Source organism: Oreochromis niloticus, unplaced genomic scaffold (genome assembly GCF_001858045.2).
Source record: "Oreochromis niloticus isolate F11D_XX unplaced genomic scaffold, O_niloticus_UMD_NMBU tig00007204_pilon, whole genome shotgun sequence".
NCBI lineage: Eukaryota > Metazoa > Chordata > Actinopteri > Cichliformes > Cichlidae > Oreochromis > Oreochromis niloticus.
In genome coordinates, this window is record NW_020328420.1 from 362,549 (window position 1) to 425,267 (window position 62,719).

Genomic DNA, 62,719 nt, shown 5'->3' on the forward strand with positions numbered 1-62,719 from the left:
CATAAATGACAGAAGAAAAAGGCCATGTATTGCAGGACTACTCAATTACACACTAAGGTGGGCCAGATTTTCTAACCAAAAAAAAAATTTTCCCGGCTCAGACATGCAAAAGTTAAACACGACCATACACTAATTGCAAATTAAACACAGTGATTTTGAATTGTGATGTGATGGTAAAATAAATATGTCAGTCTAAACTGGGTTAAATCTACGGGGTTAATGATGGGGAGGAGACGGAGAGAGACTGAGTACAGCTACAGAACCCACTTTCTGAAACGGACCCTGCTCACCATTCACCGACAATTCTGAGCTAACAAGTTGCATGTTATTCTTGGATGCGCTTGCAGGACGGGATTTAAAATAGCATGACAAACATATCATACCTGTTAAAGCCAAACAGTATCATCAACGTAGCCCGAAGAACATTTGCTAATAAGATGAAGTTAGCTAAGTCAGCTGTCTCATCGTAGCAAAAAAAAAAAAAAAAAAAGCACCACCTACCGTTCTTTATGCAACTTTAAATGTCGGATAAAGTTGGAAGTTGTTCCATCTCCGTCTGTGATTCTCTTCTTGCATGTTTTGCATATTGCATTTCGTTTTTTGTTGACTACTTCGTAGTTTATGTACCCGAAAGAAATTACTCTTGGAAGCATTTTTGGCTCGAGCGTTTTTGTTCTTGTTTTTTTCAAATCTGGTTAATTTGATTGGCTGTGCTACAGCCCACGCTCACATACATACGGTGTGTGGTAAGAATGAATGAATGAATAAAGTGAATTAATGGTCCGCACTTTTTATATAATATGTATGTTAAATTTTAGATTTGGGTAAAATATCAAGTCTTTTCAAGTAAACAGGTTCAAGTCCAATTCAAGTCCCAAGTCACTGGTGTAAAAGTCCAAGTCAAGTCACAAGTCTTACAACCTTTTTTCAAGTCAAGTCTAAAGTCATAAAATTAATGACTCGAGTCTGACTCGAGTCCAAGTCATGTGACTCGAGTCCACACCTCTGCTCTCTACAATGTAGAGATATTTTAAAATCTTTCGTCTTTTTCTCTGCTCATGTTCTACCAAACTGATTCAAGCTGAGTATATTTATGAAAATTAAAATTTAAAGAAGTAAAGGTCATTTTCTTATGTACAGGGAGTGCAGAATTATTAGGCAAATGAGTATTTTGTCCACATCATCCTCTTCATGCATGTTGTCTTACTCCAAGCTGTATAGGCTTGAAAGCCTACTACCAATTAAGCATATTAGGTGATGTGCATCTCTGTAATGAGAAGGGGTGTGGTCTAATGACATCAACACCCTATATCAGGTGTGCATAATTATTAGGCAACTTCCTTTCCTTTGGCAAAATGGGTCAAAAGAAGGACTTGACAGGCTCAGAAAAGTCAAAAATAGTGAGATATCTTGCAGAGGGATGCAGCAGTCTTAAAATTGCAAAGCTTCTGAAGCGTGATCATCGAACAATCAAGCGTTTCATTCAAAATAGTCAACAGGGTCGCAAGAAGCGTGTGGAAAAACCAAGGTGCAAAATAACTGCCCATGAACTGAGAAAAGTCAAGCGTGCAGCTGCCAAGATGCCACTTGCCACCAGTTTGGCCATATTTCAGAGCTGCAACATCACTGGAGTGCCCAAAAGCACAAGGTGTGCGATACTCAGAGACATGGCCAAGGTAAGAAAGGCTGAAAGACGACCACCACTGAACAAGACACACAAACTGAAACGTCAAGACTGGGCCAAGAAAACACACAAGCTGAAACGTCAAGACTGGGCCAAGAAATATCTCAAGACTGATTTTTCTAAGGTTTTATGGACTGATGAAATGAGAGTGAGTCTTGATGGGCCAGATGGATGGGCCCGTGGCTGGATTGGTAAAGGGCAGAGAGCTCCAGTCCGACTCAGACGCCAGCAAGGTGGAGGTGGAGTACTGGTTTGGGCTGGTATCGTCAAAGATGAGCTTGTGGGGCCTTTTCGGGTTGAGGATGGAGTCAAGCTCAACTCCCAGTCCTACTGCCAGTTTCTGGAAGACACCTTCTTCAAGCAGTGGTACAGGAAGAAGTCTGCATCCTTCAAGAAAAACATGATTTTCATGCAGGACAATGCTCCATCACACGCGTCCAAGTACTCCACAGCGTGGCTGGCAAGAAAGGGTATAAAAGAAGAAAAACTAATGACATGGCCTCCTTGTTCACCTGATCTGAACCCCATTGAGAACCTGTGGTCCATCATCAAATGTGAGATTTACAAGGAGGGAAAACAGTACACCTCTCTGAACAGTGTCTGGGAGGCTGTGGTTGCTGCTGCACGCAATGTTGATGGTGAACCGATCAAAACACTGAGAGAATCCATGGATGGCAGGCTTTTGAGTGTCCTTGCAAAGAAAGGTGGCTATATTGGTCGCTGATTTGTTTTTGTTTTGTTTTTGAATGTCAGAAATGTATATTTGTGAATGTGGAGATGTTATATTGGTTTCACTGGTAAAAATAAATAATTGAAATGGGTATATATTTGTTTTTTGTTAAGTTGCCTAATAATTATGCACAGTAATAGTCACCTGCACACACAGATATCCCCCTAAAATAGCTCAAACTATAAACAAACTAAAAACTACTTCCAAAAACATTCACCTTTGATATTAATGAGTTTTTTGGGTTCATTGAGAACATGGTTGTTGTTCAATAATAAAATTATTGCTCAAAAATACAACTTGCCTAATAATTCTGCACTCCCTGTATTAATGTTACTTTAATGATACATTAATATAGCATAAGGTTCAATTAGCTTTGCACAAAAATAGCTGGTAGAAAAATCCTCCAAAGAGTTACTTTTACTGGAGTGGTTTTGCCACTAATATCTGTACTTCTGATTAAGTACAGAATGTCTTTGCTTTTGTCATCTCACACTCTTCATGTTTAAATCCATCTTTAATGGGACCACAGAGGAAATATTTGCTGGAGCACACCTCATGTCCCCCAGAATCCTTACTTTGTCCATGTGAATTTTAAACAATCAAATCTTGTGAAAATGGCCACAACTTGTATATTTAACACAGACATAATAGGGGAGACCGGGATAGTTGTAACGTGGGTCAGTTGTAACACTTCCAATTTCTCGGATCAGGGCTAAGTTTCAAATGATGCGACTCATCCTGTGCATGCCCAATTCAGTTCTGCTATCACATGTGAAAAATCAGCACATTTTGTCAAACACAGACAATATAACACGAAAAAAAGTAATTTGTATGCCAAAAAGTAAGTTTTTCTACTTTATTTCAATTTCTAATAGCATTATCTGCTTTGCAGTCAAGTGGAGCGTGCGTCTGTCCTCTCAGTAAGTGAGTGAGACAGTAGACAGCGGTGAGGAGGGCTGTGCGAGTGCATCGCAAAAACACATAAATATGCCTGACACCTATAAACAAAGCAGCATCTGGCTGCAGTTTAAAGACCTTTTTGTCTCTGTCTTGGTCTTGGTCTTGTCTTGTCTTGGTCTCGATACCCTCTAATCTTGGTATTGTCTTGGTCTTGGTTTAGGCAGTCTTGACTAAAAGTCTACAACTTTATTACTTTCATTTTCTTCCAAAAGCAGTTTTTGAAACATCTTTGTGAACTGACTAATGCTTGAACATTGCTGTAGGTCCACAGGAAAACTGTTCCACAGTTTTACCTCACAAATGGTAAAACAAAAGGTTTTAACCCTTGTCCGTGCTTTAAGAGTCTTCATCAATGTTCCCTCTAAGCTGCGCACGTGCGCAATTGCGCACTGCTGGCACGGTCTCTGCGCACAGAAAATCTGCGTTGCGCACAAAAAAAATCTAACCTGAATTGAAATTAAAATTAAAACTTTAAGAATTCTGTTTTGCAGTGTTAGTCAGTAAGTGACTGGCTGCTCCTGTATGGGATTAGAACGATGCCACCTTATCCTATAGTCCAGCCAATAATGCGATTCACATTCGTATACACGCAGCCAATCAACGTCGTTGACAGGCTATGACAGCGTCCTATGTGCCGACACCGGTGTTTTAGCTAGCAAAGCGGCGTGGCTGACGTGCAGTGAAGCCACATTAATGACAACGTGTACAACCATTGGAGATGTGAGCAGGACAGACGGAACAATTGACGGAAAAAGTGTGGACTTTATACCAGTTTTTAAATTGTGTAGATAGGCCACGTAAAATCAGAGTTATGATAAAAAATATATGCAATGTTTGGTTTTCTTCCTGAATACTATCGTTGTTTATATTTACTGCAGGAAGAAACGGTAAAAACGGCGTGTTATAAGGAAACCGCTCGAAAGCACTCTCCGCCTGTGAGCAAAAACAACACCAAAAAACCCCCCACCCTTTCCTATTGGTCGAAAAAAGTACCGTGTCGACCAATCAAAAAATGATATGGCAACGTGGCATCTAGTTGTTAAGAAACGGGGGAAGTTTAGGAGTGACGGCGGTGTTCTGAGATGTGAGAGATTTGAGACGTTTAGCGCAAATCTTGTGTAGTTAGTGTGTAGTGTAGTCAATAGTTTTGTTGGTGTGTCAGAACATTGAGGCGGCTGCTGAATGTTCCAGGTGTTACAGGAGTGATACATCTCCTGTTGTCAGGCCTGCAGGTATCAGAGAGAGATAAGATAAGATAAGACTTTATTGATCCCACGACGGGGAAATTTTTGCGTCACCTCAGCTCAGGTACAGATATCAGAAGGAAATACAAAAAAAATACAAATAAGTACAATCAATGAAAAAAGTAAGATAATACACTATATACAATGGTAGCACACACAGTATAATACACTATATACAATGGTAGCATACACAGTATGTGATTATGGATATGGTTGGAAATATGGAAGACATAAACTATTTCGCTTGATATAGCTATTGTACCACTACTACTATTCCTATTTATAGACATGTACACACACACATGTACACACTAAATATACATATGTATACATATACATACATATATACCTGCACATGTCCATACACATGGAAGGTCCATTATGCATGAAGTGGTGACCGTGGATGTTCACAGTGTCCAGTGACTTATGACATTGTGATGGAGGAGTTATAGAGTCTAACTGCTGTTGGGATGAATGATCAGGCTGTTGTTCTCCTTTATCTCATAGTGGACAGAAATTATTTTTTGGAGTGGCACAAATAATTTGTGTGGCATCAGATTTGATGCAGAACAGCTGATTGTTCTGTAAATAGTTTGAAATGTTTATTTAAAAACGCCTTGGCTGCATTAAAAAAAATAAATAGCTGCAAAAAACTTTGTTGTTTGCCAAACTGAGTTACTTTTTTGAAGTAGTAACTATATAATTAATTGCCCAGCATTGGTCATTATATACTGTATTTTGCAGACAGAGAGTTACAGGACTCTCTCCCAGACCACAGACTCAGACTCATGGTTGTTCAGCAACAACAAAGCAACAGACTGTGGACTTTCCGGTAACTATTTGGAGCGTTTGAGTTGGACTTTCCGTATCCATTTGTGCTGGGTGAACACGAGGCAAGTTTGGTTACGTTAGCTAGCCGGAGCTAGGCTAACGCCACGGTCCTTGCCGAAGGAGATACCGCCTGAGCGGACAGAGGGAGTTTTGAGAGTCGTCTCGGGAGAGAGTCGTTGACGGAGGACGATGCGCTACTACCGAGGGAACCGGAGTTTCGTTGCTAGCTGCTGCGAGCGGAGACGGTTGCTACCGCAACGAGCGAGTCTTTCATCGGATGCGGCCAAGACTTCACGGATACACGGAGGTATCGTTATTAAAAAGAGCTCCAACTAAAGCGCGCCAACAAAAAAAAATAGACTAAGAGTGCACTCAAAATAAAACTAGACAGTTGAGAAGAGAAAGACTAAAACATATCCCCCGGGGTTCTATTTTATTTTCTATATTCGTTCTTCTTCTTCAAAAAAAGGGGGGGGGGGTTGAATGTGAGTTTCTTGCAAATGTTTAATACATTTTCTAAACTGAGATCTTGTGTTGGTTTTATTGCATGGTGTTTTATCATTTAAGTATTCAGATACATAAGCGTTTACAGGCCAAGTGTATTTCCCATAGCCTCCAATTGATTATTTAGACGTGAGAATCATACGTTACCCTAGACTGATATTTATTTTCCGAGATGTATCTTTTATCACAGAATGTTTAACCAGGGTTAAGACTTCACCCGAAGGCATAAGGTGGGTTTTATTACACGAGCCGGTGGTAAAAGTGTTACAATTACAAATCGTGTTTGTAAATGCGTGTTATATTTGATTAATGATAGTCGAGTGTGTTTATGCTTCTCTGTGTATAGAGGATTGATTAGAATTGTGATGATGATGATATCCACTCTCACTGTCAATTTTCAGTAAACACTTAATCTGGCTGATGAATCTTCACGTTATTGATGTGTCGATAGTGAACAAAACGGCTCTTAGATCCGTATTTTGAACTGAACGACAGGAACCGGCTCCTTATTTGGAGCCGTGTTTCTGTTTTTTTTCCAAGAGACAACATCATCACATTAGAAAGGTATAGTAATGAAAATGAGTGACACCAAAAAAAGAAGCAAAATCTGGATCCATTTCAATTTTATTGACAATACATAGGCAGAATGTAGAGTCTGCAAGAAAAGGTTATCATATAGAGCCGGCTCCACAAACAGCCTGCACAGGCACCTGAGAACTGTCCACCCATCAGTGCAGTAGGAAGATAAAACGCAGTCAGTTGAGTGTGATAGTAATGAAGATGCCAGTGTGTCTATTGCATCTGTTGCTGCTGCTGCTTCTGCATCTACAGCATCATGCAGTATACCACCACAACCACCTAAACCAACCCAGAGCTCTATTAGACAGTTTTTGCAGAGGTCTGTGACCCCAGCAAGACAGAACTCAATTGATAAAGACCGGGTAAAAATGACTGCACTTGATTTCAAACTATTTTCAGTTGTGGACGTTAAAGGATTCAGAAAGTTTATTCATGGACTGAATCCTATGTATGCAATTCCAAGCAGGAAAACACTCTCCCCAAAAATCATCCCAGGCCTATATGACAGAGAACGTGCATCTTCTTTTTGTTTTGCATATTAATTTATATTTTATTGTGTTGTGGTTTGCAGTGTTTTGTGTTGTTTCACTTCAAATTTGTTTAAAAGGAAAAAGCTGAAAATTTCAATAGTTAAAAGTAGAATTGTAAATAGTTGGTGTGAAAAGATTTTGTTTATTATTCAAATATGCTTTGCTTGTGATTGTGTAAACTCTGAATGACGATTCACCCTGATAAAACATGAAACCTTGCCTATGCTTATCAAATGCCTGTGAAGACAAGTTCCTGTGCAAAGAGCAACGGAAAATGCCACTTAAGCAGACGTTTAGTATAGTTCGGACAGAATGTTTAGTAAGATATGCATTTGTCAGTTAAGCAATCTATATTCTGAGAACAGGCGGAGACTGCCTCCGTCTGCTGTGTAACCTACATGCCTATATAAACTGCAATAAAGAAGAGTACTGGTGTGACTGTCTCTTGAGACGCTCACCCCATGTACATGTGATTGATGATATTGTCTCACTGTATCTCTGTTTTACTTTGGCAGCCTTCTATTTGGGAATTTTCCCCTGACATTTCTTGGTCCTTCGAAACCGGATGAGACAGCCTATTTAAAGCAGCTCTCACAGAGAGCACCTCATCAGGTCCCGTCGGTGCGAGAAGCCCACGTTGAAGTCTGCCGGCAGCTCACGCACTAGGTGTGTGATAAAACCCAAGAGCGTGAATTCGGGTCTTGGTCAACGTTTTACAAGTGGTCCGCACCGTCGGGGGCTGATCAGGTGCATCTGAAGAAACCAGCGCCATGGTAAGACAGACTACTTTGAGATAATAAAGGTTTGCGCAAAAACGAAAACGAAACTTAAGACTCGTCCAAGACAGACTGGAAGCATTAAGCTCGTCTTGAGGACTGGTAGTCAGCTCGCCCGCAGAGGGTTGGAAGCACTAAAATAAATATTGAGCTCGTCATAAGTGATTGGTAGCTCCCCGAAAGGGTAAAATAGGCCTAGCTCGCCCGCAGTGGCTGGAAGCACTACGCTCGCCTTAAGAGGCTGGTAGCGTGAACGCGCGTTAAAACTGTCTGTCTTTTATTGTCTTTTTTTGGTGGAATAAGTTGATTTTTACAGCACAATAAGGAGGCTGAACTATTCCACTGATTTGTTTACTGTTGGTCGCTGAAGTACTGGTGAGCTGAGAGGAAGGTCGTGTTTTATCACGTAAAGGTGACACCGCTTTCAAGAATAGCTTGAAAGTAGAAGGGCGTGTCAGCCACCTCTCTCTGTTCTCGTGCCAGTGAAAGCGCCGCAGGTGTGTGTGTATTACTAAGCGCTAAAAGAAGCATAAACTAATAATGGGTAATAAAGCAACAAAACTCACTGCTGACGAGCAGTGGCTAGAAAAGAAATGTCCAGGCGCCGGACAAATTAGTGCATATAGATGGAGAAATCCAAAGAAAACCTAAATGTCCCACGTGGGAGGGAAAATGCATTAACTAAATTATAAGAAACCCTCCAAGCAGAAATAAATACTGAAAAGGAAGCTAAAAAGAAATCAAAGCATACACAAGAGTTGTAATATTTTAAAGCATGGAAAGAGGAATGAAGTGGAATAAACAAAAGGTTAAATTAAGGTTAACTTAAATTAAAGCAATGAAACAAAATTGGGAAGACAACCAAGCTGAATGAATAGAATGCGTGAAACCAGATAATTCACACAAAATATATCAAATAAAAAAGAGAGATGCATAAGGCATATTAAGGCTGTGTCATTGTTCAGCCAAGGAAAATGTCTCCAGCTTGGGAAGGTGTGAAGCTGCAGGTTCACACAGACCCGTGATGGATACATAATAAAATATAAACTAATATACTATTGTATATTAGTAGTAAAGTAGTGTATTGTAATATACTATTGCTGTTATAAAAAAGGAAAAACAATACAATGATAACATTAATAATGACATACTATTAATAGGAAGAGGCACTTCAGTCAGTTATGATGTGAGGTGGAAGATTGTTAAAAGTAGTCTGATTCAAGCTTAAGGTTTGCTCAAACTCAGTACAATGATATAGGAGATGAAGAAAATAAGGAAATAACTACACTAATCAGGTGCATAGAGACACCTGACCTGCTTGTAAACCTGTCATCTTAGATGAGACTTTGTTAAGATGAAGAGCAAACCTATACTAACAACTAATGAGCCAAACCCTGAATACAACAGCTAAAGCTACAGGTTTGAGAAGCTGAATAAAATGAATTAAATATGTGGACACTACCAAGCTGATGAGCAAGTTACACATTTTTATTTGTTTTTTAGAGCAGAAGCTGCATATTAAAGGTCACACATGCAGCTGTCTGTGAGCTCAGTTTTTTCCTCACACTTCTGCTCTGTTTCTGGTAGCAGCTTTTTCTTTTCTTTCTGTGTCTTGACTCATGTGTGTAAAGCCTTCATGCCATCGGCAATTTGTTTTTTGTCTTTGTTTTTTGTTTTGTTGGTTTGAAAAATGAATAAATCTGTGATCATACTTGTGGATCACAGTGGCACAGAATGATTAGGCATATGATTTACTAATGCAGATGTAATAACTTTATTCTAAAATTCAAGGAGAACAAACAAGAACAACATCTTCAGTTATGTCTTGTTGTTGTTCTCTGTGCAGTGTGCTGAGTTTTGTTTTTGTTCTTTTGTTTTTTAAATGTTGCTTGAGTGATGAGCACTGTAACTTCTGAAGTAGCTCTCACCATGTGTCCTTGATGATGATAAGTCCAGAGCCAGCTGAGAGCTGGGTTATCTGTTTTGTTTTATGTGACAAGGCTGAGAAATTAAAACTTAGGTTCTTGTTTTGAAAAAAAAAAAAAAAAAAAAAAAGAGAGGTTTTGTGTTTCTCAGCCAAGAACAACTACAATTTCATTTTCTGTTTTGAGACAGGATAATAATAATAACAATAATAATAAAACAAAGAGTGATGTTTTGTTTAAGTGTTGAAGCAGGCTAATACTGCAACATATCGTCTAGTGCATGATCTGCGAGCAATATATGAAATCATCTTATTTATCTTTAAATAAACTCCAATTATGGAGACCTGAAGTCACATGCTTAGGGCACACCCTCAGGTGAAGGCAGAAAGCTACTAAACAAAGAAAAAAAGCTATACAAAATGCGCCACAGCCACAAAACTAAGTATTCACATTCTTTCTGACTCTTTGTGAGCCTGAGTTATGACCTTGGCTCCCTGTTTTTCTGCTTCCACCAAGGGTGGGGGTGACGCTCCCGTGGCATGTGCTCTGTTCTCTTTACTATCACAAAAAAAAAGAGAGAGGCCCCTACTCTCTGAATACAATATTCTCTTCATAACTCGGCAGTATGAAATGTCGTGAAACAGTGTAACTCACTCACAGTAAATCAGCAGTGAATCAGCAGTATAGGATAATACTTCCAAAATCTCTACACAAAACAGCAGCCTTAGTGACACATGGAGTTACTCTCCATGCGTCAACAGGAGGGATAGGAGATATAATCTCCAAAACACTTTTACACTCTAAATTTCAAAACTTCAGCAAAAGAATTTGTCAGAACATGCATGATTTGCCAAAAACACAATGTATAAGGGAATCTTAGACCAAAGAGAGGTCATTTTCCCACACCACCTCATCCTTTCCACACAATCCACATGGATTTTATTGAACTAAATGAATGCCAAGGCTCAAAATACGCTCTAGTGATCATAGACGTATTCTCAAAATGGCCAGAAATCTATCCAGTAAAGAAAGCAGATGCCATTTCAGTAGCAAAATGCTTATGTAACCATTTTATTCCAACATATGGCATCCCCACTCTGATAAGATCAGATAATGGGACACACTTTGTCAATGAGGTAATCAGCAAAGTCTCTGAAGCACTAGGATTCAGCATCAAATATCACTGTGCTTATCATCCTCAAAGTGCCGGCCTAGTAGAAAGGACAAACGGCACAATAAAACAGAGGCTTAGAAAATGTATGGAAGAAACAGGAAGGCCGTGGCCAGAGTGCATGGGCCTAGTAAAAATGTGGATGAAATTAACACAAGGTTCACAAAAACTTACACCTTTTGAAATCATTCATGGCAGACCATTTCCACTGCCAATCACAAGTGAACCTTTAGATAAATCAATCAGAGAAACTACACTAGCAGAATGGATGTCGAAGCTACTAGAAAACAAAGATATTGTTTTGAACAATAAACTGCCTTCTGAATCTTCTCCAGTATCTTGCAGGTTGAAGCCAGGTGATTGGGTCCTGATTCGAGTTCTCCATAGAAAAAATTGGAGCTCGCCCCGTTGGGAAGGCCCATACCAAGTGCTTATCACCACACCAACTGCCTGTAAGATAGCAGAAAGACCATCTTGGATTCACCAAAGCCACTGCAAGAAAGTGAGTGACAGCCCAGACCCCTAGGCGCCAGCACCCCTACCCTCAGGTGATCTGACTGGTGAAGGGAGGGCTGATCGGGTATATCCCGCCCTCTGCTTCTTGCCAGTAGTCTACTCACCTGAGGACCTAGGTGTGTTTGGTCGCCATGAAGACTCCTGTTGTCCTCGTGGCTGTCCTCCTACTCTCAGCAGGACTCCTCATGTTTCTAGAGGATGGTACAGAAAACGAACAGCACCATCTACGGACGAGATGGACGCATGACAATTCACACCTCCGTGACATGACACAAGACCACATTCACCCATGGATGAATAACGCATGGTACCGCTACGTACATGACAGGACTAAGGGAGAGCCTAATAACACTGCATGTTACGTCTGCTCCCACATGCCATGCACTTCAACACATCCCACTTTTTATGGAAACTACATGAATAAAACACAAGCCAAGTGCGCTGCCAGCTTCACGGGCATTGGCTATCAACATAAGAAAATCATCATTGATGAGACAAGCTCTGTCATCTATGCGCTTAACCTTCTTTAGTATGTTTCAGGGACCACCCCAATACGAGGTAATCACCGTCGAAAACGCTGGACTTGACAACGGAACGTGTGACCAGCTCTTCTGGATCAACTTCAACGTGACGAATCGGAACACGTCCGTTCACTTCCCAGTGTTCTTGGACCAAACCCCAGAGAAGAACCACTCCATGTGCTACCGACAAGACGACGGTAACAGACCCCTAGGCGACACCACCAACTGTAACCAAACCACAGCCAACGGAGAGGGCGCACCTGTAAACACGTCTGCGCCCAGCAACGGCACCTACTGGGTGCAGGGAATGGCCTGGCTGTGTGGACAACATGCCTACTTCATACTGCCACCCGGATGGACGGGCACCTGTGCCCCAATCTTCATTTCAGACCACACCTTCAGGATGTCAGCTGTAAATATCTCTCAGACTACAAGACGACGACGAGACGTCTCCGCAGTGCAACCACATGACCCCATCTATGGCAGTGATGTGCCAGAGGGATTTAAGCTTTGGACCACCGGACAAAAGGTCCTCCACTCACTGTTTCCATGGGTGGGCACCGGAAAGAACATTTTAAGGATTGAAACTTTGGATTACCGCTTTGGACTGTTCCTGAATGCCTCGTGCAAAATCAACAATCAACAAAATGAAGAGATTGATGCCCTGCGCATAACTGTGATGCAACACCGAGTCGCACTGGACATGATTCTGGCTGAAAAAGGAGGACTCTGTATACTCTTTAACAACGCATGCTGTACATACATTCCAGATAATGTTCACTCTTCCAACATGACCGACGCCTTACGCACGCTGAAACAACTCAGGGACGCTCAGCAACAGGACTATGTCACGAACACTGAAGATTGGCTTACCTGGCTGTTGAGTGGTTCCTGGAAATCTCTTATTAATAAAAGGACTGGTTTTTGTAGGAGTTCTTCTACTCCTACTCTGTTGTTTTACTTCTTGTATTTTGCCATGTGCACAATCAATGATTAATAAAGTTGTTGCAGTTCATGTGCAGGCATACCTGACACTGCCCATGGACGAAGATGATGATAAATCCCCCTGACACTGAAATGCTGTGATACACCAATGTATGACGTGCTGATTAAAAATGCGCTGCAAGAAATCATGCACAGATAATAAACCAATGGTGTTTTAACTAGTGTGAAAGTTAAACAACAGGAGGGAAATGTGAAAAGATTTTGTTTATTATTCAAATATGCTTTGCTTGTGATTGTGTAAACTCTGAATGACGATTCACCCTGATAAAACATGAAACCTTGCCTATGCTTATCAAATGCCTGTGAAGACAAGTTCCTGTGCAAAGAGCAACGGAAAATGCCACTTAAGCAGACGTTTAGTATAGTTCGGACAGAATGATTAGTAAGATATGCATTTGTCAGTTAAGCAATCTATATTCTGAGAACAGGCGGAGACTGCCTCCGTCTGCTGTGTAACCTACATGCCTATATAAACTGCAATAAAGAAGAGTACTGGTGTGACTGTCTCTTGAGACGCTCACCCCATGTACATGTGATTGATGATATTGTCTCACTGTATCTCTGTTTTACTTTGGCAGCCTTCTATTTGGGAATTTTCCCCTGACAGTTGGTTTTTGTATTTTATAATACATTTTTTAGATTTTATATGGAGTGAATAAATAAAAGCATATTTATATAATAAACATATATAAAAAAAACTTTACATTAGTAATTCATTTTGTGCATAATTTTATATTGTTGTTGATAATAAATTAATTAAAGCAACAAAACAACCTGAAGAGCCTGTTGGGAGTAGAAAAAGCCGTCTCTTTTTAGTGAAGCGAGCCGAAAGAACCGGTTCTGTAAAAAGAGCTGGAAATTCCATCACTACTTCACGTGACATCTTACTAAGTCTGTATTATTTAGTCTGTAATTAGGCGCCATTCTTCTCATTTTACGGTGCTGTTGTTTAATCAGGAGAAGCTCTCCGTTCAGGAGAAAAGCATGAATTTGTTTGTTTAAATGTCCCGGGCAGTCGAAAAGGAAGCAGAGCTGTCGAGAAATACTAGGAGCTAACTGTGCGCTAACCGTGACATTCAAATATATTAAGCGTCACAATGTTGGCAAAGAGAGGAAGTGACGTAAGATTCACGCATGCGTGGTATGGTTTCCGGTACAAATCGGTTGCAACGACACGATTTTTAAAATTGGCATCATCCTCTCAATATGCTGCATGATGTAGTCACCTGAAATGCTTTTTGTGATGCTCTTTGTTAGACTCGTAGAAATGATCAGGAAGGAAGGATGTGGATACATGTTTAATTGTGTTTAACATAAACTCTTTTTCCCTTACTTCTACATGTTTTGTTGTTATAGGTTGGTCAACCCCTGTCCTGACCTTACTGAACTGGCTGCCTATATCTTTTAGAGTTCATTTTAAAATTCTTATGTTTGTTTTTAAATGTCTTCACAATCTTGCCCTGCCTTACCTCTCTGAGCTTCTTCATCCCTGCAAACCCTGTAGGTCTCTTAGGGAAGCTGACCAGCTGCTCCTGGAAGTACCGCGAACCAGTAGGAAGCTCAGAGGTGACAGGGCCTTTTCTATTGTTGCTTCTAAATTATGGAATAACTTGCCCTTGCACGTTAGAGAGGCCCCTTCACTGTCCACTTTTAAAACACGTCTTAAAACCCATTTTAATTCTTTGTCTTTTGACCGCAGTGAGACTTTGAGACTTCTCGTTTAATTAAATAGTTTATTAACTAACTACTTTTTAAAAAATGGCTTTTATTTATATCTTTTTATTTAGTTCTAATGTACAGCACTTTATGTCAGCTGTGGTTGTTATTAAAGTGCTTTATAAATAAAGATGATGATGATGTATGTGAGGTCACAGGGCTGTGTCTGTGACACGCTGGTCTGCAGTACGTGGGGCCCACAGGGAACTGTTCTGGCACCGTTTCTCTTCACCCTCTACACTGCAGACTTCTCCATCAACTCCCCACGCTGCCACCTACAGAAGTTCTCTGACGACTCTGCCATAGTCGGCCTCATCACAGGTGAGGACGACTCAGAGTACAGACAGTGGACTGTGGACTTTGTTGACTGGTGTCAGCAGAACCACCTGCTGATCAACGCCGGGAAAACCAAGGAGTTGGTGGTGGACTTCCGGAGACGCAGACCCACCACACTGACACCGGTGAACATCCAGGGAGTGGACATTGAGATAGTGGACTCTTATAGGTACCTGGGTGTTCACCTGAATAATAAACTGGACTGGAGCCACAACACTGATGCTCTTTACAGGAAGGGTCAGAGCAGACTCTACCTGCTGAGGCGGCTGAGGTCATTTGGAGTCCAGGGAGCGCTTTTAAAGACCTTCTATGACTCTGTGGTGGCATCTGTCATTTTTTACAGTGTGGTATGTTGGAGCAGCGGTTTATCGGCAGCTGAGAGGAAGAGGTTGGATAAACTCATCAGGAAGGCCAGCTCTGTTCTAGGATGCACCCTGGACCCAGTGCAGGTGGTGGGAGACAGAAGGACTCTGGCCAAAATAACATCTCTGATGGACAGAGTCTCCCACCCCATGCATGTAAATGTTGCTGAACTGCAGAGCTGCTTCACTGACAGACTGCTGCATCCTAGATGCATGAAGGAGCGTTTCCGCAGGTCCTTCCTCCCTGCAGCTGTCAGACTGTACAATCAGAACTGCTCCTAACAATCATAGATGTTTACATCAGCACTGTAACTGCAATAATTTAATTCAATTCAATTTAATTTTATTTATATAGCGCCAAATCACAACAAAAGTCGCCTCAAGGCGCTTTATATTGTACAGTAGATACAGAGAAAAGCCCAACAATCATAGATGTTTACATCAGCACTGTAACTGCAATAAGTTAATCAACCGATTCACACTACAACCTAGTTTGCCTCTTATCTGTAGTTATTTTTATTTAATTTAATAACTGTACAGTACTCTCTGTATATAGTAACCATTGTCCTTAATGTAAATATGTAAGAAAAATTGTGTATGTTTCTGTTCTGTGTCCTGTGTACTGTTTGTTTGTATATGTGTCTTTTTGGCTGCTGTTACAACCAAATTTCCCCTTGTGGGACAATTAAAGGATTATTCTATTCTATTCTATGAACGAGCTCTGTTACAGGCACTTCTGTATTTTTTACCACTGGGGGGCAACAATTCCCTCTGTTACAGTTTTCACTTCACAGGTGTGCCTTGTCAGGGTTAATTTATGGAATTTCCTGCCTTCTTAATGGGGTTGGGACCATCAGATGTGTTGTGCAGAAATCAGGTTAGTACACAGCTGACAGTCCTATTTGACAGCTGTTAGAATTCATATTATGGCAAGAACCAATCGCATATGTAAAGAGAAATGAAAGTCCATCATTACTTTCAGAACTGAAGGTCAGTCCGGGAAATTGCAAAAACTTTCAGTGTGTCCCCAAATGCATTTGCAAAAACCATCAAGCGCAACGACCAAACTGGTTGACATGAGAACCACCCAGGAAAGGAAGACCAAGAGTCACCTCTGCTGCTGAGGATAAATTCATCTGAGTCAGCAGCCTCTGAAGTCGCAAGTTAACAGCACCTCACATTAGAGCCCAGATAAATGCCACACAGACAGTGTTTGGAAGGTTACCTTTAAAATGTATTCCACTACAGATTACAGAGTACATGCCCCAAAATGTATTTTGTAACATATTCGCAGGCTTACAATCTTATGCTATGCAAAACATTATGGAAAAAATTCTGTCAGACCATCCTAAACAATATAATTATATTTCTTAAACTGTAATTGTTTGATAGTGATTGGACTAATTTGACAGAACTATACCATTCAAGTTTATAATAACAAAATCTTTGTCACCAAGTAGCCACAGCTGCTTTATTTCCCCATAAATGTCACAGTTTGCACAGTTACAAATCCTTTATTGATATAAATCACCAAGAGTTTTTATTACCTAACTTAATACATGTTATTTGCAATGGTATACATTGTAGCACAATTTTTCTAATCAGAATAAATCTTCTAAATAAAGAAGTAAATTAAAACATTGACACACACACTGTACTATACATGTTTATGTGTTTAAATTATTCTGCAGAACTGATCATACGCTATGCAGGTCTGCCTTTTTCTGATCTCTTTGTGATAAAGAAGTTAAACACAGCCTAAACAACTGCAACACTGGAACTTAAATAACTGCAACAAACTGACAAGTTGTGCTGCCTACACAAGGATCCAGGTTTCACTACTGCAGTCATTATAGCATCAAGACTGAAGAGCTCAACTGTGCTCTTGCTTAGGCCTCACACCAGGAGTAAAGCTTTTCACTTCATAATACCACTCAGAGACCATTACAGGACAAGATGTTATGCAGCTAAGAAGTATACAATTGAGAAAGTCACAAAAACAATTCAGATTATGTCCTTTCACAAATACATGATATACGTTACATAGGTCAACAAACGAAAACAGAAACACAAGTTCAATTTATTGTTTCTCTTACAATTTTCTTAAGCACATCATTTACTCCTTTCACTTATCTTTTCTCAGTTCTCTATTCTTGCAGCAAATCCAGCTTTTTGTCTAAGTAAGTTTTGGTTTTTTCCAACATGTGAAATACAATGTCAACCATTTCCTGCAGTGGTGGAGAATCATATGATAATATCATTGCTTCTACCAATTGAGGAATAATTTCCTTTATTTTTTCATTGTATTGTTTTGAGGCGATTCTCATTTTGTACTTGGATTCTTCCTAAAGGAGAAAAATAAAACTTTTCACATATAGCATTTCATATTATGGACTTTCTGGGAATAAACTGGAGACTGACTGACCCACCTTCAGTCTCTCTTCCTCTTCTGTCGCTGTTTGAAGGGTTTCCTTGAATATTTCCTGAAATTTCCCCGTAGGGAACAAACCATAAGGATTATGCACTCAGTGAAAACAACTGCAAATGTAGGAAGATCCAGTAGTGAATGAGGTTGTCATGATATAAATACTGGAGTTAATGATAGAAATGCATTTGTAATTGTTTAACATCAAAATAAAAGGTTAAGAAAATATGAAATTACCATCTGGTCCTTGTTAGTTAGTGAACTTGCAAGATCAAATAGTTTTGTGATGGTTGCATTTCTGTACTTATCTTCTGCCTATAAAAACATATATTAAATGTCACTAAGGCAGTATGATGCAAAATGCAATTGTTAATTTATATTTTTAAACATAACTTTTCCTCCCACACATATGGAAGACTTTCAAAGCCAACTTGTGAGCAACTCGGGGAGTGATTGACCCACCTTCTGTCTTTCAGCCTCTTCTAATGCAGTTTTCATTTTTTCCTGAAATTTAAGAAAATAACAGCAGCTGAAGGATCTATATAACCTTTTGCAGATAAAGAAAAATTAATGAGCCCATCATTACGTGGGGTAAATCTGTAAAAATAAGTCTATAATTTAATTTATATTAAAAAAGGGAAAGTAAGCAAGAATTATTCACCAATTGATCCTTGGTCTTCAGCGAACTTGTGACATAAGCAAGACACAGCAGAGAGCAGATGAGAAACAAGCCTTTGGTAGTTCTGGCTGGTTCTGTGGTTCTTGATAAGTCTGCTGCTGCCATCGCTCTTAAAATGACAACAGCTTGAGACAAAAAGGAAATAGAAAACTGTGGGTACACAAGGTTAATTCAGCCTTACCGAACAATGTTAATGACATTACCTGTTAGATCAACTGAGCAAGAGCTGCTGTGCGGGTGAAGAATGAAAGCATAATGAGAGGACATGCTATAAATGCTTTTATATACTCTTGATATCACCTCAATCATATTACAGGGTATGTGTGAGCTGCCCTTTCACCTTTGTTTTCATCGGAGTAGTATTTGTCTGGAACACTTTACTGGAATATGTGGTTATCAGTTAACATAAAACACTATAAAAACACTCCTTTAACTTCCTGCTTCATGCACCTTCTGCCCTCCTATTACATTTTCTATGTATATGGTATACACAGCACGCTGGAGCTTTCCATTCAGCAGGGTCCACTTGTCCAAAAGAATGAACAGTCTTGAAATTTTGAATCAATCATCTCCGTCCCCTCCCCCCGTCTTGTCACCATGGGGAGCAGGGCTTTCAGCTGCTCTGCTCCTCGACTCTGGAATTCCCTACCTCCTGATTTAAGAAATATCTCTACCTTCTCTCTCTTTAAGTCCCAACTCAAAACCCACTTGTTCAAAATAGCTTATCCCACATAACCTCTCCACTCTGCTATTTTAAATTTGTTTATGTTTTATGATTGTGTAAACTCTTTGCTTTTATGTTGCTTCTTACTCTACTGTGTACAGCGACCTTGAGTGTTTTGAAAGGCGCTTTCAAATAAAATGTATTATTATTATTATTATTAATGTGTCTTGTATCAAAGCTGAAAGTGCTTTGATGATTATATTCTGAGTACAACAGGGCAGACTATATTTGTCAATGATTGGCAGACAGTAGTTGTAGTTAAATTTGTGAATCATTTGCACTGTTTTTCACTATTCAAAATGAGGCAATTAATAGAAGATACAAAGACAGATGGAAGAGTAAGATCACAGTGTGGAAACACAAGTAATTAAGAGATTAAGATTCAGATAAAGTGACGTTCAGCAGACTTTGACAATGCAGTAAAAAATAAACACAAAGGGGTCTTTGTGTCTCCAGCTGGAAACAAACAAGCAACCTTTCATACGTAAAATAAATGTGTAAACCACTACACTATGGAACCACATACTATATATATTGAGTATTTTCAGATAGAGAAGGAAAATCAGTTAAATCAAGCATGGACCCATGCTAAATGTTTTGTAATCATCAGTTTAGGTTAATCATTCATCTTTTAGGCTGCGGTGCAAGAATTCTAGGTGGATATAGTATAGTAACTACAAGTAAGTTTTCTATGCTTGAGTTTGGTATGACTTAAAGTACCACTGTACTGCCATTGCAAAATGGCAGCTTTCCAGAAAAAAACTATAGTGATATTGCTTTCATAAAATATATAAAGCTGTCCAGTTTTAACGCTGAGGGGTTAAAAGCAGCTTAAAAGAGGCCGATGCATGCATAAATCGCATCTCTACAATTCAGTACAAATTCAGATAAAACATGTGAAAGCTAGTGCTGCTAATTTGACTGGGTTTAAAAAGGACAGAGATGTTTTATTACCATTCAGTAGTAACTTGGAGGTGATTAAAGTAATTTTACAGGGTTTCATTGACAAGTTAAGTAGAATTAACAATAAAGTACCACAATGAATCACCAACAGAGCAATTGGTTTAAAACAAGACAGTGCCATTAATGAATAACTATAATATCAACAACAACTAGATGTAAAAATCAAGCTGTATCAGCTTAATGAGCTCTGGCACCAGTTTTGCAGAGAATACACCCGTCATGTGTTGAGGCTGCATACATAGTTATTTCATGTACTTCATAGACATTTCATGGACATATCAATTTAAGTGTGATCTACTTTTGTAAAATACATAAATTTCATACTTGTGAAACTGAAGTGTATAAATAAGTAAATGTTTTAGGGGTCAGGAACGGTAAAAGCAAAATAAAGTTAAAAAATGTTTAAAATACAAGTTCTGACCACCTTATTAACCAGAAATATAATAATAAAAATAATAACAATAAAAAATTACTCCAAATTCTAAACTAATGTGTAAACACAATATTTTATATGGTATTTATTTCAAAGAAGTTACACAGAAACTGTTACAGTTCATCATTTTGCTGCTCTAGGAATCGTAGGACGTTCTTCAGATTTTCCAGTTCCTTTTCATTTTCTTTTACTGTCGCAGCGAAGCTGTCGTCTTGCTTTTTTAACCAAACCTTGGTTTTGTCAATGAAGCGACTCAAACTGTTTGCCAAATCCACCAGTGGTGGAAAATCCCCTGACCATGACGATGTCTTCATTCGTTCCACAGAAGAATGAAGCTGATTCATTTTCTCATCCAGTTCTTGTGAGGATGTTGCTTTTCTGTATGCCTGATGAAAAAACTGAAAAAACTGCGTTCACTTCTGACAAAGATCAAATTTACTGGTGTATGTATTGTGTGCACTGCAGTTCTTACGCATGAATAAATTGCTGATCTCTCACTGTGCGGTACATCAACATCAACAAAGATATGACTAATATGCATTTCTTGTTTCTAATTTCACTGACATGTGATCAACATGAAACTCACTGACTTACTTTCATTTTGGCTGCATTTTCTTCTGCTTTCCGAAGTTGTTCTTTGAGTTTCTGAAATTTCCAGAAAGCGGTTGTAAGTGTTTCAGTTGCTTCAGCCCTGCATAAAAAAATGCCTACCTCAATGAGCTCATGGTGACTTGCAGCAACACATAAAGGTGTAACTGCTGTAGTGTAAAAGCAGCTTTAGCAGGAATTCATTTACCAAAAGTTCCTTATGTTGCAGTGAGTTTGCAACATAAGCCAGGGACAGCAGAGAGAAGATGAATAAAATCAATCTGTTGGTGTTTCTGGACAAAGTTGATGGTGCCATTGCTGGAAAAAGCGATGTATCAAATTGAGAAAAAATGACAGAGGATTATTGATGAAGGAAGAATCAAATGGATTATTCCTATTGTTAAATTATTGATATAATATATAAAATCTACTAAATATTAACCATCTTACTGTAGAGTGTTACTGATCTTGCCTACCTGATTAATGGAGGAAGAACTGCTGTACCGTACAAGTGAGGGCTGAAAACATAATGAGGTGACATGCTGTAAATGCTTTATATACTCATTTTATATCTCAGGTGCGTGAGCTGCCCTTTTACTTTCATTTTCACTGAAGTAATGTTTGATCCAATTTACAGGAATAGAGGCCGATTAGTTATTAATATGACATTAAAAAAAGCTGATATGGAGATGGCCCAACAGCAATCTACTTTTAATGATAGATGATAGTAGTGGATGACAGAAAAAGCTTGAGAAAGTAGTTAAGGGCTCCAACTCAGTCTCACAGCAGAGAAAAATTAGAGAATTCCTTCGCTTCAATGTCTTCTGTATGACTTTATCAGTCTTTCACATCACTATGGAGGAATTTTGGCCCTACGTTCTTCACAGTGTTGCGTCATTGAGGCTTGGGGGTGTTAGTTTATGCACAGCGGATTGATCTGTGGACTCTGACTGGTTTTCTTTATCCACCATTCTGATGTAGATTTGCTGTTGTGCTTGGGATAATTGTATTGTTGCATGAGCCAACTTCAGCCGAGCTGTAGCTGTCAGACATATGTTCTCACATATGACTCTGGTATGACTTGGTATGAGCAGTTCACAGTCGACTCAATGACTGCAAAGTCAAAGTCAAAAATGTATCTCCTCTCTGCTACTGTGCTTAACAGTCGGCACGATGCTTTTGTGCTCATATGCTGTGCTTGGATTTCAACAAACATGATAATGTACATTCTGGCCGAACATCAGTAAGAGATTCTTACAGTTTCTCAAATAATTAAGTGCTTCTGATAAGCAGCACCTGGCTGCTACGTATCCTCTCAATGGCCCTGAGAGGTTGTACTTTCATCCTGAGTCCTGAGAAAAGATCCTTTTTCAAGTGTATCATTTGGATCACAAAACAGGCCTCAGACAACTGATTGATGTTTTTTCTTGCACAGTGGTTAATGAAGTGTGACCTAACTTAGGAGAAGCTGCACAGTCATACACTACTACTCCTCAACAATGCCGCAGTGGAGGTGGTCAGCAGCACCAAGTTGCTGGGGGTGCAGATAATGGATGCTCTTGTCCTGGTCACTTCACATTGGAGCTCTTGCAAAGAGAGTTCTGCAGTGAATGCACATTTTGAGCTGCACAAGGGATGCTTTTCTGTTTTTATGCCCTTTTTATGCCTGTTCTCTTTTTAAGAGTGTCACTGATGATTTGCAAGGCAAATAAAAAAAGACAAGGCTATTAATGTGTGTGCTGTTTCTTGTGTTCTGTAATGTGAATGGGGAGTAGCAACGTACTAAACTCAAGTTTTCCTTTATTTGCAGCACTGAACATAAAACTGGGTAAATTGACAGTCACTTTAATAAATGATTGCTCCACAAATATCTATTAGATAGTGTTTAATAGAAATATACACATACACAAAAGTACAAAAGCACATAGAGCAAGTACAATGGCAAAACTTATGAATGAATGGTGTTTGTTTAGTGAGCTAGTTTCACCAAGTACAAGTATTAAATGACTTGTTCAGTAGATAAAACTTTTTCCGTACATGTTTATAATCAAGTTAAGAGAAGATGAAAATCCAGTCATTAGTGAACAAATGATTATAGATTGGGCTTTAGATGAGTAGATCATTTAGTGGCTTACTATGAGTGTACATTGTATTACTGGGTTCTGTGATGCAAGGGACTCACTGTTGCCATAGTGAAGAAATGTGTGTCTATGTGTGTAGTTTTTATGACACGACTAAAGAACAACACGTAATCCTAATACAATATATTGTGTATACTATAGTTTATACTTATGTTGCTCATGCATTTTCCACCTAACATCATTAATTCATGAACTCATAGAGTCTTACAACAAAAAAGTTACTGGTTATCTGGAAAGTAGTCGATGTGTCTCTTTGTTTAAAAAGCAGCTGAACATTAAACAAGCTTAATTTGTCGGCTCTTTGTTTTGATGCACATTTCCAGCGTTTATGACCATGCTCCTGATAGTAATCAATATTAGAGACATTTTTATTTAAAAAAAACATGGCAGTCCAGGGTGCTAATAATTTTAGTGTCAGTTTGTCATTTTTTTCAGTATGGGGATCTTTCTCTATTAATCAATAAAATATCTTACCAGTGAAATAAACATTATATGTAGGAGTATAGAATGAGCAATTCAAGCATGGGATGTGATAAAAAAAAAAAAAACCTGTTTCCTATGTATGATAAAGGTCTTTGTTATTTAATGCAATACAAATTCAAATTCACAAACAGATTTGCTCACTGAATCAAAAACGTCCAAGGCCACTTTAAAAGAACTTCAAAGTCAGGCTGAGACAAGTTTTATAGATACAGTGAGTACACTATGAGAGAAAGTCGATGACTAATAAGTTACAGTTCATTTTGCATTTCTAGGTGTGCTATCTGCTCCATCACACCACTTAGTTTCTTTTCATAGTCGCTGATTTCTGCAGCTGAATTGTCAAAGATTTTATCTATGTGGTCCTTGCTTGCTTCCATGAATGTCTTTAAGTCATCCAATAAATCCAGCAGTGGTGGAAAATCTTTCATTGATTCCTTTACTATTTCAGACAAAGTGTCCATCATGTGTATAACATCATTGAAGATTTCTGGAATGTAGATTCTATCTAATTTATGACTAGCCTGAAAGAGAAAAAGTGAAAAAAAAAACCAACATATATATATATTGGCAATACTTAATTGGCAATTTTGTTTTGCTTTGCTTATTTCATAGGAATGTTTATATTAGCATTAACAGACTCTCCAAATTGCTCATCCATAACATGAACACTGACAGACTCACCTTCCTTCTCACTGCTTCGTGTTGTAGTTTCTGGAGGTTTTCTTTTAATTCCTCCTGCAAATCCAGACAGAACGCCAACAAACATCAAAATAAAGCATTTGACTTTGACCTCACAAAAAGAATATTTACATATTTAGAGAACATGATCATAAATCTCAGTGTGATGACTTAGTTATGATTAATTCAATAAAATTACTTAATTAAAATTAAAAAAAGTCATTCTACCAGTTGTTCCTCATCAATCAGTGAACTTGACAGGCAAACCAGACACAGCAGACTGAAAATGACGAATAAGCCTTTGGCAGTTGCAACACCATTCCCTCCTTTGCTTCTGGCCAAACCTGCTGCTGCCATCACTACTCTAACAGAGCAACCAGAAAAAAAACAGATATAAGGAAGATTTACAAACTGAACTGAATGATACGATGGAATGCCACATGACGAATCCTTTATATACTTCTAGTGTCACCTCCTCCCTGGCACGACTCACCTGGAGGCGGGTATCCAGGTTGTGGGTGTGTCTAGCTATTTTAATTCCCAGAAGCCTGCTGTTTTATTTTACAGGAAATTATCACCTTAATTTATTGTGAGCCATAAACACACAACAAACACATAAACCACAATACATTACAAAAACAAATGAGAAACTGTCAGAAACCATCAAAACACACATTTTAATTTCTTTTTAAAATTTGGAGATATATTTTACCATTTTGTAGCACATGCAGAACAAACACCAATCCAATGTATGTCCTACAGAATAAAGAATTGTAATTGCACAGGGTTTTAATGTACCAGCCTGCTGTCTGACAAAGATAATCTTCAAAAGAATCTTCCTGCAAACTGTGTTCAGGGGTTATTTGAAAATAAGGATAATGGACAATGAATCAGGAAAATATTTTTTAAAAGAAGAGGAATTACAAATGTGTAGTTGACTTTGTAAATGGTGAAAGTGGGAAATTATTGTTATTATTAAATTTCATTATTAAAGGCTTTTTTATTTTTAAAAGTGGAACACAAAACTTATGTCAAGTTTTTGACCTATAACAGTGTACTGTAGTTCTTTCCATTTAATTAAATTCTTTAATTACAGCCCACACTCTTAGGTTTGATTACTGTTAAACTGTGGTTTTTACTTTTGTTTCCTTTTTGGTATTTTGACCCTTTAGCTCGTGTTATGTTTAGGTTCTTTTTTGTTTGTTTTGTTGAGTGTTTATGGATTTTTTTTTATCTGTGTAAAGATTCAATCGTTTTCCTTTTGTATGCCTTTGTTTGTTTGGTTGACTGTTTTGTTTTGTATTTTGTCATTAGTTATCATATAGGATATTTCCTGTTTTCCTTTGTTAGTTGGCTGCCTATTGTGTCTTAGGGAGTTTTGCCTCCCCCTTGTGATTGTCTTGATTGTATACACACAAAAAATCCCCTATTCAAAAATGTCCTGTGACCAATGTTCCCTCTAAGCTGCGCACGTGCGCAATTGCGCACTGCTGGCACGGTCTCTGCGCACAGAAAATCTGCATTGCGCACAAAAAAAATCTAACCTGAATTGAAATTAAAATTAAAACTTTAAGAATTCTGTTTTGCAGTGTTAGTCAGTAAGTGACTGGCTGCTCCTGTAGGGGATTAGAACGATGCCACCTTATCCTATAGTCCAGCCAATAATGCGATTCACATTCGTATACACGCAGCCAATCAACGTCGTTGACAGGCTATGACAGCGTCCTATGTGCCGACACCTGTGTTTTAGCTAGCAAAGCGGCGTGGCTGATGTGCAGTGAAGCCACATTAATGACAACGTGTACAACCATTGGAGATGTGAGCAGGACAGACGGAACAATTGACGGAAAAAGTGTGGACTTTATACCAGTTTTTAAATTGTGTTGAGAGGCCACGTAAAACCAGAGTTATGATAAAAATATTGCATTGTTTGGTTTTCTTCCTGAATACTATCGTTGTTTATATTTACTGCGGGAAGAAACGGTAAAAACGGCGTTTTATAAGGAAACCGCTCGAAAGCACTCTCTGCCTGTGAGCAAACACAACACCAAAAACCCCCCACCCTTTCCTATTGGTCGAAAAAATTACCGTGTGACGGCGGTGTTCTGAGATGTGAGAGATTCGAGACGTTTAGCGCAAATCTTGTGTAGTTAGTGTGTAGTGTAGTCAATAGTTTTGTTGTGTGTGTCAGAACAATGAGGCGGCTGCTGAATGTTACAGGTGTTACAGGAGTGATACATCTCCTGTTGTCAGGCCTACAGGTATCAGGCTGTTGTTCTCCTTTATCTCATAGTGGACAGAAATTATTTTTTGGAGTGGCACAAATAATTTGTGTGCAGGGGCGGATCTAGAAGGGTGGCATGGGGTGGCAAGTGCCACCCTAAAATGATTCCTTGCCACCCCAGTTTTGCATATGACAGCGTTGTTTATTAAAATAAGATAGCATTAACAGTTTGAGCGTAGTTACAGTCAACAGTGAATATAAATGCTAAAACTGAATATATTGGATAGTGTTCCCCCCTCCACCATTAACAAATGGTTCAGCCCATAGCAGGACCGGCTTTTTTTTTTTTTTTTCAGTAGCAAGCGATGCTTATGATTGTGCCAGAGCACATTTTGAATAACACCATGGGAATTTCGGATTTTGCACAGGTGGTTGGATGTTACACTCTGGAAATGGAAGGAAGGTGAGTGTTATTAACCCTCTGTGGTCCACGGACACGCTGCACCTCCAAATCACATGACTATTTTAAGCTGACATAGCAACAAGCTGCAGCCACGCTGAGTCTCTATTTCAGCCCACATTGAAAGTTCGGACTTAAAAGTTCTTACATTTTAATTACAGGCCAGTAAATCCAGAGTTATGATAATATATATAAGCCACGCTTTTTTCTAAATACTGTCGTCACGTTTTTGTGTGTGGGGGTTTTAAGCGTTTTCTAAGGACAGCGCGAAAACAGTAAAGGAAGGGGGGAAAAAGCCACCTCTTTCCTATCGGTGGAAAAATGCACCATGTCGACCAATTAAAAAAAAAAAAAAAAGTCAACATGTGGGATTTTGTTGTTTAGGAAGAGGGGAGAGTTTTGGGAGTGACGGTAACGGCAGCGAGACAGAGCGAGCGAGTGAGAGAGAGAGAGAGAGAGTTTTTAGATGTGGGAGATTTGTGACGTTTAGTGTGGAGTGTATACTTAGTGTGTTGTGCTGTCTTGTGTAGCTGTTCTGTTGTGTAGTCGTTGTTTTGTTGTGTGTGTCAGTGAGGGCACTAATGAATGTCACAAAGGCACATTTGCAACGTAAACAGTGTCACTAAGTAGAAAACCAGCGGAATGATACACCTGCTGTTGTCAGGCCTGCAGGTTTATCCCTGTGCTGCTCTCCTCTGTCTTTTGGTGGACAAACTTTTTTTTTACTGGCACACATCATTTGTGGGGCCTCTTATTGCGACACCTGATTGTTCTCTCATTTTAGTTTTAGTAATATTTTTAAATGGTTGTACAAAATGAAAAAACGGCAGGTGTATTGGCTGCATTTTTAGATAAATAGTTGTATATGTTTACAAAATGTTGAATTTATATTTGCATTTCAAGTTATAAAAATTTACTCAACATGTCTGTGGTTTTTTTCACAGTAAAAAAATACTACTAGGATTTTAAGTTCTTTGTGTGATTTCAGATCAGTAATACTAATGCAGTATGTCAGTGAAAAAAACAACTAAATTCAGTTGAGCTGAAAAGAATGATACCAAACAAGGCAAGGGGGAAAAAATAAAATGAAACAATCTGAGGGTGAAATACAAACGTAAACTCAAAAGGAGTCAAAAATGTCCGGTTGTATTTCAGACCTCAGTGGGTTAATCCAACAAATCATGAAAAATTTGGTTTAAATTTATGTTCATGACAGTGCAGATTTCTGACATTTCGTGTAATTTAAGCTGTAACAATGTGATTGTTTTCTAACAAAGAACAGTGTGAAACTTGAGTTAGACGTGTGTTTGTAAATGAACCGCCCCATGTTGTGTAGCTTTCTGGATTTTATACTTATTGGGCTACATATTTATTTATTATACAGGCTATACTGTACATAGAATCAAAACTCACATATTTTATGTAACTAAAGTCTGTAATTATGTGGGCTACAGACGATAATTAAGTTATAGACTATAACGTGTATACTTACTGCATTTGAATCATTTTAACCATATGTAACCACCTGCATATGTGTTTGGGGAAAAAAAGGCTTTGATTTTGCCACCCCATTTCATTTCTTTGCCACCCTCATGCCACCCTAAGAAATTTTCTCTAGATCCGCCCCTGTTTGTGTGGCATCAGATTTGATGCAGAACAGCTGATTGTTCTGTAAATAGTTTGAAATGTTTATTTAAAAACGCCTTGGCTGCATTAAAAAAAATAAATAGCTGCAAAAAACTTTGTTGTTTGCCAAACTGAGTTACTTTTTTGAAGTAGTAACTATATAATTAATTGCCCAGCATTGGTCATTATATACTGTATTTTGCAGACAGAGAGTTATAGGACTCTCCCAGACCACAGACTCAGACTCATAATACAAGTCTGAGCTTTATGAAGAAAAAAAAAGAAAAAGTTGTGTTTTCAAAATTGGAGTTCAAGTTATTTTTACTTCCAATAGTGTTAACATACTACACAGGTCATGAACAAGATTTTTTAAATTTTCATTGTAAGTGGGCTAAAGCAGTTAATTAAAAGTAGTCTAACATAAATGTAAATGTTGTAATTTGATTATTGTAATAAACCATGTAACTTGGATGGATTAGATGCTGGCGTGACCACAGTGCACACGTCTGATGTCGCTCACAGTGGTCAAAGGGATCGCTCAGGGAGTTTGTGTGTTCGCTCAGACACATGAAAAATTAGAGGGAACATTGGTCTTCATATTTAATTTTCCCCTCAATTCATCCTCTGTACATTTCCTGGTACTGTGTCTGGCTTTGTACATAATTTTTGCAGTTTTATATTTTATAAAATCCATAAACTTCAGAATTGTTAATTTCAAGAACAATTCAAGAAAAGTTAGGAAGCAAAGAAAGACAGTCATCGTCTCCATTGTAAGTGGGCGGGGGAGGATGCTACAGTTTGTACAAGAAGCATCAGCTCTGATTTATTTTTACTTTAGGGCTTGACGAAGAAGCGCAAGAGAAAATCTTCACATGATACAGTTACATACAAATTACATACACATGTATAATGTTTAAAAATATAATCAAACATTAATGAATTATTGGGCAATATCAGAAAAGCAAAAGACATTCTCTGTTTACCACAACATGTACCAAATTAATTTAATAAAGTTACATATGAATAACTTAATGGGGATATAAGTCAAACTTACTTCTACAGTCAGACTGAGTTGCAGTTCTCTTAGTGTGCACTGATATGACTCATACGCATTTGTTGTTTCCTACATGACCAAATTTGACTGATAACATGCAATAGAGATGAAACTGACTGACCCGCCTTCCTTCTGGCTGCTTTTGCTTTTTCTGATTTCCTAAGTTGTTCTAAGAAACTTGTCAGAATTTTTTTAAATTTACAAAAACAGGATGCGTCCATTTAAACTCTGATATGCTTATAATGAGTTACATAGTGACTGTAGTTTTACATTTGCAAATAAATGTTTCATAGAAGTACCTTCAGCAACAGTTAATTCAGCAGTGACTTTGTTCTTACTTTCATCAGTGAATTTGTGACATAAACCAGGGACAGCAGAAAGATGAGGATTAAAACGTTGGTGTTTCTGACACCAGCCAGTCCTCTGCTCCTGAACGCTGCTGCTGCCATCACTGTGGAAATAAAAACAGTCTTTGAGCTTAAGAGAAAATGAAAGAAAATAAAAGAAATGAATAAACAAAGAATCAAATCTATGTTTCCTCTTGTTATGTTAATAATATATTTTTAAAAAACATCTTAGGTATAAACCATCCTATGGTGCAGTTTTGCTGATCTTACCTGCCTGCTGAAGGGACAAACAGCTGTTTCACAGACTGAAAACACAAGGGAATCACATGCTACAAATACTTAATGTTCTCCTGATGTGACTTCCCACTGATCTGTGAGCTGCTCTTTCACTTTTATCTCACAGTAGTGATATGATCTATGTGGCGGGGGTGTGGTCTCCGGCCTGCTGCAGCAGAGGGGTGTTACAGTGAGCTCTCAGGGCGGTGCCGAGGTGTGGCTGAGAGGGCAGGTGTGACTGCTCAAGGTGATCATCTTCTTCTCTCTATTTTTAAATAGTGATGACGGGGACGGAGACTGGGAGGAAGAAGCAGCTGTTCCTGTGTGACTGATGCTGGAACATCAGAACGAAAATAAAACTAACCTATAGTGAATGAAATCCAGTGTGCGTGTCGGGTCCTTACCACAATCTACTTTACAAGAACAGAGGCCCACTTTAAACTGTCCAAGATCATCCCACATATTTAAGTTTTATCAAGAGCCATCGCAGCAGGTGGCAGAAAAAGCAGGTGAATGCCTTTAAGGACTGCAACATTAACGACGTTTAAAGACAAAGAACTCTTTTTTTAGGACACTGGAATAGAATATAGAAATGAAGCAGAAGCCAATCCAATGTTAGAGCCAGCAGCAAGTTTGTTAAACATGACACCAGTCCATAGTGCAGTTTTGTAATAATTCAAATTTTAGATTTTTCATTTAATAATCAATTCATCTTTCTCAGATAATCAGTAGCATATCTTAACATAAAAATGGACATTACAGAGGACTGAGCAATATACGCATATAACTAATGTACTAATGGTAGCTAACTATGGAGATACAAGTGTTTATAATTTGATGCAAACACTGAAAACTAAAAGTATAAGAGGCCCTGGTCAGACCCTTTGAGACCTTAATTTACAGTCTTTTTTTTTTTTGCATCAATTTTTTTTCTGTTTCTTAAACATGTGATCATTAAATAATGATTGTATGTTTGTGACGTACTCTACAATCCTTAAAATGCAAAGTTTTTTTTAATTTAATGTATATACTGTAACTCTATAGTTTCGAGAACCTAACTGTTTGTAATAGTTTACAATTTACTTTGCTATTAGTACAAAAATGTAGAACATTGTGTTCCAACAGTGTCTCATTTGTTTATTAATACTTATCATCATTCATGTTTGCACATAGCCAATTCAGTAATGAGCCACAGCTGTCCTCTTTCTTTGTGAGTTTCACAATTTGTAAAACTGGGCAATTATAATAATTTGAATGTCTTTTGCTAATGCTACTTAACAAACAACACAGACATGTGCTTTAAGTTTACATAAAAATCACAGATTCAGACAAGAATAACCCTCTGCTTTTAGTCCAGCAGCACTGAAGGGAACTTAACTAGATAGCTCATTATCCTCATCACCTGGCATTGAGGTAAAACCAGAAAAAATAACCTGGCCCTTTTATTTAAAAAAATAATATCCAGCAGTTCAGGAGGCCGACCGCATGGCCAGCAATGCTCCACTGGGGAACGACGGAGGTGATGGGACACCTTGGGCGGCTTGGCAGGTGCCTGCTTAGCGCAGACTTCTGGCTCAGGTGGAGCAGGACTAGCAGTCTGCTCTGGATGCTGGTACTGGCGCTCATGTTGACGGCTGGCCATTCTCTCCCTCGCAGCAGGTATGGGTGCTGGGACTGACCAAATGCGAGGACTCGCAGGCTGGCTTGGAATATGAACAGTTTTATATTAGGGGCTAAATGAATTTAATGATTTCTTTGTAAATGTTGGCTTTAATTTAGCAAAAGAAATTCCAGAGTCAAGAAATAATAATGACCTAAATAAACATATTACTCAGAATGTGTCCTCCATGTTTATTGGTGCTGTAACTCATAGAGAAATAATTAACATTGTGAAGACATTTAAAAATAAAAAGTCCACCGACTGTTTTGGTATTGACATGATGTTAGTTAAGAGTATCATAGAATATATAGTGCAACCTTTCGCATACATTTGTAATCTGTCCTTTCGAACTGGTGTGTTTCCCTCACAAATGAAAATAGCAAAAGTTATTCCAATCCATAAAAACGGAGAGAGATGTCAGTTTACCAATTACAGGCCAATATCACTACTCCCACAGTTCTCAAAAATTTTAGAAAAGTTATTTGTTAATAGACTTGATAAATATATTGAGAAGCATAATCTCCTAAGTGATTACCAATATGGCTTTAGAGTGAAAAGGTCCACTTCGATGGCAGTGATGGAACTTGTAGAAGGGATATCTAATGCAATAGATAATAAGGAATATACTGTTGGTGTTTTTATAGACTTACAAAAGGCGTTTGATACAATTGATCATTCTATATTAATGAATAAACTAGAGAGATATGGCATAAGAGGGATAGCATATAAGTGGATGAAAAGTTACCTGGATGACAGATATCAATATGTTGAAATCAATAATGTAAAATCTAAGCAGTTGAAGGTAACTTGTGGTGTTCCTCAGGGCTCTGTGCTGGGCCCTAAATTATTCATATTATATATAAATGACATATGTAGTGTTTCCAAACTGTTAAAATGTGTATTGTTTGCTGATGATACCACTCTGTATTGCTCAGGTAAAGACCTAGAACAGCTTCTGACTACAGTGGAAAAGGAGTTAAATATATTAAAAACTGGTTTGATGTAAATAAGTTATCGTTAAATATAAAGAAAACAAAATTGATTATTTTTGGCACTAAACAAATGAAAAATGTATCTAAAATCAGGGTTAATGGAATTGAAATTGAAAGAGTGTATGAAAATAAATTTCTTGGAGTGATAATTGATGATAAGCTGAGCTGGAAGCCTCATATAAATCATGTGACAACAAAAATGTCAAAAACCATTGCTATTCTCTACAAAACAAAGCATGTCCTGAACAAAAAATCATTATACACACTTTATTGTTCTCTGCTGCTTCCATATATGACTTATTGTCTGGAGATATGGGGTAATGCATATAAAACAAATACTCTTCCTATTTTCAAGTTACAAAAAAGAGCTATAAGAATTATAAATCAATCAAACTATATAGAACCAACTAACATTTTGTTTATTAATCTGAATACCCTAAAATTTTATGATTTAGTCGAATATAAAATGGCACAGATAATGTATAAAGCACAAAATAACTTGCTTTGCCGCAGTATTCAGAAGCTGTTTAAAGTCAGAGAGAGTCAATATGACTTAAGGGGAACAGATGTCTTTAAAAAAAACAAGATAAGGACAAACATAAAGCAGAGATGTGTTTCTGTTAGAGGAATTAACCTGTGGAATAGTTATGACAGTGATTTAAAAAGGTGTAGTTCATTTTCCTTGTTTAAAAACATGTTTAAAAATAGAGTATTAGAAAAATATATTAATCAAGAATGAAAAGAGCAAAAATAATAATTCTGAAACTCTTGATTGTTTTGCTTTGATGTAGTTATCTAAGGTGGAAAGTTTTTTTGTTTGTTTGTTTGTTTGTTTGTTTTTGCTTTGCTTTGTTTTATTCTTTGCTTCGAGCCCTGTGTACAGGAGCTGCATGCAAAAGATTTTTTGTTAAAAGGGTTGGCATAATAAGCAAATGCTTCAGCCAATACCTTTGATTAGCCTTGTCTCATGATTTTTTGCTTTGTGGTAATCTTTATTTTGTATTCTGTATTCACTGAGATATTTAAATGCTAATCAATAAATCAATCAATCAATCAAGAGACCTGAACACAAATGGCTAAATTAAACAGGCGCACACACGAGGAGTTGACAGCAACGTGACCAGGAGCAGAGATAGAAAGGATAATGAGTGTAGAAAGGCCCCAAAGTTTATAGGACAAGTCTATTCTGTTCTTATACAGGTGTTTATAAGTTTCAGAACAAACCTCAAGCTTCTTCTTCTACACTCTGAGACAGTTTGGCTTTAATTGGTGTTGTGGCCGACACACCGGGGTGACCGCAGTGCTGAAGACTGAATCACATCAACAACCGTGTAATTAAAAATATTTCTCAGTCACCTTACAATCATGGGATCTCAGGCAATGGGCACTACCATTATATAAGTACCACTTCTATTCTCCAGAAAATATTCATGACATTCATGAAGGTAAAAAAAGATCCATTCATCTATTTGGATTTATCTTTTTAAGTTAAATATTTCTGTTCTAATAGTTTTGTGGATACAAAATAATACGACAGGAGTTGAAGGAAAGTAACACATTTATTCTCATTTGGGGCGACTGAGGATGGATCAGATGAGTTTGCCACCTACCTTGTGTCCTCATACCTGGTGGTAATGGACAGCATGTTGTCTTATCAGTACTGGGGTCTTTTGTTTGATGGTTCCACAGTGCCTCCCTCTGGCCGTGATGAAGTACTACACCCCTCTGCTCTTTCTATTACAGGGAATGTCTAGAAAGCACAAACCTTTAATAATCACAGCTGAGATCATAAACTGTAGTTATCCTTCCTTCCTTTCCTTCTTCCTTCCTCTTAAGCACTTAAGGGTTGAAGGAGATGGCTTGAAGACTATCCCAGCTTTCACAAGGTAAAACTCAGGGTACACACTTGACAGTTCACCACTCATGATCACATTGACAATAGATGATTGTAATTGCCAAAAGACTTACCAATTAAATGGCCTGTATTTGTATAGCGCTTTACTAGTCCCTAAGGACCCCAAAGCGCTTTACACACCCAGTCATCCACCCACTGATGATAGCAAGCTACATTGTAGCCACAGCCACCCTGGGGCGCACTGAAAGAGGCGAGGCTGCCGGACACTGGCTACCACCAGTAGGCAACGGGTGAAGTGTCTTGCCCAAGGACACAACAACTGTGCGAGCTGCGGCTCGAACCGGCAACCTTCCCATTACAAGGTGAACTCCCAAGTCTTGAGCCACGATCGCCTTAACCTAAAGAGCGAGTTGTTGGAGTGTGAGAGGGAGCCGGAGCACCCTCAGACAACACAACATGCAAACAGCAGCCAGCAGATTCACATGCAGGACCTTCTTGCTGTGAGGCAACAGTACCAACCACTGCACCACCGTGCTGACCTTAGAGTGCAGTTGTATGGTGGAAAATGTTACTGTGGATGCTTTAGATTATATTACATACAGAAAGAAGTACTGGTTTATTATTTTAGTGGGCAAAAGAGTCAAGATTGGATCTAAAGGATGTAAATGGACAAGCACAGTGCATTTCTACTCAGTCTGAACACTCGACACAGCCTCATTCACCCAACTGCACACACATGATTAGGGGAAACTCAACGTTCAGTATCTTCATTTTTTCATCAAAAGACTTTCTCTGTATCTCTGCTCTGTTTGTTTTTGACTTGAAACACTAAATAAAAGTTTTACTACACATCTGTCTCTATTGTTTAATCAGCAGCTGTAATACTAAACTGTCCAAAATTTAAAAGTCTACATTTAGTAGATTTAGAGATATTTATTTCACCACTTTTAGTTAATGATACTTTATAAACCTATTCTGCTGTTTAACAAAGACAGTATCATCATGTTTAAAGCACTTTTCAATCTGACAGCAGCACTCAGTTCTCCTGCACATGTGTGATCTTGGAGTGAACTGAAGGTTCAGATGCATCTCTCAGGTCCTGTGTGGAGACTTTGCTGGACTTTGTCTGTCTGTTAAAGATGTGATTTTCAGATGCTATTCAGCTGGTGTAGATAGTCGGGGTTTAGGTCTAAAACATTGTCTTTTGTCCTCCATTCATCCAGTTTCATGAGATAAAGCTTTGGTACAAGGACTGGACTGAAAAAGACTGAAAAGAGAAACTTTGAAAGAGTTTTAGAAGCCTGGAGGAAAAGCAGTGCTTGTTTAATCAAATGTAATAATACACATTGTTTAAATGTCCCAAAGTAAAGAGATCTCTCTGTGAACCTTTAATTCGTCACCCTCTTGTGGCAGCAGCTGGCTACTGTTACTTGCACATGTGCATTGTGGTTTTTTGTTACGTTATAATTTAATACAAAACCCTTTAATTAAATTAGTGAGTTGAAGTAATATATGAAATATTAGTGTTAAGTAAGTCCCAGAGTTCAGTTTTTTATAAATACAGTGTACTGTATTTATTCTTATTCTTATTTTATTTCATTCTAATTTTTGCTTCATAACTTTTGCACTGTCCACTTCCTGCTGTGACAAAACAAATTTCCCACGTGTGGGACTAATAAAGGTTATCTTATCTTATCTTATTGGACATTAGCTACATTTAATAAGAAGATATGAGATCCAAATATATGCTTATGTCAACACATGTTCATTTTGATGAAGTTTACTGAACAAATTTGAATCATCACAACAACCAAAATGTTAGCAACACATCATAAAGTTTATTATTCTAACTATGGTAACCATGTTGTCCAGAATCGTGACATCGCACCCATTTAGAATCTTACCACCACTTTGAGCCTTTGATCCTTAAACCCATAAATAGGGGTGAGAAGCAACAACTTTTAGTCTGTTATTTGCAGCATCTATGTTCGCAGCCTTCGACTGTTCGTGACACAGATTTAGAGTCTTACCACCAACGTGATCATTTGATCCTAAAACCGACAAATAACGGTGAAAAACAACGACATTTAGTCCATTACTGGCAGCATTTCTGTTTGCAGCCCTCAAGTGTTCGCCAGAGAAGCATTTGGACACATTTGGATCCTGACTCCTGACTCCAACATGTCTCAAGGAGAAGAACCAAAAAGTCAAGAAGTTGACCCCGGCGCTCTTCACTGGGATGAACCAGAAGACCCTTACCTCTCCTCTCTTCCCTGGGCTGAGCAAGTTGAATTAGAGGAGAAGCACTTGGCAGAAATGGAGAATGAAAATCTTCTTAACAGAGAGAAGATTGCCTTATTGATGGAGGAAAATGAGAGACAGAGCGCTCAATTAAAAAAAATGTCCTACCTGCTCCAGGAAAAGGAGAGTATTATTGATGAAAAACAGTGGGATATCAAAGACATGGAGGAAAGGAACCAAGAGCTCCAAGGAAACCTGGATGAAGCTCTAGAAAAAATTAAAGAAATCCTCCAGGAGAAGAAACAACAGGACATGAGAGAAAGACAGATGCATGATGAACTTGAAAAGATGGAGATGAAATACAGAGTGGTAAAAGCAAGGGATGATAAAAATCAGGAAACAAATAAAGAGGTTCTTCAAGAGAAAAGGCAGCAGCAGATCAAACAAAGGCGAATGGGCCGCGAGCTTAAAGACATCAAGAAAGAAAATGACGAGCTGCAAATAAAGCTTGATGAAGCTCTGCAAATAAATGAAGCGATCCTCGAAGAGAAGAACCAAGAGGACATAAAGAAGCGAGACATGGAGAGGCAACTCCAACACATGGAGGGAAAAGACAGGATGCTGCAGGCAAGGCTTAAAGAAACAATGCACAAATATGACGAGTTGCTGCAAGAGAAAAAGCAACAGGAGATGAAACAAAAAGAACTAGATTGCAAGATTCAGAACATGGAGAAAAACAATGAATGCTTGCAAGTAAAGCTCGATGAAGCTTTCCAAAAAAATACAGAAATCCTTGAAGTGAAAGAAGAACTGGTCATAAACCAGGGAGAAATGCAATGCCAGCTCCAAGGCATGGAAGGAAAATACAGAGCACTGCAGGCAATACATTATGAAACACGGAACAAATATGAAGAGCTGTGTCAAGAAAAAGAACAACAGGACATAAAGCAGAACAAAGAAAAACTTCTTCTTGTCCAAGACTTTGAGAAGACAAAGCAAAAACTGCAAGAACTTGGCAACAAAATTAAGCACACAACAGCTGAACTGGAAGGAGAAAAGGAGAAAGTGCAAAAACAGGAGGCAACAGCTAAAGAACTCAAAGAAAGGCTCAAAGAAGAACAAGCCAAATCAGAAGAAGTGGAAAAAATATGCAACAAACTTAAGAAGCAAAATACAGAAACAGTGGACGAGTTGAGATCCCTCATACTAGAGAAGAAAGTGCTTGTGGAAAAGCAACTCAAGAAGAAGAAAAAGTGCTTCCGCTTCTTCCTCCGCAGGGCCACTCCTGCCTCATCTTCCTCCACCTCTGTTCCAGCTTAATTTTCCCTTCTCCTCTCCCTCCCCTCTCTCCCCAATAATTTCATAATAAACAAAATTGACTGCATTTTAAATGTGTCTGATCAGTGTCTTCATTCAAGAATGAATTGTCTTTGTCACAGAGTCATGTGTATTTTGTCTTTTCCTCGGGCTGGTGATCCTTGCGGTCGTTCAGCCCTGGAGTCCAGATTATTAGTGTTTTAATCACATTTAGTGTTACATTTTAGATCACCACAATAGGATATCCACAAGTTAGGATTCAGGCATTTGTTTTAGTTTGATATCGTAATCATTCTATGATTGAGTCGTTAACAGAACCAGCAGTTAGCAGCAATAACTTCAAATCAATGACATTTGCAAGCATTCCTTTATACACAGCATTTCAGTCAGGTTGAGGTCTGGACTTCCATGATATAGATTTGCTGCTGTGCTTGGGGTCATTATCCTGTTGCATGGCCTAATTTAGAAGAAGCTTTATCTGTCGGACAGACAGCCTCACATTTGACTCTAAAACACTTTGGCATACAGAGGAGTTTGTTGACTGCAAGGTGCTTTATTGCTTGTGTCTGCAGAAGAAGCTCAAATCACCACACTTGAACCAGCATATTTGACAGTGGGTTTGAGGTGTTTAAGTGTTTGAGTGTCTGAAATACTGACATGTGAACGCCAGAATATAATGGTGAGATTTTAGTGCTGGTTAGATTGCATACACACTGCACATTATAAGGTTTTACAATTTTGCATCTGTGACCATTCAAACACCAGACAGTACTGAATGTTTCTTCTTTCTTTGTGCAACTTTACAATCATAATGTCCATTTTGGGGTTTTGGATTTTTTAGGGAAAGAAGAGAAGTTTTATTTTTAATGATCAGTATCAGTGATTAATCACTACAGTGGCATAAATAAACTTGTCATGTTTTCACAGATTTATTTTGATGTTACATCATATTTGTAAGAGGAACATTCATTAGGTTTAAACAAAATCATACAAAAGAATTGTAACGCTTGCATATTGTTAACCTAGAAGCACTTTTAGTCTTTGTTAGGTTTATCGAAAAACAATTTGGCAAACACCCTTTTTTGAATGTCATGCTCTTGCAGGCTGCAGTAACATTTGAGTTTTGTAAGTGCAAAGGTCCATTCAAACAGGTGGTGACATTACAATCCTTGGTTTATGTACATTTTGGAGCTTGTCAACATTCAGCATTTCCAAAAGCAGAATAAAAATTTGAAAGCTTGAAGATATATTTACATGTACATTTATTTTCCTTCCTTTTGGTCATACAAATTCTGCCTCTGATGCTTCTGACTTCAGATGTTAGTAAAAAAAATATTGTTAATTGGGCAAAACTGTTTCTTTTAAACATATCAGGAGGTTTATTTTCCCTGACATCATCTAAACACAGCTCCTTTGCAATACTGATAAAGTTTCTCTGTACTTTGCCACATTATAACAATGACAAACCCTGGTTTACTCCTAAACTCAAAAAGCTGTGGCTGGAAAAGAGAAAGGCGTTCAGAAGCGGCGACAGGGACTGCTACAGAGAGGCCAAGTACAGGTTCACTAAAGAAGTGGACATTGCTAAACATCAGCACTCTGAGAAGATGCAGCAGCAGATCTCAGAGAATGATTCGGCCTCTGTGTGGAAAAGCTTTAGGAATATTACCAACTACAAGCCTAAAACCCCCCACTCCACTGATGACTTGCTCTTGGCCAACAGCCTTAACGACTTTTACTGCCGTTTTGACGAGCCATCAAGCAGCCTTCACACCTCCAACGGCCCCAACAATAGAGACACTTTGGACACTCATTCCCCCACCTCTCCCCCCTCCATAGAGCCATCACCACCATCAAACACTTCACCTACAACACCTCCCTCCACACCCCTCACCAAGGAGGATTTCACACCACCTTCTCCCACCACAACTCTTCATATTCATGAGGCAGATGTGAGGAAGCTGTTTAACACTAGGTTTACTATCCTGCGCAAATTTGCGTAACCTCCCTAAACCCAACACCCCCTAGAATTACTGGCTTTTTTATTTTCTGGTGCAAGTCCCGAGGTGTTAATCACCCCTGCTGAGATTTTCACAGGTCGTCAGCTTGTTTCTCCTCCAGCTTTTGTTGTGCAAACCACCCATTATCCTTGAGGCCTGGCACATTTGCATTTGCTCACTCAGAGTTGCTCAGATCCAAGGCAGGCCAAACCTCTGTGTTACAACTTTCAGAAATGCCTGCTAGCACCCCACTGAGATTTTCACAGGGCTTCAGCTCCTTTGTTCTCCTGCTTTTGTTGTGCAAACACACCCTCCCCCAACCAGGAGAGATTTGTGTATGTGTAGGAGTGGCATTGCATGACTACAGCACAGTGCTGTGCATAAAAGCAGACTGACCAGGAGGGAGAATCATTTCTTCTTCGCTTTTCTGAGAACACACATCAGGATGGCCTCCGTATCACTGCCACGCGGGAAGAACCTCTCCACGCAACAGACTTTGGCCTTGCTTCAGGAAATGGACGAAGCAGATTCTGATGGAGGAGAGGTTTCATTTGTCCAGCAGGCCACTGATGCCTCCTCAGAAGAATCTGAAAAGGAGACGGAACAAAAACCCAACATGCCTCCACGGAAGAGGCCCCGTGGTACTGGAAAGCCCAGCCAGAGCCACACGGCCAAAGGCGGCACTGTGTGGGTTGAGGAGGACATTGGAATGCCCAGTGCAGTAGCAAATCGCTCGTGCTTCACTGCGCAAGCTGGACCCACAGAGTCTGCTAAGGTTTGTCATTGCCATAGTACATATGATATTTATATAAACCTATTTAGAGTGAGGTTCATGTAAATTTACCATTCTCTATTTGTTTCTCTTCCGACAGCGCAAGATTACAAGTGCGCTCCAAAGCTTCCTTTGCCTGTTAGACGTGGGAATGCTGCACACCATCAGGGATTGTACGGTCAATCAAGCCCGCAGAACAGAGCCGCACTGGAATTTGTCAGTTCATGAACTGATGGCATTCATTTCAATTCTGTTTGTAAGAGCAATCATGTGTCCCGTTGGTGCCATTGTGGATTGCTGGTCAGAAAGATTTCTGGTGCCAGTAATCAAAGAGACAATGCCCCGAGATAGATTCATTTCAATTATGCAACACCTTCGATTTGATGACAAGGACACGCGGGCAGAACGGGTGAAAACAGACAAATTTGCGGCGTTCTCCGACATCTGGACACGCTTCAACGAGAACTGTGCTAAGAGTTTCACTCCAGGAGAACACATGACCATAGATGAACCGCTGTTCCCTACCAAGGTTCGTTGTCCATTCACCCAGTATATTGCAACCAAGCCAGACAAATTTGGGATCAAGTTCTGGATGGCCACGGACTTGGACACCAAATATATCTGCAGTGCATCTCCTTACTTGGGAAAGGACCCCAGTCGTCAGAAGGGAGAGAGGCTGGCAGAGAACGTGGTCATGAAACTGATGGAGACGTTTTTGGATGATGGGAGAAACGTCACAACGGACAATTTCTTTACTTCCCTGTCACTGTCGCACAGACTGCTGCAGCGCAAAACAACGTTACTGGGCAGGGTGAATAAAGTTCAGCGTGAGCTTCCTCAACTTGCACGGATGTATTCCGTAAGAGCAGCAACACGCAGGTGGCCAGCAGCGGTTTTCTACAATATGCTGGACCTGGCAGCGGGGAATGCCTACATTTTGTACAAGGCATGTACAGGGTGGACAGGCAAAAGAAGATTGTTTCTGAGTATTCTAGCTCAGGAACTTCGTTGCCGATTCATGCAGCACAAGGAAATATTGGCACAGGCTGCTGAAGCTGCTGCAGCTGTGCCAGGGACTGTAAAGACAACGCAGTGCCAGGTGCAAGAGAGCTGCAACAGGAATCGCAGCAGGTTTACCTGTGCAACATGTAAGAAATTCACCTGCGCCAAATGCAGGGATGATGAACACTGGTTCTGCAAACGCTGTAAAGTTTGAAACACTTTGAAATAAAACAGACTTGTGTATCAATATACTTTGAATGTGTGTCTTTCTATCGATATGGCAGGAATTTCTGAAGGTTGTAACACAGAGGTTTGGCCTGCCTTGGATCTGAGTAAACAAATGCCAATGTTGCACACACACACACACACACACACACACACACACACACACACACACACACACACACAGCAAATCTGCATTTATTAGTCCCACAAGTGGAAAATGCAAAAATAAAAACTGTACCAAGAGCACAGTATAGAAAGTGCACTACACAAACTATCTGGAAACGTAAATATGGACACGTGTATTGAAAAATATTGGTGTGTGTGTATTATGTATGTGTGTATGTATGTATGCAGGGCCGTTGCTAGCCATTTGGGTGCCCTAAGCACAAATGCTTTATGGTGCCCCCCCCCCCGCCACTTAAAAAAAAACAAAAAAACATTAATACTTTTGAATTTCTCAGTGGAATTTGTTTAATTAAATAACAACAAACATGACAGTTAAACAAATAAATAAGGTTAAAGGAGGTTAAAAATACTGTTACAAATAAATACTCAGGCCCCTTTGGAAAATTAAAATCAGAGCTGACATTAAAAGGACCTCTCCGCACAATTTCAACACGATCAGCATCTACAATGTGAGCTGGCCAAAGAGCAGGATCGGTTGAAGGGGGCACACATGTCTCCACAGTGTCACTTTCTGATAGTCTCTCAGTGACAGGACTCTCAGTGGTACTTGTGTATGGAACTGTACCTGAACTGGTGGTTGATGGTTCTTGTTCTTCTTGGCTAGGGATTGTTGCAGGGTCTACAATGGCTGGTGGTTGATGTCCAGGGATGGCACTACTACTGGATGGTTCATCCTGTCCTTGAGATCCTCCTTGAACATATTTAAGCATTGACCCTGCATACAAGAGAAAATATTCAGGGATTTTACAGAAATACAATTTTGAATCTACAGTAGGCCTACGAAAAATTGCATTATAAGACTAATAAATTAAGTAAGTCACTGGTACATTTAAAAATTACTAACTATATTTTACATGTATAGATTTTCATAATGGCAAATGGCAATAAACATGCTGTACATAATTTGATATAAATGCGCAAGTAGGAAATCTATATTACTGGAAGATATAGGTTTCATATTACACTGTAATATGAAACCTATATCTTATTTATGCCGCATAAATAAGATATGCGTCTTTATAGATATCCTGAAATGCAGCAACATACAAAGTAATCTTGTCTAATCTGATAATAATACTTGACTGCATCACTGACCTATCCCAAAGTTAAGGTTAATCAGTAGCATGCATGACGTTAGCCAGCTAGCAACCTGAGGAGGGAAATGCTAGTCTCACGATTGCTAACGTTATCTGAAAACCGTCAATTGAGTGACCATGATGAGTTGCTTTTAGTAGTCCATTCTATATTCATATCCACAACGTAAACAAACTACCCAACATCAATCATTTGCAACATTTGTTAACACAGTATGAACACTGCTAACAGGAGCTATCACAGAGTTGACGGACATGAGCGTGCAAGCAAGGGCTACAATAATGAACTTTTTTTATTGTTATTATTTAAACATTGCCTTACCGGCAAGCGACGCCTGAGTTTCATCACGCTTCCTCTTCTTCTTTCTTTTCTCCGCTCCCGACTCCTGTTGCCGTTTCGAGGCCATGTTCAAACAGGTGTTTACCAATACCGAATTGAGGCATTATAGAACAGACCACTGGGAGTGGGGGGGGGGGGCACCAGGAGGAGACTGGAGACAGGGCACAAAGCAGATTCACCCCTTTTCTCGGGAAAATTGTTTTATGTTGCTTTTGTATTGTTTAACCATATTAATGCATATAATATTTATAGTATTAATATGGTTTACTTTTTTTTTTTTTTACGACCCTGATTTTTTTGGTGCCCTACCGGCCATTTGGTGCCCTACGCAGTGTGCGTTATGTGCGTTTGCGGAGCTACGGCGCTGTATGTATGTATAAATAGACTGTATGTATATTATGTACAGAATGGATATATAATTATATGTACAACACTGTGTATATATCTTTATGGACAGGCACACAATGTAGTGACAAGGATTGACAAGAATTAATATTGCATATGAGAAATACTTCTCATATAAACTAGCATGGTGTGTTGTAGGCTGCAGGTAAGGAAGGAAAGTAGCTTTGCAGGTAAGGAAAGACATGAATCTCTCCTGGTTGGGCTTTAGGGGAGGGTGTGTTTGCACAACAAAACCAGGAGAACAATGGAGCTGAAGGCCTGTGAAAATCTCAGTAGGGTGCTAGGAGGTGTTTTTTCGCAAATTTGCGCAGGGCTAGTAAATGTAGTAGTAGGGACTTGCACCAGGAAAAAAAAGGCTCAGTAATTCTAGTGTTAAGAGTCTGAATGCTCAAAAAGCTCCTGGCCCAGACGGTGTGTCTCCTGCCACCCTCAGACACTGTGCAAATGAGCTGGCCCCAGTGTTTTCTGGCATTTTCAACTCCTCACTGCAGGCATGTCATGTGCCTGCCTGCTTCAAGTCCTCTACCATAATCCCTGTCCCCAAGAAACCAAGGATCACTGGACTAAATGACTACAGACCTGTGGCTCTGACATCTGTGGTCATGAAGTCATTTGAGCGCCTGGTTCTCTCCTACCTCAAGACACTCACGGACCCCCTCCTGGACCCCCTGCAGTTTGCATACAGAGCCAACAGGTCTGTAGACAATGCTATCAACATGGCTCTACACTTCATCCTGCAGCATCTGGACTCCCCAGGAACCTACGCCAGGATCCTGTTTGTGGACTTCAGCTCTGCCTTTAACACCATCCTTCCAGACCATCTCCCAGGCAAGCTTTCCCAGATGAATGTGCCTGATCCCATCTGCCGGTGGATCACTGACTTCCTGATGGACAGGAAGCAGCATGTGAGGCTGGGAAAGAATGTCTCGGACTCCCGGACCATCAGCACCGGCTCCCCTCAGGGCTGTGTTCTTTCTCCTCTGCTCTTCTCCCTGTACACCAACTGCTGCACCTCCACCCACCAGTCTGTCAAGCTAATCAAGTTTGCAGATGACACCACCGTTATTGGACTCATCTCGGATGGGGACGAGTCTGCCTACAGGTGGGAGGTTGAACGTCTGGTGTCCTGGTGCAGCCACAACAACCTGGTGCTGAATGCCCAGAAGACAGTGGAGATTATTGTGGACTTCAGGAAGCACACAGCCCCAGTCCCCCCCATCATCCTGACTGACACCCTCATCACCTCTGTGGACTCATTCCGCTTCCTGGGTACCACCATCACCCAGGACCTGAAGTGGGAGCCCACCATCACCTCCGTCATAAAGAAAGCCCAGCAGAGGATGTACTTCCTGAGGCAGCTGAAGAAATTCAACCTGCCAACACGGACGATGATGCAATTCTACACTGCAATCATCGAGTCCATCCTCACCTCCTCCATCACCGTGTGGTACGCTGGAGCCACTATCAAGGACAAGCAGAGACTGCAGCGTGTTGTGCGCTCTGCTGAGAAGGTGATTGGCTGCAGACTCCCATCTCTGCAGGACCTGTACACCTCAAGGACACTGGGGCGTGCAGCTCGGATCACAGCTGACCCTTCTCACCCTGGACACAGTCTGTTTGACCTGCTCCCCTCAGGCAGGAGGCTCCGGTCCATTCGCACCAGAACCTCTCGCCACAAGAACAGTTTCTTCCCCTCTGCTGTTGGACTCATGAACAATAACCATATGACTGTTCCCACCACTAACACATGACCCTACACTGTGTTCACTGCATCATTCCATGTTTGGCACTGATCACCACCTGCACCCATGTATATATCTATCTACTTAGCACTTTTAATTCTTTAATTCTTATTTTTATGTCTATTTAAGCGTTATATGACAGTATGTTTGCACTAAGTACCGCAGCAATTTCCTAATGTTGTAAACCTGCTCAACATTTGGCAATAAAACCCTTTCTGATTCTGATTCTTCTGATTCTGATTCTGATTCTTTTGATTCTGATTATATTACAGCAGATGTAGAAGTTGTATCTAAATGGCGATTCTCCATTAATGAATTTGTATAAGGTCAAGTCCTGGATATTTTACTAACTGTAACAACAAACCACTGCTTCCTACTCTATGCATTATAATCTACAACATCTACAAAGACACCTTCCAACAAACGGCTACACTCTATGATCTCAGCTATGATAATTAAAGGTTTGTGCTTTCTAGACATTCCCTGTAATGGAAAGAGCAGAGGGGTGTGGTACTTCATCACGGCCAGAAGGAGGCACTGTGTAACCATCAAACAAAAGACCCCAGTGTTGACAAGGCAAGGTACTGTACGTTACCACAGGGTATGAGGATACAGGTAGGTGGCAAAATCATTCAATCCATCATCAGTCACCGCAAATCAGAATAAATTTGTTACGTTCATTCAGGTCCTGATGTATTTTTATAGCTGCATAAAACTACTGAGAGAAAGATATTAAACAATAAAAGATAAATCCAGATAGATTCAATTAAATGTCTCTTTTTTAACCCATCATGAACTTCAGTGGTATTTTTAAGAGAATAGAAGTAGTTATGAAAGGGTAGTACTTCAGAAAGTCTGAGGATCCATGATTGCAAGGCCATTCAGAAATAGTCACAATATATCTTGACCCAGCTCTAATTTGTGAGTGAAATCTATGAAGGTGTGGATATTTAACAGTTTATAAATTTTTCTTCCTTCTTGAATTTGTCTTTCAAGTGGAAGACATTTGATTTCAGACGCGACGATAAGGCACAGCCCCTCACAAGCTCAGGTCGATGATGATGTGCTCAAAGATCTGCGTGTTTCCCTTGAAGCTCGAGGAAAAAATAAAGTCCCTGCGGTCGGTAGATACCACGGTGAAAGAGCGTGGGGCTTGGATGTACACCTCCTTAAAGCGGTCAAAGATTTTGTTGTCCTCATCCCACAGGTAGATCTGTGAGAAGGTGTAGTCGCTTCCCAGAGCCAGATAGTAACGTTCCTTGAAAGAGAACGGCTGGAGAATCATGGAGCCTCGAGAGGGCAAAGCTTGGATCTCAGCAAACTGTTTGGTGCCCCAACGCAGAACTTTGGAATCACCGATATACCGCGTCATAGCCAGGTAGAGCTCCTCCTTGATCCGGAAGTGTTTCACAACCACTACATCCTCCATGTTGGGGATCTCACCCTGCAGGATGAACTTCTGGTTGCTCCGGCTCCACTGGTAGATCACTGGAACCTGTGAGCGGCTCGCTAGAATAAGGTGAGCTTTCCCATCCAAGTCGAGAAACTCTACATCCGTGTCGCGGTACCACTCGTGCAGTGACTGGTACGAATAAAAGCCATTATCATTCCACTTGTAGAGGGTGGAGAGGCCAGCTTTTGAGCTGTCAGCAATCACAAAGAACCAATCAGAGCCAATCTGGAAGGCCTCAATATCATTGGGCTTAGAGATCTTGGACACTTCGATATCCTGGAACTTATTGAACCTGCTTTGGTCGTCATCAAACTTGTAAATGTGGGAACCACCAAACAGCTGAGCCACAATGACAAACACCTCATATTTGATGATGACAGATTTGCACCCCACAATGGACTGACCTAAAGGGCAGAGAAACACATGAATCGCGTGAGAATGAAACTGGGAGCATTCTGGGAGTGTTTGTTAGCCTAATGTGTGATTTAGACTTCCTAACTTACAGTGTCACTGGAAACTCCCTTTAACCCTTCACCCAACCTTCCACGTAACCTGACATGCACCTCCTGCCCACATAGCAAAATTGGTATGGCCCAGATCTGGCCAACACAATGTGCTTACACATGGCCCACATACCGCAAAGACTGACGGCCCTTTGGTGGCCCAGATCAGGTTTGCCAGAGGAGGCCCAGACATGGGCCAGCACAAGGCCAGTTGCAGACACACTGGTGGTCTTGTGCTAGCCCATCTCTGGCACCAAAGGACCGTCATTCTTTGCAGTATGTGGACCATGTGTAAGTTGTGTGCAGCCACGGGCCAGTCGCAGACACACAGCTGACCCTGTGCTGGCCCAGATGTCAGCCAAATGTGTACCTTAATCAAGCCATGTAATAACAACATGTGCCGGAACATAAATAGTGCAAAAGTAACATTACGAACCTCTGTTCAGACAGTGAATGAACTGATTCTTTTACAGCGCATTTCCTTTCCCAAAGTCATACCTGAATTTGAAACATTGGCTACCATAGCAATATAGTATATCAACATGGCACTTGGGTCTTCCAACTAAAATAGGAAAATAGGAACATAAACAGTGCCATCATTGCCAGACCTGGCCCACATCTGGTTGACATATACCCTGCCATGACACCAGTCAGTCAGAAGTGCCAGCTTGATGCCGGATCAGGGGAAAACCTGTTTTCTATGAGCCTGGGCCACATGACCCAAACCACAATCGAGCAAGATATGGCATGCCATCACATAGACAGTGCCATCTATACCAGGCCTGGCCCATATCTGGATGGCATACGTCTTACCATGCCAGAAGTCAGCCAGCAGTGCCGGCTTGATACCAGATCTGGGCCAGACCTGCTTGCTATGTGGGTTAGAGATGTAACTACACGTTGGGTCGAAACAGCCTGCAAGGACTTAAATGGTTAGAAGGTTGCGCTGCAGGATCAAGAGGGGTTTCCAGTTATCTCATAGGTTAGGACACATTTCCTGCAAAAGTCGAAATCAAAATTTACCTGTGATGTTATCATAAGTCCTGAAGTTCATTTCTATGTGGTCCCACTGGAAAATCATACAGCTCTCTGTGCTGGGAGCAGAAATGGCCACGTAGACATCATTCTTATAGCTGAATGTGTCAACAGACAACGATTCTGAGGCCACAGACTGATGAAGGATGAAATCTGTGGAAAGGAACATCGGGAAATGTATTTTTCACAAACCAACAAAGCCACGTTAAATGAATAACCTCTACACAACTTAGAAAGACTGTGCTGAGTTCTCTCATCCTGATCTCAGCTGGACATGAGAGAAGGGCAGCTGGCTCAGGTGTTTCTCACCTGTGGAGACACACTCATTCTGCAGGCTGGTCATATCATTGAGGCGCTTGCCCTTCATGTCCTCTGGTCCAGCACACACAACATCCGACACTGTGGCATTGGTGTTCTTTAACCACGTCATAAGCCACTTGGCTCTGCAGTCACATTCAAAGGCATTGCCTCGCAGGTCCCTGCAGAAAGGGAATATTGTGTTTCATGGCTGAACTGGGAGAAAGACAGACTGCAAGAATTACTCAGTACGCTATTTGCCTATTTAACTATGTACAAACTTACAGCTCTATAAGGGAGTCAAGGTCAATGAGGAGGTCCCTGGGCAAGGCTTTAATGTTATTCTTTTCCAAAGACCTGGAAACAAATGCAGTTGATTATGAAAAAGAGACATCTTTAAATCATGTATAACAGATAACAGTTGTATTTTCAGTCACTGGAACATACAAGTGAGTCAGGTCCCTGAGTCCTCTGAAGGCATATTTGGATGTAGTCTCTAGTTTGTTACTCTCAATGAATCTGTGGATCAACAAGAAGAAAAGAAAAGTATATTTTTGATCAATTTCAACATTTTGCCAGCTAGTAAACCAAATGGTAAATGGACTGGTTCTTGTACAGCACTTTTCTATTTTGCCTGAGCACTCGAAATCCTTGAAACCTGTCTAATTCAGATCAGGACCTGAAAGCACCAGCAGCCCAGATCAGCTGATCACAGCCTGTACACAAAGAAAATTTACTGAAGCTTTGAATAGAAATTGCGATTCTTAACCTCTTGTTGAGCCACTACAACCAATTTTAGAGTTCCCCCACCTGCTGAATCCCACTTTAACCCGTTCCTTACTCATTTTCTGTTTAGAGTCGCTCTCTACAATGTAGAGATATTTTAAAATCTTTCGTCTTTTTCTCTGCTCATGTTCTACCAAACTGATTCAAGCTGAGTATATTTATGAAAATTAAAATTTAAAGAAGTAAAGGTCATTTTCTTATGTATTAATGTTACTTTAATGATACATTAATATAGCACAAGGTTCAATTAGCTTTGCACAAAAATAGCTGGTAGAAAAATCCTCCAAAGAGCTACTTTTACTGGAGTGGTTTTGCCACTAATATCTGTACTTCTGATTAAGTACAGAATGTCTTTGCTTTTGCCATCTCACACTCTTTCATGTTTAAATCCATCTTTAATGGGACCACAGAGGAAATATTTGCTGGAGCACACCTCATGTCCCCCAGAATCCTTACTTTGTCCATGTGAATTTTAAACAATCAAATCTTGTGAAAATGGCCACAACTTGTATATTTAACACAGACATAATAGGGGAGACCGGGGATAGTTGTAACGTGGGTCAGTTGTAACACTTCCAATTTCTCGGATCAGGGCTAAGTTTCAAATGATGTGACTCATCCTGTGCATGCCCAATTCAGTTCTGCTATCACATGTGAAAAATCAGCACATTTTGTCAAACACAGACAATATAACACAAAAAAAAGTAATTTGTATGACAAAAAGCAAGTTTTTCTACTTTATTTCAATTTCTAATAGCATTATCTGCTTTGCAGTCAAGTGGAGCGTGCGTCTGTCCTCTCAGTAAGTGAGTGAGACAGTAGACAGCGGTGAGGAGGGCTGTGCGAGTGCATCGCAAAAACACATAAATATGCCTGACACCTATAAACAAAGCAGCATCTGGCTGCAGTTTAAAGACCTTTTTGTCTCTGTCTTGGTCTTGGTCTTGTCTTGTCTTGGTCTCGATACCCTCTAATCTTGGTATTGTCTTGGTCTTGGTTTAGGCGGTCTTGACTAAAAGTCTACAACTTTATTACTTTCATTTTCTTCCAAAAGCAGTTTTTGAAACATCGTTGTGAACTGACTAATGCGTGAACATTGCTGTAGGTCCACAGGAAAACTGTTCCACAGTTTTACCTCACAAATGGTAAAACAAAAGGTTTTAACCCTTGTCCATGCTTTAAGAGTCTTCATCAATGTTCCCTCTAAGCTGCGCACGTGCGCAATTGCGCACTGCTGGCACGGTCTCTGCGCACAGAAAATCTGCGTTGCGCACAAAAAAAATCTAACCTGAATTGAAATTAAAATTAAAACTTTAAGAATTCTGTTTTGCAGTGTTAGTCAGTAAGTGACTGGCTGCTCCTGTATGGGATTAGAACGATGCCACCTTATCCTATAGTCCAGCCAATAATGCGATTCACATTCGTATACACGCAGCCAATCAACGTCGTTGACAGGCTATGACAGCGTCCTATGTGCCGACACCGGTGTTTTAGCTAGCAAAGCGGCGTGGCTGATGTGCAGTGAAGCCACATTAATGACAACGTGTACAACCATTGGAGATGTGAGCAGGACAGACGGAACAATTGACGGAAAAAGTGTGGACTTTATACCAGTTTTTAAATTGTGTTGAGAGGCCACGTAAAACCAGAGTTATGATAAAAATATTTGCAATGTTTGGTTTTCTTCCTGAATACCATCGTTGTTTATATTTACTGCTGGAAGAAACGGTAAAAACGGCGTTTTATAAGGAAACCGCTCGAAAGCACTCTCTGCCTGTGAGCAAACACAACACCAAAAACCCCCCCACCCTTTCCTATTGGTCGAAAAAATTACCGTGTCGACCAATCAAAAAATGATATGACAACGTGGCATATAGTTGTTAAGAAACGGGGGGAAGTTTTAGGAGTGACGGCGGTGTACTGAGATGTGAGAGATTTGAGACGTTTAGCGCAAATCTTGTGTAGTTAGTGTGTAGTTAGTGTGTAGTGTAGTCAATAGTTTTGTTGTGTGTGTCAGAACAATGAGGCGGCTGCTGAATGTTACAGGTGTTACAGGAGTGATACATCTCCTGTTGTCAGGCCTGCAGGTATCAGGCTGTTGTTCTCCTTTATCTCATAGTGGACAGAAATTATTTTTTGGAGTGGCACAAATAATTTGTGTGGCATCAGATTTGATGCAGAACAGCTGATTGTTCTGTAAATAGTTTGAAATGTTTATTTAAAAACGCTTTGGCTGCATTAAAAAAAATAAATAGCTGCAAAAAACTTTGTTGTTTGCCAAACTGAGTTACTTCTTTGAAGTAGTAACTATATAATTAATTGCCCAGCATTGGTCATTATATACTGTATTTTGCAGACAGAGAGTTACAGGACTCTCCCAGACCACAGACTCAGACTCATAATACAAGTCAGAGCTTTATGAAGAAAAAAAAAGAAAAAGTTGTCTTTTCAAAATTGGAGTTCAAGTTATTTTTACTTCCAATAGTGTTAACATACTACACAGGTCATGAACAAGATTTTTTAAATTTTCATTGTAAGTGGGCTAAAGCAGTTAATTAAAAGTAGTCTAACATAAATGTAAATGTTGTAATTTGATTATTGTAATAAACCATGTAACTTGGATGGATTAGATGCTGGCGTGACCACAGTGCACACGTCTGATGTCGCTCACAGTGGTCCAAGGGATCGCTCAGGGAGTTTGTGTGTTCGCTCAGACACATGAAAATTAGAGGGAACATTGGTCTTCATATTTAATTTTCCCCTCAATTCATCCTCTGTACATTTCCTGGTACTGTGTCTGGCTTTGTACATAATTTTTGCAGTTTTATATTTTATAAAATCCATAAACTTCAGAATTGTTAATTTCAAGAACAATTCAAGAAAAGTTAGGAAGCAAAGAAAGACAGTCATCGTCTCCATTGTAAGTGGGCGGGGGAGGATGCTACAGTTTGTACAAGAAGCATCAGCTCTGATTTATTTTAACTTTAGGGCTTGACGAAGAAGCGCAAGAGAAAATCTTCACATGATACAGTTACATACAAATTACATACACATGTATAATGTTTAAAAATATAATCAAACATTAATGAATTATTGGGCAATATCAGAAAAGCAAAAGACATTCTCTGTTTACCACAACATGTACCAAATTAATTTAATAAAGTTACATATGAATAACTTCATGGGGATATAAGTCAAACTTACTTCTACAGTCAGACTGAGTTGCAGTTCTCTTAGTGTGCACTGATATGACTCATACGCATTTGTTGTTTCCTACATGACCAAATTTGACTGATAACATGCAATAGAGATGAAACTGACTGACCCGCCTTCCTTCTGGCTGCTTTTGCTTTTTCTGATTTCCTAAGTTGTTCTAAGAAACTTGTCAGAATTTTTTTAAATTTACAAAAACAGGATGCGTCCATTTAAACTCTGATATGCTTATAATGAGTTACATAGTGACTGTAGTTTTACATTTGCAAATAAATGTTTCATAGAAGTACTTCAGCAACAGTTAATTCAGCAGTGACTTTGTGACATAAACCAGGGACAGCAGAAAGATGAGGATTAAAACGTTGGTGTTTCTGACACCAGCCAGTCCTCTGCTCCTGAACGCTGCTGCTGCCATCACTGTGGAAATAAAAACAGCCTTTGAGCTTAAGAGAAAATGAAAGAAAATAAAAGAAATGAATAAACAAAGAATCAAATCTATGTTTCCTCTTGTTATGTTAATAATATATTTTTAAAAAACATCTTAGGTATAAACCATCCTATGGTGCAGTTTTGCTGATCTTACCTGCCTGCTGAAGGGACAAACAGCTGTTTCACAGACTGAAAACACAAGGGAATCACATGCTACAAATACTTAATGTTCTCCTGATGTGACTTCCCACTGATCTGTGAGCTGCTCTTTCACTTTTATCTCACAGTAGTGATATGATCTATGTGGCGGGGGTGTGGTCTCCGGCCTGCTGCAGCAGAGGGTGTTACAGTGAGCTCTCAGGGCGGTGCCGAGGTGTGGCTGAGAGGGCGGGTGTGACTGCTCAAGGTGATCATCTTCTTCTCTCTATTTTTAAATAGTGATGACGGGGACGGAAACTGGGAGGAAGAAGCAGCTGTTCCTGTGTGACTGATGCTGGAACATCAGAACGAAAATAAAACTAACCTATAGTGAATGAAATCCAGTGTGCGTGTCGGGTCCTTACCACAATCTACTTTACAGGAACAGAGGCCCACTTTAAACTGTCCAAGATCATCCCACATATTTAAGTTTTATCAAGAGCCATCGCAGCAGGTGGCAGAAAAAGCAGGTGAATGCCTTTAAGGACTGCAACATTAACGACGTTTAAAGACAAAGAACTCTTTTTTAGGACACTGGAATAGAATATAGAAATGAAGCAGAAGCCAATCCAATGTTAGAGCCAGCAGCAAGTTTGTTAAACATGACACCAGTCCATAGTGCAGTTTTGTAATAATTCAAATTTTAGATTTTTCATTTAATAATCAATTCATCTTTCTCAGATAATCAGTAGCATATCTTAACATAAAAATGGACATTACAGAGGACTGAGCAATATACGCATATAACTAATGTACTAATGGTAGCTAACTATGGAGATACAAGTGTTTATAATTTGATGCAAACACTGAAAACTAAAAGTATAAGAGGCCCTGGTCAGACCCTCTGAGACCTTAATTTACAGTCTTTTTTTTTTGCATCAATTTTTTTTCTGTGTCTTAAACATGTGATCATTAAATAATGATTGTATGTTTGTGACGTACTCTACAATCCTTAAAATGCAAAGTTTTTTTTAATTTAATGTATCTACTGTAACTCTACAGTTTCGAGAACCTAACTGTTTGTAATAGTTTACAATTTACTTTGCTATTAGTACAAAAATGTAGAACATTGTGTTCCAACAGTGTCTCATTTGTTTATTAATACTTATCATCATTCATGTTTGCACATAGCCAATTCAGTAATGAGCCACAGCTGTCCTCTTTCTTTGTGAGTTTCACAATTTGTAAAACTGGGCAATTATAATAATTTGAATGTCTTTTGCTAATGCTACTTAACAAACAACACAGACATGTGCTTTAAGTTTACATAAAAATCACAGATTCAGACAAGAATAACCCTCTGCTTTTAGTCCAGCAGCACTGAAGGGAACTTAACTAGATAGCTCATTATCCTCATCACCTGGCATTGAGGTAAAACCAGAAAAAATAACCTGGCCCTTTTATTTAAAAAAATAATATCCAGCAGTTCAGGAGGCCGACCGCATGGCCAGCAATGCTCCACTGGGGAACGACGGAGGTGATGGGACACCTTGGGCGGCTTGGCAGGTGCCTGCTTAGCGCAGACTTCTGGCTCAGGTGGAGCAGGACTAGCAGTCTGCTCTGGATGCTGGTACTGGCGCTCATGTTGACGGCTGGCCATTCTCTCCCTCGCAGCAGGTATGGGTGCTGGGACTGACCAAATGCGAGGACTCGCAGGCTGGCTTGGAATATGAACAGTTTTATATTAGGGGCTAAGAGACCTGAACACAAATGGCTAAATTAAACAGGCGCACACACGAGGAGTTGACAGCAACGTGACCAGGAGCAGAGATAGAAAGGATAATGAGTGTAGAAAGGCCCCAAAGTTTATAGGACAAGTCTATTCTGTTCTTATACAGGTGTTTATAAGTTTCAGAACAAACCTCAAGCTTCTTCTTCTACACTCTGAGACAGTTTGGCTTTAATTGGTGTTGTGGCCGACACACCGGGGTGACCGCAGTGCTGAAGACTGAATCACATCAACAACCGTGTAATTAAAAATATTTCTCAGTCACCTTACAATCATGGGATCTCAGGCAATGGGCACTACCATTATATAAGTACCACTTCTATTCTCCAGAAAATATTCATGACATTCATGAAGGTAAAAAAAAGATCCATTCATCTATTTGGATTTATCTTTTTAAGTTAAATATTTCTGTTCTAATAGTTTTGTGGATACAAATAATACGACAGGAGTTGAAGGAAAGTAACACATTTATTCTCATTTGGGGCGACTGAGGATGGATCAGATGAGTTTGCCACCTACCTTGTGTCCTCATACCTGGTGGTAATGGACAGCATGTTGTCTTATCAGTACTGGGGTCTTTTGTTTGATGGTTCCACAGTGCCTCCCTCTGGCCGTGATGAAGTACTACACCCCTCTGCTCTTTCTATTACAGGGAATGTCTAGAAAGCACAAACCTTTAATAATCACAGCTGAGATCATAAACTGTAGTTATCCTTCCTTCCTTTCCTTCTTCCTTCCTCTTAAGCACTTAAGGGTTGAAGGAGATGGCTTGAAGACTATCCCAGCTTTCACAAGGAAAAACTCAGTGTGCACACTTGACAGTTCACCACTCATGATCACATTGACAATAGATGATTGTAATTGCCAAAAGACTTACCAATTAAATGGCCTGTATTTGTATAGCGCTTTACTAGTCCCTAAGGACCCCAAAGCACTTCACACACCCAGTCATCCACCCACTGACACACTGATGATAGCAAGCTACATTGTAGCCACAGCCACCCTGGGGCGCACTGAAAGACGCGAGGCTGCCGGACACTGGCCACCACCAGTAGGCAACAGGTGAAGTGTCTTGCCCAAGGACACAACAACTGTGCGAGCCGCGGCTCGAACCGGCAACCTTCCCATTACAAGGCGAACTCCCAAGTCTTGAGCCACGATCGCCTTAACCTAAGGAGCGAGTTGTTGGAGTGTGAGAGGGAGCCGGAGCACCCTCAGACAACACAACATGCAAACAGCAGCCAGCAGATTCACATGCAGGACCTTCTTGCTGTGAGGCAACAGTACCAACCACTGCACCACCGTGCTGACCTTAGAGTGCAGTTGTATGGTGGAAAATGTTACTGTGGATGCTTTAGATTATATTACATACAGAAAGAAGTACTGGTTTATTATTTTAGTGGGCAAAAGAGTCAAGATTGGATCTAAAGGATGTAAATGGACAAGCACAGTGCATTTCTACTCAGTCTGATCACTCGACACAGCCTCATTCACCCAACTGCAGACACATGATTAGGGGAAACTCAACGTTCAGTATCTTCATTTTTTCATCAAAAGACTTTCTCTGTATCTCTGCTCTGTTTGTTTTTGACTTGAAACACTAAATAAAAGTTTTACTACACATCTGTCTCTATTGTTTAATCAGCAGCTGTAATACTAAACTGTCCAAAATTTAAAAGTCTACATTTAGTAGATTTAGAGATATTTATTTCACCACTTTTAGTTAATGATACTTTATAAACCTATTCTGCTGTTTAACAAAGACAGTATCATCATGTTTAAAGCACTTTTCAATCTGACAGCAGCACTCAGTTCTCCTGCACATGTGTGATCTTGGAGTGAACTGAAGGTTCAGATGCATCTCTCAGGTCCTGTGTGGAGACTTTGCTGGACTTTGTCTGTCTGTTAAAGATGTGATTTTCAGATGCTATTCAGCTGGTGTAGATAGTCGGGGTTTAGGTCTAAAACATCGTCTTTTGTCCTCCATTCATCCAGTTTCATGAGATAAAGTTTTGGTACAAGGATTGGACTGAAAAAGACTGAAAAGAGAAACTTTGAAAGAGTTTTAGAAGCCTGGAGGAAAAGCAGTGCTTGTTTAATCAAATGTAATAATACACATTGTTTAAATGTCCCAAAGTAAAGAGATCTCTCTGTGAACCTTTAATTCGTCACCCTCTTGTGGCAGCAGCTGGCTACTGTTACTTGCACATGTGCATTGTGGTTTTTTATTACGTTATAATTTAATACAAAACCCTTTAATTAAATTAGTGAGTTGAAGTAATATATGAAATATTAGTGTTAAGTAAGTCCCAGAGTTCAGTTTTTTATAAATACAGTGTACTGTATTTATTCTTATTCTTATTTTATTTCATTCTAATTTTTGCTTCATAACTTTTGCACTGTCCACTTCCTGCTGTGACAAAACAAATTTCCCACGTGTGGGACTAATAAAGGTTATCTTATCTTATCTTATTGGACATTAGCTACATTTAATAAGAAGATATGAGATCCAAATATATGCTTATGTCAACACATGTTCATTTTGATGAAGTTTACTGAACAAATTTGAATCATCACAACAACCAAAATGTTAGCAACACATCATAAAGTTTATTATTCTAACTATGGTAACCATGTTGTCCAGAATCGTGACATCGCACCCATTTAGAATCTTACCACCACTTTGAGCCTTTGATCCTTAAACCCATAAATAGGGGTGAGAAGCAACAACTTTTAGTCTGTTATTTGCAGCATCTATGTTCGCAGCCTTCGACTGTTCGTGACACAGATTTAGAGTCTTACCACCAACGTGATCATTTGATCCTAAAACCGACAAATAACGGTGAAAAACAACGACATTTAGTCCATTACTGGCAGCATTTCTGTTTGCAGCCCTCAACTGTTCGCCAGAGAAGCATTTGGACACATTTGGATCCTGACTCCAGACTCCAACATGTCTCAAGGAGAAGAACCAAAAAGTCAAGAAGTTGACCCCGGCGCTCTTCACTGGATGAACCAGAAGCCCCTTACCTCTCCTCTCTTCCCTGGGCTGAGCAAGTTGAATTAGAGGAGAAGCACTTGGCAGAAATGGAGAATGAAAATCTTCTTAACAGAGAGAAGATTGCCTTATTGATGGAGGAAAATGAGAGACAGAGCGCTCAATTAAAAAAAATGTCCTACCTTCTCCAGGAAAAGGAGAGTATTATTGATGAAAAACAGTGGGATATCAAAGACATGGAGGAAAGGAACCAAGAGCTCCAAGGAAACCTGGATGAAGCTCTAGAAAAATTAAAGAAATCCTCCAGGAGAAGAAACAACAGGACATGAGAGAAAGACAGATGCATGATGAACTTGAAAAGATGGAGATGAAATACAGAGTGGTAAAAGCAAGGGATGATAAAAATCAGGAAACAAATAAAGAGGTTCTTCAAGAGAAAAGGCAGCAGCAGATCAAACAAAGGCGAATGGGCCGCGAGCTAAAGACATCAAGAAAGAAAATGACGAGCTGCAAATAAAGCTTGATGAAGCTCTGCAAATAAATGAAGCGATCCTCGAAGAGAAGAACCAAGAGGACATAAAGAAGCGAGACATGGAGAGGCAACTCCAACACATGGAGGGAAAAGACAGGATGCTGCAGGCAAGGCTTAAAGAAACAATGCACAATATGACGAGTTGCTGCAAGAGAAAAAGCAACAGGAGATGAAACAAAAAGAACTAGATTGCAAGATTCAGAACATGGAGAAAAACAATGAAGGCTTGCAAGTAAAGCTCGATGAAGCTTTGCTAAAAAATACAAAAATCCTTGAAGTGAAACAACAACTGGTCATAAACCAGGGAGAAATGCAATGCCAGCTCCAAGGCATGGAAGGAAAATACAGAGCACTGCAGGCAATACATCATGAAACACGGAACAAATATGAAGAGCTGTGTCAAGAAAAAGAACACAGGACATAAAGCAGAACGAAGAAAAACTTCTTCTTGTCCAAGACTTTGAGAAGACAAAGCAAAAGCTGCAAGAACTTGGCAACAAAATTAAGCACACAACAGCTGAACTGGAAGGAGAAAAGGAGAAAGTGCAAAAACAGGAGCAACAGCTAAAGAACTCAAAGAAAGGCTCAAAGAAGAACAAGCCAAATCAGAAGAAGTGGAAAAAATATGCAACAAACTAAGAAGCAAAATACAGAAACAGTGGACGAGTTGAGATCCCTCATACTAGAGAAGAAAGTGCTTGTGGAAAAGCAACTCAAGAAGAAGAAAAAGTGCTTCCGCTTCTTCCTCCGCAGGGCCACTCCTGCCTCATCTTCCTCCACCTCTGTTCCAGCTTAATTGTGTGGATGCCCTAAAGGGCTTCCACACTATTGAGTTCCTGTTTCTCTTTATTCTTTATTATGTGTGCCTATGGAAGAGGCACACATATTACTATTCGTCGGATTTATTATTCTTATTATTATGTGTGCCTATGCCAAGAGGCACACATATTACTATCGTCGGATTTATTATTCTTATTATTATTATTCTCCATCTTCCGCCTAAATTTCGGCACGTATCACGCCCGCAGTTTTGAGACAAGCTTCATATATGTTACCTCATTTGTGCGGCCGGATCTGGAATGGTGTGCTATGACTTTTGGTGTTTATGAATTTTATAGTTTTTTAAATATTAATATTTTAGTGAAAATTTTCCCGCGCTCCTCTGCCAACAGTTTTGACATTAGGATTACATATGTTAGATCATTTGTGCGGCTGGAGCTGGACTATTATGTTGTGACTTTTGGTGTTTATGACTTTTATAGTTTTTTTATATTATATTTTAGTACAATTTAGGCCAATTCATCTTTGGCGCCAAATAAACAGACTTCATTTGTGGTGTCTTGGCTCTCTCTAGTGGTATACCGGGAGTAGTACAGCCGAAAAGATTTATCCTTGTGTTGAAAACTCCATATCCACAATTCATAGCACGCCTCTACGAGTGAACAATGGCGGCCACCACTTCGTTTTATATGTCTTTTATCGTGTTTCTAGGTCACAAAATAAACTTTTAAGATATTTTCAGGCGAGAATGTAGGTGTGTAACTTCAAATATCTGCTTGTTTTATCAGAATCCCATATTTAGCGACAGTGCTCTGACGACGTCGGTCCTGCCTGACAGCTAGCCGGCTACCTAGCTAGCTTGCCGCACTTGGCTGCAAATGGATAGCGAGGGGACTCTCTCTGTCGTTTCACCTCCCCGGTCTCTCGCAAATGCTCGCACAGAATCGGAGTTACAGCTGGATGTGGAAAAAATAACTGAGTTGTTTGGTGGTGCTATAACGCGGAGCTACAACAGTGGCAGCTATCACCGGTGTATGACAGAAAGGACATGCTGCGACCGCCGATCGACCGGTGTTTGCTAACGCGGAGGTCAATCGTGGATCAGGGAAAGCGAAGGCAGGAGCGTGAGGAGACTTTACTGAATTTCAGGTAAGAAGTTATGACCTGCACTCTATTTGGGTCAGATATAAACGAGTTTAGGTTGTAGTTTTTATTTAGCAGCAGTTCTCTTATGTGTTGCTGATAGCCGGCTAGCTAGCTAGCGCGCTAGCATAGTTAGCTAGCACCGCTAGCGACCTTCGTGAAAAAGCACCCAGGCTTGGCTTATATTGAGGCGGGTGAAACTCGTGTCAGACCCGGTCGCTCGCCGACAGTATGTGTTTTAGCTGGACTTATTTTTCGTTTATATGGACCGATGATTTATTTATTTATTCATTTTAGTAACGGTATAAACAGTGAAAGGTGGTGGATTGGCCAGATGTAAACTTCAAATATCTGCTCGTGTTACCAAGACATCCCATATTAGCTCTGATGTTTTCGGTGCCTGCAAAGAGCTAGACAGGTAGCTAGCTAACCCGAGCTGGCTGTCTTTTTGACTCAGGGTCATAGCTGGACTTATTTTTCGTTTTTTATGAGCCGATGAGGGTTTTTTTTTGTAACGGTACAAAACAGTGAAAGGCGGTGGATTGTCCAGATGCTGGTCGATGTGGAAAAAATAACTGAGTTGTTTGGTAGTCGCTGACGCGGAGCTACAACCGAGGGCAGCTATCCACGGTTGTGTGTCAGAAAGAACATGCGGGAACGAGGCGGCGAGGCGACCGCCATCGACCGGTGTAGATCGTGGATCAGGGAAACGAAGGCAGGAGAAGCAGGCGGCTGCCGGTCGGAGCGTGAGGTGAACTGAATTTCAGGTAAGAAGTTATGACCTGCACTCTATTTGGGTCAGATATAAACCGAGTTAGGTGTAGTTTATTTTCGTTGTGCTGACTTTTTACAATCAGTTATAATAACTCGTACTGCGTGGTAGCTAGCACGATGGAGTTTCTATACAGCTGTGTGCGCGCTAAGTTACTGATGTTGAACTTTATGACAGCCTCCCCTGTCATTCTCTCGCCTGTGTTCAAACTTCAGTCATGAAACTGATCAATGATCGGCTTTTCTCTCTGTTTGTTTATCGCGCTAAACAACAGCAGCACGTTTAAGCTTGATCAGCTGTTGTTAGAATTCATTTGATTTTAATTTCTAGTATCAGCTGATGTTTGCTGGAGCCACAGCTGTAGAAGCGGCTGGTCGAAACCAGGAGATGACTTACTGAATCATCAGAGCTGAACTGGTGATGGAGAAACAGGTTTACCTTTTTTTTAGGTGACATGAATGAGTTGAAGGGGAAGTTATGAACTGTTTCTGAGAGAAATAAACACCAAGCTCCTTTTTTTATTTAGCTG

The 62,719-nt window shown here is 39.8% G+C and overlaps 3 protein-coding genes and 1 long non-coding RNA gene across 4 annotated transcripts in view; 1 reads left to right on the forward strand and 3 right to left on the reverse strand.

The window, feature by feature from the left end:
• The window catches only part of LOC109199721 (leucine-rich repeat LGI family member 2-like), a 12,812-nt gene extending 7,771 nt beyond the window's left edge, over positions 1–5,041 (reverse strand). Inside the window, exon 1 of the mRNA XM_019355039.2 lies at positions 4,968–5,041. Within this exon, the coding sequence (XP_019210584.1) occupies positions 4,968–5,005 (38 nt within the window). The 5' untranslated portion in view covers positions 5,006–5,041. The remainder of the gene's footprint in view (positions 1–4,967) is intronic.
• A 32,651-nt stretch (positions 5,042–37,692) lies between these two features.
• Positions 37,693–42,678, forward strand: LOC112845386 (uncharacterized). The gene is made up of 4 exons (XM_025904798.1): positions 37,693–37,992; positions 40,050–40,531; positions 41,001–41,331; positions 41,429–42,678. The coding sequence occupies exons 1-4, from the start codon at positions 37,693–37,695 to the stop codon at positions 42,542–42,544; spliced, it is 2,229 nt and encodes a 742-aa protein (XP_025760583.1). The 3' UTR covers positions 42,545–42,678.
• A 625-nt stretch (positions 42,679–43,303) lies between these two features.
• LOC112841752 (uncharacterized) lies at positions 43,304–44,541 on the reverse strand. The gene is made up of 2 exons (XR_003218196.1): positions 44,158–44,541; positions 43,304–43,456 (listed from the first exon to the last, which is right to left on the reverse strand). It is a non-coding gene; the product is annotated as an uncharacterized LOC112841752 (long non-coding RNA).
• Positions 44,542–46,601: 2,060 nt separating this feature from the next.
• LOC109199719 (leucine-rich repeat LGI family member 2) lies at positions 46,602–50,834 on the reverse strand. Its single transcript, XM_025904799.1, has 6 exons — positions 50,830–50,834; positions 50,058–50,189; positions 49,896–49,967; positions 49,623–49,792; positions 49,302–49,466; positions 46,602–48,179 (listed from the first exon to the last, which is right to left on the reverse strand). The coding sequence occupies exons 1-6, from the start codon at positions 50,832–50,834 to the stop codon at positions 47,362–47,364; spliced, it is 1,362 nt and encodes a 453-aa protein (XP_025760584.1). The 3' UTR covers positions 46,602–47,361.
• Positions 50,835–62,719: the final 11,885 nt, after the last annotated feature.

Excerpts from the sequence above, each read along its gene's own strand:
- LOC109199719 (XM_025904799.1), bottom strand. Across the intron at positions 49,467-49,622 it reads GAATGAGTGTGTCTCCACAG|ATTTCATCCTTCATCAGTCT; the intron begins GTGAGAAACACC and ends TCCTTTCCACAG. Across the intron at positions 48,180-49,301 it reads GACTTATGATAACATCACAG|GTCAGTCCATTGTGGGGTGC; the intron begins GTAAATTTTGAT and ends TCTGCCCTTTAG.
- LOC112845386 (XM_025904798.1), top strand. The coding sequence starts at position 37,693 with ATGGGCCGCGAGCTTAAAGACATCAAGAAAGAAAATGACGAGCTGCAA. Across the intron at positions 37,993-40,049 it reads AAAACAATGAATGCTTGCAA|CTGTGGCTGGAAAAGAGAAA; the intron begins GTAAAGCTCGAT and ends AAACTCAAAAAG. Across the intron at positions 41,332-41,428 it reads GACCCACAGAGTCTGCTAAG|CGCAAGATTACAAGTGCGCT; the intron begins GTTTGTCATTGC and ends CTCTTCCGACAG.